The sequence below is a fragment of the Protopterus annectens genome, chromosome 13.part0, assembly GCF_019279795.1.
Source record: "Protopterus annectens isolate FY-2018-M chromosome 13.part0, PAN1.0, whole genome shotgun sequence".
In the NCBI taxonomy this organism is placed as follows: Eukaryota; Metazoa; Chordata; order Ceratodontiformes; family Protopteridae; genus Protopterus; species Protopterus annectens.
In genome coordinates, this window is record NC_056747.1 from 207,091,362 (window position 1) to 207,163,450 (window position 72,089).

Genomic DNA, 72,089 nt, shown 5'->3' on the forward strand with positions numbered 1-72,089 from the left:
AGATATGTGTTGCACGTGTCTTGTTTTGGGGTGGCGGTTGTTTGGGTGTCTGCTTTGGAGGTCTCTGCTGCTTAGGTAGATCTTTATTTAGAGCCTCCGAGTATGTTTTTGTGTGATTATGTGTTTGGTTTGCTGTCATGGTAGGTCTATGTGAGACTGGAATTGTAATGAGTGTGGTTTTCTTCTCCTCCTGACTGGTTATGCCAGTACTGAGTTGAGAGAGCTTAGCCTCCAGTTTGGCTATATGGTTGCATCTCTCACATGTGTTGGAATTTGTTGGGAGGAGGAGAGGGTTGTCTGTGTACATGAGTCAGTTGTAACATTGCCTCAAGATTCCCAGTTTCACCAGCTGGACCGGAGAGGAGATTGACAACTGACCTTTGGGCATGCTAGAATAATATTGGGAATTCCTTTATAATTGAAAACAAGGGACAATGGGGAGTAAGGGTGTACTGCTTTTAATTTTTAGTGCTGACTTATATAATTGCTTTAGTGAGCAAGTGCCAGGTAACTTAAGTGCAATGTGTTACAGGTAACTTAAATGCAAAAACGACAAACAGTAACTGTTTTTCAAGTGAAACAAGGAAATAAGTACAGTAAGCAATGCAGATATCACTAGGGATCCACAGAAGCGCTGAGAAGCCGCGTTTTAGGTGGAATTAGCATTCCAGGGAAATAAGCAAACAAACAACAAGCATACAAACAAAGCTAGATTCAGCAGGACTTGATCTAGTCTATGCTACAGCAAACAAGGTGTACCAATTTCAGTAAAAAACAGTTCAAATATGCAGGCACTATAAAACCTTTAACCAGAAATTCCCAGCTCAGAAGGGCAGAGGCCAGCCTCTCCTCCCACAAGAGTGCAGACCACGAACCTTCTTAATGTAAGATAACTGGCCTGAAGCCCAAGTGCACAAACCAGAACTAATACACTTTAGGAATAACAGACACTGAGCTCTCAATCAGCATTTCCCAACTTAGAAGGATGAAAGCTACCTGTCCTGCCACCACATTGCATGCCACAAACCTTCCTAATGTAAAACAACTAGTCTGAAGCCCAAGTGCTTAATCCAAAAGACTTAGAATGATAGCTACACTTTAATCAAGTTATTACCAAGCAGTAATAAATACAATTGAATACTTTAAAGAATGCCTGGATTAGTGCTCAAGTTATACAAACAAAGCTAGATTCAGCAGGCCTGGATCTAGTCTATGCTACAGCAAACAAGGTGTACCAATTTCAGTAAGAAGCAGTTCAGATATGCATGCACTATAAGCCTTTAACCAGAAATTCCCAGCTCAGAAGGGCAGAGTCCAGCCTCTCCTTCCACAAGAGTGCAGACCACGAACCCTCTTAATGTAAAATAACTGGACTGAAAGCCCAAGTGCTTAAACCAGAATTAATACACTTTTAGAATAACAGACACTGAGCCCTCAATCAGCAGTTCCCAACTTAGAAGGATGTAAGCTACCTGTTCTGCCACTACAGTGCAGACCACAAACCCTCTCAATGTAAAACAACTGGTCTGAAGCCCAAGTGTTGAAACTAAAAGGCTTAGAATGAGTTACACCAAGCAGTAATAAATACAACTGAGTACTTTTAAGATGACCTTAAAAGCAAAATAAAGTAGGAAGAAACACAAGTACAGTAAAAGCAGATGAATTTTTTTTTTCAGAAAAGTAGCAAAAGCAGTAGTAAATACAATTCTCATGCAGTGCAAGCTGGCACACTTGAATATGTAGCAATATTAGTCCACACACAGTTTGAAAAAATGTAATTAAATTAAAAAGGACTAAAAGCAAGTGCAGAAAGGGTTAATTAGGTAGAATGCGGTAAAGAGATGGGCCTGGGGGAGTGTCTTAGATCAAATCTACAGTGGGGCGGGCACTGCAAAAGCCACCAAATTTAAACTACAACCAAGAACTGGGAGGGGGGGGGGAGTTTCAACACAGGTGTGAGGAATGTGCAAATTATAAAGCCAAAAAATATATACTGTTCTTTCTCTCTCTCTCTCTCTCTCTCTCTCTCTATATATATATATATATATACACAACAGATATCTAAGCAAACAATTTAGCTCTATAATACAGATTAATGCAGAAAAGTATACTCAGCTCTATATATTTGCAGATAGTTCTGTAAGGCTGGCTGTTCACCAAGACACTCAACACATTGTCAACCTGGATTACTCTTTTTATAAGCTGCCTAATAGTTGTGGGCTAGCTCCCAAATTTTAATAACATAGTGTGCTCATAGAAAGTGTTAGAATCAGACTCATGGACTTTCTTAATATAACTTTCTTTACATAACAAAGGAAGGAAGCAATCATTCATTTTGCTCAACACTTGTATTTTAATGTGCAATAGCATTTTCTCTGGATAGTCTCTAACCGTAACCATTTTTATTAAACTTTCAACTTCATAGATAAATTAATTGTCCTCAGAAACAATTCTTGAAATCCTAGCCATCTGCCCCTTTACTAACCCTCATTTTTGACTAAGCAGATAGATACTAGAAAAGTGTGAAAAACTATTTGAAAATGTGGGTTTCCTATATAACTGAGATTTAAAAGTCTGGTGAATAAAATTCTTAACAATCAATACATCCAGAAAATTACTGTACTCTTTAGAGTAAGAAAAAGTACATTTAAAAAAATCAATAGTAGTATTTAAAAAAAAAAAACTATAAATTCATGTAGTTTACAACAGCTTCCCTTCCCCATTATAAAAATATCATCCAAAAATCTCAAAAAGGTGACTATATGCTTCAGGAACATGGACTTGAACACAAAGTTCTCTTCCAATACCTAATGCAGCACCCATAGCTACCTCAGTTACCTGTTTAAAATATTCACCCTCAGAATAAAAAAAAATCACTTAAAAAATTCATTTTATTGTTTGTCAAAAAAAAAAATCACATAAAAACAAAACCTTCTTAAACCAGCCTATACCAAGTGTATGGAGGATACATGAAAATAAATCAATAACATCCACTGTGACTAACAACTCTTCTGGATTAAAAAAAAAAAATCCTGTTGACCATTAATAAGGAAATCCCACGAATCTTTAAGAACATAAGAGAAATTGTTTAGAAACTGTTTTACTTTTCCATCTAAATATAAAGCAAGTCAGTGAGTTTTCTAACCACCTGTGGCCACAGTTGTGTGAAGCAGTGGATTAGATGGATTTTTATGAACTTTAGGTATACTAAATGGGGGTCAGAATAATGAGGTTTTCAGCCAAAAGAATGTATATAACTTTTGGTCAATAGTGTCTTGGTCAACCAAATCCTCATTTTTCATCACCCTATCATATTGTGAATAATTGCTAAGTATAGCAAACATGTTTGACGAATAATCAATTGTATTCATCAATACTATACTGCCTCCCGTATCTGGTTTCATAATTCTAACCTGTCTATTGTTCAGTAATTCGTACATCAACTATTTCGCATCAACTGACATATTTGGACATAGAAAGCAGTTTTCTGATGAAAAAATTCCTTACTTCATTTATTTATTATATTTTACATTTGTTTACTGGCAAAGTCTCACTGGACAAAATGTCATTTTTCAGAGGAAGCCTGGAGAGAAAAGATCCACATTTATAAATAACCATAAGATGCATATACAATGTACAGGTACAAAAATCGATTCAATTTACATGTTCATTTTCACATAATTTTTCAAATAACAACAAAGTGAGGTGAAGGGGTGGGTTAAAAGTACTTCTTCTAACAAAATCTAGTGAAGATGGCATAAGGTTGGTCTTGCTACAGTACTTTAATTTTGTTTCCTAAAAATAACTTTAGTTTGATAATAACTTCAGGCAAATTCATTTTAGCACTTGGAACAAAAGTGAAGCCCCTACTAAAGAGCTCAAAATGCCTAGACTTTATTTCAACATCACTAAAATGAAAAATATTAGCTGCGGTGGTGGTGCTGCGGTAGCGTTGTTGCCTCACAGTAAGAGGTTGTCCTGTTCAATTCTCAGCTAAAGCGTCTTCTGTATGGGAGACATGCGTGAATGGGCGTACCTTCGTTGAAGGTTGTGCATTAGGCCTGGCAAGTCGGTACGTAAAAATCTACTGCCAATCATTAGCGGACCGGAGTTCCGCTGTGGCGATCCCTAACCGGGAAAAGCCGAAAGATACAACAACTAAAATGAAAAATATAAAAACCTTTATATTCATGTAAAAAAGATGTTTCTGTATTGTACGAATAATGAGCTTCCTTGCTAAGGGGGCTCATAACTTCATCATTATGTGAGAAAAATGAAAGGTTAATCGAGTTCTGTGAATAACATAGTCCACCGATCTCCACCAAATTGCTTTTATCTGAACTTTCTTTTAATATCACCTCATTTGGATGTGCCTGAAGTTGTTATTATTTTTCTTCCTGGAATACACTGCATTGCTGACCTGGTTCTCTATATTCCTCTCTCTGTTCATAGAGATGTCTGTTCCTTGTTTCTAAGCTAATCTCTCTGATCTGCAAAGTGAAGGGAATTGCTAGTGGTCTAAAAAATCAAATTGTTCATTCTCTGGCTGGGTCTCATCCTTGACTGAATAGCTGTTACTATTATGTCAAGGAAGATTATCTGAAGAGGAAGATTCAACATTAGACCCTACATAGCCAGATTTTAGTTTATATCTGGGCAAAGGGCATGCTAAACTTTGCAAATATTCATGTTCATCTCTTAAGAGCTTATTGTATATCCTGCATTTTATTTTGTCAGTTGCCTTTTGTAGTAATCATTGTTTTTAACCTCAAACAAAAGATTGCTGCTAAGAAAAGTGCCAATACACTGGATTTACTCTAAAAACTTATCCATTTGTTACTCCACCTCTCTGAACCTTGCAACCACATTCATCAAAAATATTAATCCATTCATTAACCACCCCTGTGATGTTAGAAGTTCTGTTCAGGCATTTCCAAATTCTAAGATCCTTAGTATTCTTTTATGTGCAACACATTCAGGGAGGGTGGCCTAATGGTTAAGGTGTTTGCCTTACAAACACAAGGTGCAGGGTTTAAGTCTCACAAGGGATAATTGGCTAGGCTTAAAATGGCTCGCAAGGGCAGTTAGCTTAGTACTAATCTATGAACCTATGAACCTATTCCTTAAGATAGCTGTTATCTAAGTGAGGCAATTTATATTTAAAAAGTTTCTTTTCAAAAGAACTTAATTGGAAATAACTTACTGTCGGTGGATGTTGCAACAATATCTTGTCAAACACTGTTCTCTGTAGCCATGAAGAAAAAGTCCATGGTAGCTTGTTCTCATATTATACCCAATGCCAAACTAGTTTCCATCATTTCCACTGTATGTCCTTAAGTTGTAGGTGGACGTAAAATAGCACCCCGTACTGATACAGGAGGAGCATGCATAGCAACTTTAACACCATGACAACCATTTAATGCTAGTTCAGTCTGACAATATGTTTGAAAATCGTCATGATGGTTAGGAACATTCATTGAACATCTCATGGTGGAAAGTGGTGTCAGTAACTGAATACGTTGGGTTAACTGACAAGAAAGAAAACTTAATTCAAAACCAAACATATTTTGAATGAGAACAGTACTCTAACCTATTACAAATGTACAGAAAATTTGAAAGGAAGTGCAAATGCTAAAACATTTAAATGACAATTCTCCAGTCTTATAACATTTTTATAATACTTTTATTGAATTATCACTTAAGACATATTCAAACATACATTTATATAAAAGAAAATCAACCATAATAACATGTTCCTAGTTACAAACATTATACATCACATTTTGTTTTGTTTGGGATAAGTATAATCCATTCAGCATTAAAAAAATGCTCAGTTCTTGCCTTCCATTAAATCTCACCCACTATTTCTGACAGAGTACTCTGTAGGAAATTTTGGAAGTGTGCCAAGTCATTACATTCCAAAACATATGTTGCCAGTTAACTCTTTCTTCTCCTCACGCCTCCAAAATTTGCCATCTACCTGCAGAAATATTCTTTAAAGTCTGCTTAGGGTATAAAAATACCTATGCAAACTCTTCCAAGCAAAAATTCTAAATCTTCTAAACTTTACTGCATACTTGGGAGCCATGCATATGTCTTCCCATTGTTTCCTTGTTAAGTGGTTGTCTAATCTCTCTTCTCAATCTTTTTTGATCTCCTCTGTTTGATTCCTATAGTTATCATGCAATATTTTATATGCTGCACTAATTATCCTTTTTTAATAGCACTTCTGTTTAGATTCAATTGAAAACTCTACCACAGCATGTCTTTTACTTAGGATTCCCCTAGCCCTTTCTTTTTGCCTGTATTCTGATATCAATCTCTGATAGGGAAAGCAATTTCTAGCCTGCAATCCAAATGTCTTCTTGGCCTCTTCCCATTCTATTACCTTAACCTGTCTGGTTATTTGCTCCTAATACCTTGGTTCCTTTACTGGTTTTCTCATATAAATTCCAGCCCCCTCTTTGCCATTATCTGTACCCCTAATTGTAGTCATCCCTATTGGCTAAATCTCCTTTCTTGTGTTGGCTTAGTTCTTAGGATACTTTCTGCTCCTTTATGAATATATATTTTTTTAATTTCTCCAAATCTTTTGGGTTTCCAATACGATGACAGGAATGGACGCCATTCCTAAGTCGAAGTACGATTAAAGTTCATGAAATTAGTATTGTTTCAATCTTTGATGTCAGCCAAAAGTGCTCTTGACAGCACTTGCAATGTGCACAGTAATGACTCCTTTTACAATTTGCATGGGGTTACATGGATTGACAAATATCTAAATACGATTGTAGATTCTTTTTTATAAGTCCCGTTGCTCCAACTACTGTTGGAACTGTCAGGGTATCTTTCTTCCACATAGCTGTTGTTTCTACCTACAGATCCTGATATTTTATGACTCTGTGTCTCTCTGTACACCAGATACTGTAGTCACTGGGTGTGGCGATTTCATTGATCAATACTACTTTTGTATTCTTTTCTTGGACTACTATATCTGGTTTTCTAGCATCTATCTTTCGAACTGTTGATAATGGGCAATCCCATGTGATATAAACTTCTTCATTTAATATGATGCTTTGTGGCTCACGTTTCCAGTGTTTTTCAGCCACTTCAATACCATAATGTTTTCACAATCCTCAGTGAAACAGTCTTGCCACATTATTATGCATTTCATTATACAGTCCTTCTGCCATTAGTATGTCACAACCAGCAACAATGTATGTGACTGTTTCCAATTCAATTTTACAAAACCTACATTTGTCTGTTTCTCCCACATGTTCAATGGACTTTGTAAACCAGTGTGTACATTGCCCACTATCTTGGGCTGCCAATATTAACTGTTCATCTCTTGGTTTGAATTTGCCTCCCTTAACCATTTGTGTGTTTGTTCCTGATCAACATGAGGTTTTTCCAGATGTTTTCTGTACTTGCAACTGTATTTATGCTTTTTCCACATTTTTCACATTTTCCACATTGTATATTTATTTATTATAACATATTTACATTTAGTATAATATTATGTATGGCTGTTGTTATTCTCCTTAAGGATCTGCATCGAAAATCCTACTCTTTACATATTTCTTGAAATTCTCCCCTTTTATATCATCATTCCTTTCCACTTTGATTTATAGCTTTCTGCTTTTATTATGTATAAGAGCCTTAACTACCTAACTGTAAAATTTTCCTTCAAATCAGGTAATACTAAACCATCTTGTCCTGTTGGAGGGATCAACTTTGACCCCTGCCCTCTTCCACTCCAAGATAAATTCCTTGAACTATTTATTAACTAATGTCCACAACTTCTCTTCTGGGTGATAAAAATATGCCTGACCTGTATATAAAACTAAAGGGACTAAAACATTTTCACTGCTTGCATCTTTTTGTCCATGTCCATTAACAAGAGCTTCCAGTTTCTCAGTTTTTGTATTATCTTTTGTTTAGTCTCTACCCACATATCCTTAGCTGCCATAACAGAATTATTTTTAATTCATACTGCTAAATATTTTATTTTACAGTGTACCCATAAATATGGGTATTGTTGGACCAATTAGTGTGTGGGTACATAATTTACCGCTATAGCCTTTGTTTTATCTTCATTAATTATATATCCTGAAAAGACTTAAAACTGTCTCAAGATGTTCCACAGCACTGAGAAGTCCATTTTCTGGTTTCATCAGGTATAAAATAATATTATCTGCAAATAAAGCTAATTATTTTTGATTACCTTACCAATTATATCCTTTAATTTCTGTTATTTTCTTTGCCAATGGCTCTAAATATAAAGCAAATAAGAAAGGGGAAAGAGGGTCCCTGGAATGGTTCATCTGTTCAAACACAACTTGTCAGAGAGGAACCCTCCCACTTACTAATTAACCTTATCATTGTAACAGGGAATGTAAATGCTTCCATTGCCCTACTCATAAAATCCCATCTTTGTTGAATGCTTTCTCTGCATCAAGACCCACAAACAACAGTGGTATTTTCTTACATCCTGCTTCCCTTTGGATCACAATTGTTTTATTAATGTTGTCAAATGTTTGTTTCCCCTCCAAAGAAACACATTGATCCATATCTATCAATTTTGGCAATACCTTTGTTATTATTTTAATTATTAAAGACATAAACACTTTATAATAATCATGGTTTAAAATTGAAATGGGCCTATATGAAACTGAGTCTGATGGGTCTTTACCATCTTTAGGTATTACAGTCACCACAGCTTTCTTCTAGGATGTAGGTGTTTCCCCTCCTTTTAAAATATTGTTAAACAAAACCTTCCACATTTTTATTACTGTCTTCCCTCCTAGTGTTGAAACTTTTATAGGAATACCATCTATTCATGGAGACATTCCTGCAGATTGATTGTATGTCACTGTTTTATCTTGTCTCATCCTATATTAATTGTTAATTTTTAAGTGTCATCTACCTCTAACCTTGGCATACTTATGTCTTCCATAAATATTTAAATGTGTGCCTTTCTTGATTTCCACATTTCTTTGCTTTATACAAATTTTCATAAAATTTCCAAAATATCTCTAATACCGCTACAGAATCTCTGGTTATTTTTTTTGTTATAGGCTGCCTAAGTTTGGTAACAACCCTTTCTACTTTCTATTACCTAAGTTATTGTGATAAAGGTTTTTGTGCTGTGGAGTTATTATTAAAAAAACAGCTGCTTAAGAGCCATCATTCTAAACTCATGCATACCATCCAAATGCTCCCTTATTTTCTCCTTAGCACTCTGTAGTTGCACTTTTCCTTGTTCTGTGAAATTCCCCTTATTCTGCAAAACTTTAACCTTTGTCAGCTCCTCTAAATTATTCCTGCTACTTCTTAACTATATCTCTTTTTATTTCTATCCTGTTTTTAAACTTCATATTCATTTTATCCCACTCACCATCTATAACTTCTAAAGAAATGTCTATTTTCCATAATAACTCACAAATAGTTTCCACTACCCAATCCTTAAATTACTCTCTTTTTAACAGGTAGGTGGGGAAGTGCCAATGTCTCATTTTTACTTCATTACCCTGCATTTGTATTTTAGCTGGCATGATCTAAAATAGTTATTGAATGTGTGCCAAAGTTTTCAATTAAATGCACATGTTCCTGTGAAATATAATTTCTGTCTATTCTAGCTCAGTTATTATACCTTGGGGGGTAATATGTAAAATTTCCCTGAGTTTCCACTACTCAATTCACATATTCTATACCAAATATTGTCATAATGTTTTCAGAAATTTACCTAATTTTGTTATATTTTCCTTTCTAGGTCTCCCAGATATATCCTTACTGTTCCAAATCAAATTCCAATCCTCACCTATAAATATTATTCCACGCTAAAAGGGATTGTTTCTCCCAAAATTCCAGAATAATATAAAAAAATGCCACCATTATGCTAAGACGTTATTATTACTACCTACTATATATGGCAGTTTTTTTTTAATTTCTCTTCATAGCTTTTGTGTTACATGCACCCAGTAATGTTTGGCAGGTTGATCTTTTATACAGTTGTTTCTTGTCACTTCCATTTGAATTTTGCTTTAATGAGAAACTTCAAAAAAATGAACAGACCAGCCACAGAACCTATTAACTTAAAACAAACACACAAAAATATGTGCATCTTCAAATAATGAAGTTTAAATCTCCTGATAGGAATAATTGCCTCAAACTGGTAGCTGCACACATAAGCATTAACTAACCTACAATTAAGGTTATCCACACTAAGATGCATATTACAGCCTGTGCTCATAATTACACTAATTACTGTCTGTTCTTGTCTTACCTTTATTCCCCTTCCACATGTGAAAAACATCTTGTATGTTATCAGAAAACATTAATGTTTAGCTTTAAAAAGTGCTCTGGCTTATTTCCTGACCTTGTAGTCAGATTTTCTCCATGGAAACATAAGAACAAAATGTATAGCTGCTCTCAGCTGCATACTTCACAACTCATACTGAACATTTATTTGCTTAAGGAAAACTTCTCATTACATTCAGTGTTCTCTTTTTTACTTGATTACACTAAAACACATTATTAGATTAAGCCAAGGGCCTTAATCCAGACATTCACCTATGCAATCATATGGGAAAACATATCAACTTTACATATATTATGATCTTTGTACTTTTACACCCCATTCACTACCTCAACAACACAGGGTTACAGCCTATTTACTTAAACATGCTTTGTCCAGCCTTTCCTCACTTTTCATATTTTATTGCTGACATTTCTTATAATTAAAAAAGAAGAAAAAAAGATACTTGTTTACTTTAGTATCTGTATCATGTACAACAATAAAAATGAGAAGCATAGTCCTTTTTCATTTGATGGCTCACTTTTTGTTGGACAAACTTTTGTATTTCTTATTTAGCCTGTTCTGTTTCAGAAATGCCTTTCATCCTCTAGGAAAAAATATTCTGAACACAGCTGGATACAGCAGCTTGAATCTCTCACCTCCCTCTTGACTTTCCCTGATTGCTGAGATAAATGTACTTCTCTTCTGCCTGGTGTGCAGTGAATAATCATTTTCCACAAACATTCTACACTCTCCCATTTTTAACACTCTGACCTTCTGCTACAGTTTTGTCAGGATCAGCTCTTGCTACTGGCATGATTGTGTCTTTATGAATGCAGGTCTTGGCTGCTTTCTCATGGCTAGAATTGGAGACTCCACACAATGTATCTTTCAATTAACAAATCTTGCTTTGGAATACCAGTCCAGTTGCTTATTTGTACTTTCATAAAATGTATACAGTCTGTTCCTTCCAGTTTCTCTAACACAGCAGAAAATCTCAGGTTTTCCATGCATGCTCTGCCATATTTTGAAACATCTATTTTTGAACAGTTTCATACTAAGCCAGCCTTTTCTTCATTTCAGCCTCTGATTTTTGTAGTTTTTCAGTTCATCTGAATAGCTGCTTAAAGCTTCTTCCATTTATTTCAGTCTTTTATTTGAGTTGATATACTCCTTCACTGTTTAGTTTATTTTAAACAGTTCTTTGCACATTTGATGTATTTTCCTTTAGATTACTGGAAGTCATGTAGTAAAGCTGGAACTTGAACTGCTTTTTTTTCTGAACAGCTTCATGTTTTTTCCCAGTCAGTGTTTTTTCTTCAAATTTTCTAATTGTTTTTCTTTCAGGCTCTCTAAATTTTTTCTTTGCTGCCATTCAGGCAATGCCAGTATCTGAATTTACTAAAACTGGCAGAGCTACTGGCCCTTATCTCCCAGTTTCTTTTTTCATACTGGGAGAGCTGAAATTACGCTGTTGATTGGGGCGTGGCCAAGGATGAACACAGGATAGCAGCAGATTTCTTCAGCTCCACCAATTTCACAGCACTGACAGGAAATAATTACTTTAAAAATTAATTTATGAAATAATTTTCTTTCTAAATACGTTTGGAATATCAGTTTCTTGAATAATATCTAAAAAAGAAAGAAAATTTCAATAATTTTCCTGTCAGAAAACACTTTGGAAATTTCTCTGTCAGCACTTCTGTTTGAAATGAGTTCCAGTAAGACAAATTCTCAGGATTCTAGCATCAAGAAAGAACTTCAGTCTCTGATATCTACAATTCAGCAACTTACTACCAAAATGGACAAACTGGATGCTAAAATTGATAACTTCATAGAAAAAACTACAAAACAAATAGATTTGTTACATCTAGACTTGCAACAACAGAAGACTCAGATTACAGGCATTGAAGAGACTGTTAATGACATGGAGAATAGGATCCAGGAAGAAGAAATTAACATTGAGTTTTTTCTGAAGCAGAACACACATCTACAAACTAAACTCGATGACCTGGAAAATAGATCTAGGCGCAATAACATTAGGATTTTTGGACTGCCAGAAAATATAGAAGGTAACAATATTACTTCTTTTTTAAATACTTGGCTTCCCAAAACTTTAGACTTGTCAGAAGCATTTTCTTTTGGTATTGAAAGAGCCCATAGATCCATATCTAATTTTAACTCTAACAAAAAGTATCCTAGATCAGTTATAGTTAGATTCCTATCATCCTATGACAAGGAGATGGTACTTAAATCTGCATGGGCTAAAGCACCTGTTAAAATTAATGAGGCAACTGTGCGTTTTGACAATGACTATTCTTCATTGGTAATAACTAAAAGAAAAGTTTTTCTGCCATTAATAAGAGAGCTTAAGAAAGCACAGTTTAAAACCTACCTTCTGTTTCCTGCCAAACTAAAAATCTTTCTACCTGATGGCCCTATAATTTTTGAAGACTTAGACTCTGCATTACTGTATATTAAGAAAAATAAGATTTTGGATAAAATAGAGGAAATGGAATGGGCTAGTCCTTCATTAAAGAGGTTGGCAACAGAAGCGTCTTGGAAGACTTCAGAGAAGAAAAAGAGACTAAAAAACAAATGACATGTTCTATGTTTTTTCTTTTTTTTTTCTCTCTCTCTTTTTACCTCATTATTAATCTCTTCAAATACAGTTATTGCATCTCCAGAAAGCCACAAATGTACCAAAAAGATTTAATCAAAGTTATTTTCTGTATACAAAGAACTGATTTTGTTTCATAAATAGTCAAAATATCTGAGGTACAAATAGCAAGCTATCAATCAACTTGTTTCTCTTTGTGATAAAGAGACCCAAGGTTAGTAATTTGATACATTTTTTTCTTCTTCTTTCTCTCTCTTCTTGTTTTAAATAATGGCATTCTTTTTAAACTATGCATTCAGTGAGGGGTGGGGGAGGGCAGGGAGAGAAGTATTATGAAAATATGATAAGTGAAATAATAACTTATTAGTTTTTTTTAAAAAAAATATATATATGCTGTTTAAATACTGTTGCTAATTATTTTACCATGATTCTATTGCTTATACATGTTTACAAATAATTTGTCATGATTTAATTACAAATAATTAGAACTAAAATAGTGCTAAATAATATGTTTCATATCTAACTTTATTAATATAAACAGCAAGTAATATTTCAATGTAGATACTCTTTATAGCTTCCTTTTTTCTTTTCTCTTTCTTCTCTCACTCTCTTTTTATTTTCTATTCTCTTTTCTTTTCTCTCTCTCTCCTTTTCTTTCATATAAGTACATTTACATGCTTTTGATAATACTGTTACTTGTACATAATAAGATTTGTATAAGAAAATGAACTGGGGCATAAAAAAATTGTTGTTTTATATGTTAATAACTGTGGGCTTAGTTTTACTGTCATAGAGACTGTAATAACTTGTAAAATACTTTGCGAAGGTTTTACTCTGTTTAGTTTCATTTGTATTGCTAAATGAATGTCAGTCACTTGCATTTATTAAAATTCCCACCAGAATGTTAAGGGAGACAATTTAGGATGTGGGTTACCTCGTGAATAGTGTCCTCGAGTTGTTTTATAAGCTTCAACACTCAGAATACACGCAGAGAAGCTGAAAGCAGTAATTTTGAACTTTGACCCCTGAATTCACACTGACACATTGCAGATTCAAGAGGAACACTCTACCAGGAAGTAGAACTGCTGCAAATGCGACTCTGCGATGAAAAATGAACTCTATAACATTTAAATGTGAGTTATTTTTTATAATTACTTACTTATTTATGTTATAATTTATAAAATATGAAAGTTATAATGATTTTAAATGATTCAGTATGCCATAGTAAGCAAGTGTGATATTTTAGAAGGCATAGAAAGTAAAACATATATACATATGTTTTTGAAAGTTTACATGACTACAACATATTAATGTATGTAAATACTTATGATTTAAACATATATAATACTACAATTCATTTGACTTATCTAATTGACAAGTATAAATATCATTATGATTTTATCTTAGAAGAAGTTGTCATGTGACATTTTTTAAAGCAGCAGTTCAGATATATAAAATACAGATGGCTTTCTTCACAATGATTTAAGTATATCTGGGAATTTACATAGCTATGCAGTATGATCTGTAACCATATTTATGAACATAAATATTTTATTTAACTGGCAATAATAAGTATGAGAAGAAAGCTTTGATGGAAGTAATTTAAAGTTTCTTAGAAGCTGTTAACTGCATTTCTATGACAGAAAATAGGAATAACCTAATATATGTAATGTCTGAACCATAATAGTCTAAGTTATTGACTCTAAATGAACATAAGAACTTATTTTTACAAACTTTGAATAAATTAATATGTAGATATGCCCCTTTTTTTTTCTCTCTCTCTCTCTCCTTCTCTCTTCTATTCTTTCTCTCTCTCTTCTCGGTTCTTAATATCAAGTTTATTTGAATGCTATTTGATTATAAATGTATTATACTAAATAGATGTACATAGTAGTATGAATTGTTTCTAAAAGTTTCTATTTGTTTATATGATGTTGATTTATCAAATGTTTAGCTTTGTCTTACTAGATAATCTAATTGAAAGAGGTTAACTTTAGTCAATAACAACCAGTATTAAATTGATAAGGTGGCAGCTGAGGTACTGCTGCTTAGGTTAGGGGGTTAACTTGAGTGGTATGTGCTACTCAAAGTTGGAGTTTTTAACTCCAGGCTGGGTGCAAGGTTTAATCCTTATATTATTTTCTTCTGTTTACTGTTGTTTGTATATAGTTCTGACATCCACAGTATATTTTATAAACTCATTGTCACTACAAGCAAAAATGAAGCTTATACAAAATCCCATAAGAATTTCAATAAATACAGTTATATTTAAAGGTACACCTAAAGGAGGAGGTATAACATCACTTATTTTGTTAATTGTTATTCTGATTATAAGTTTTATACATTTAAAAAATGCTAAATGACTTCTCTAGAAGGAATTTCTTTAAACATTAATGGACTGAATAATCCATGTAAAAGGGCAAGCTTAATGAGATACATTAATTTACATAAGGCCAACTTAGTATTCCTTCAAGAAACACATCTCCTGAAAAAGGATATTGATAAATTAGCCACTAATAAATATACAGTTTTAGTTAGTTCAGAACACACTCAGAAAAAAAGAGGAGTGGCTATTTTATGGAATAAAAGTATGCCCATACCTAAAACTATTAAGTCTTATGAAGATGATAAAGGAATGTTTTGTATGGTTACAATACAAATTAATGGAAAGACATATACATTAATCAATGTATATTGGATACCAGGAATTGGTGTTAATACAGTGAAATACCATCTTAATAAGATCATATCATTCTCTATAGGAGATATTATTTTAGCAGGTGACTTTAATTGTATCCTACATGAAAAAGATACTACTACTATAGGAAAAAGGAAAATTACATCTAATGCAAAACATTTAAAGGATTTTGTTAATTTATATCATTTGAATGATATTAATAATCAGATAGACTCAAAATCATTACCATACACCTTTTTTTCTAACAGATATAAAACTTATTCAAAAATAGATAGAGTCTTTATTTCTAACCAGATGGTAACAGAATTAATTAATTCTAAAATCATTTCGTGTCCTATATCAGATCATAATTCAATTGTCTTTGAGTTCATGATAAAAAGTACTTACAATGTTCAGATCAAAAGGATACCAGCATACTTAACTCAACTAAAAGACTATAAAGATTATATACTTACAGAAGTGCAACATTTTTTAGACATAAATAATACTCCTGAAGTCTCCATTGTTTATGTTTAGGATGCTTTAAAATCATACCTATATGGACAAAGTATCAGATGGTATAATAATAAAAGGAAATCTTGGGATAAGGAATTATTAGATATTCAAAGTAAATTAGACTCTTATAAGCATAATAATAAAGAAAATATTATGGACAAAAAGTCATTGAAGAAATAAACAAATTAAATGAGAAATACAAAGAAATTTTAACTCATAAAGTTAAAATAACTTTAGAGAAATACAAGTTTTTGTCTTACTCAATAAGTCCCAAATACTTACATAGACTTAAAAATAAAACAAAAAGGTTGAATAAGCAAAATCATATCAAAGAAATTTTCTCTCTAAGGAAAAAAAAAGAATGTTTCTAGTCTACCAGAAATATTAGATGAATTTAGAAATCACTTTCACAAAATTAATCATAATAACATTAACATGAAACCTAAAGATAAAATAAAGAAATTTATAACTACAAACATGAATAAAAAACTTAATAAACAACAGACTAAACTATTGGATAAAAATATTACATATAAAGAGGTTGTTACACAAATAAACAAGCTTAAATCAAACAAAGCACCAGGTAATGATGGTATTATACCAGAGGTATATAAAATTATTTCTAAAAGTACATACTCATTAATACATAAGGTTTTTATTTTGGCCCAAAATGAGTTAATAACTCCCCCATCTTGGCAATACACATTTATTTCGCCAATTTTAAAACTCAATAAAGATCCAACTAGATGCACTTCATATAGACCTATTTCATTACTTAATGTTGATTATAAAATGTTTATGAGTATTTTTGCTGAAAGATTGAAGACAATCATCCCAGGCATTATAGATATAGACCAGACAGGCTTCATTGTAAATAGAAATACTTTTGATAATATAAGGAGAACTCTAACGTTAATTGATTTTGCAAATAGGAGAAAGAAAGATTTAACACTTATTAGTCTCGACATAAGTTCAGCATTTGATTCAGTAAGTTGGGACTACTTGTTTATCTTACTGAAGTGCACAAACTTTTCAGAAGCATTTGTAAATCTAATTGAACATTTATATAAAGGAGCACTGGCTTACATTAAGATAGGAACATATGTCTCACAAAAAATACCCATTTTAAAAGGTACAAAGCAAGGGTGTCCACTCTCTCCATTATTATTTACTTTAATAATGTAGCCTTGGGCTAATCTGATCAGAAACAGTACTGATATAGAAGGATTTGATATAGATGAAAATACAGCATCTAAAATTCAACTTTTTGCAGATGATGTTCTAATTACATCAGCAGGATCTAATTCTTCTATGCAGTCCCTATTTGATAAAATGATGAATTTTAAAAATATTTCTGGTTTAATATTCAATGAAGAAACAAACAAAATATTACATATATATACATGAAAAAATGTCCTCATTAGTGATTTTAGTAAATATATACCCAATTCAGGTCAGATAACATACTTAGGTATAATATTAACTAAAGATATCAAATCTATTATACATAATAATTATAGTACCTGTCTTCTTAATATACAAAATCTTTTCAATAGCTGGAATAATATGTTTTTTACTATGGAAGAGAGACTTACAATTATTAAAATGATAATATTCCCTAAGATATTATACTTAATACAATCAATAACACTCCCCACCTACAAAAATAATTATCAAGAAATTGAATACACTAACGTTAAATTTCTTATGGGCACCTAATAGACCTAGGATTGCATTAAAGAAACATACCAATAGCTGGTCTCAAGGGGGCATTTCTTTTCCAGACTTTAACTTATATACTATCTCTTCTATTATAAAAGTTATCACTTTGTTAATAGATCAGTCATATGTTGCAAAATGGAAAGATTACTGGGAACTAATTAGCATTCACTTCATGAAAATCTCTTTAACACATAAAAATATTATTGTAAATAACTCCATGTTATGGTTACTAAAAGAATGTTGTACTTCACCTATTACACCAAAATATATAGTTAGTTATCCATTAAACATTATTATTAGTTATTGTAATTTTATATTCATGCATCCTAAGTATAAGGAATGGAATTTTATTCTATTTCCTATAATGTATACACAAGGTATGCTTTTGTCAACCACTTCTGAAAGAACTCTTTCAGTCACAGAAAATGAACTAAAGTACTGGTATCAGTTGCTATCTGATAATAAAGTTAAAAATTTAGACTTCTTAAAACAAGAATTTGATCTGAGAGAAACTTGTTGGTTAGAAGTTCAGACCTTTAGACAACATCTTATTAATAAAATTGATTTAATGTCTATAACAGTCAAAGAATCTATTCCAATACTGATTGATTACTTGATATTAAATTTACAACATAAAGTTTCTGATAAAGGTAAGCTTTCATACATACATAAAATTATCAGAGAAGAAACTTATTACAGTATAGATACCTATTGGAATTATTTCACTTCCATTAATGGTGAATTACCAAATCAACAAGATAAACAATATATATTGGAATCTGCTTATAAAACTACTTCTTCCATTATTTTATTTTATTTATTTATTTTATTTTACATTTGTTGACCGGGCTAGTCTAGCTGGACATATATCCATTTTCAGTAGAGGCCCGAGGAGAAAAGCTCCACAGAAGTAAAAAATGTATACATACATAAAAATCAACATAGATGATAATAAGCCATTTAGGAAAAGGTTAGTAAAAACAGCAAAAAATTCAAAAATTTTCAAACAAGTTAGTATAAAATTAATTACTTGGTACCACGCACAGAGAAATTCCAAACAACATCATACAGGAAATTAAACATACTTAGAGATCAGGATACAAAGATAATAAGTAATGAAAGTGGAACAATAGGAGTGAGGTAGGGAGAAAGGATAAGAGGTGGAGAAAGTAGTTTAAGAAAGTTAACAGGGAAAGAAGCAGGGTGGGGATGAAAAGGGAGAAGAGAAAAGATAAGAGGAGAAAAGAGTAAAAGAAGAATAAGAGAGGTGGGTTGAGATAAGGAGTAATAGTGCAAGGTTAATCAGGTTTACTACAGGAACAAAGCCAGTGGTTTTGGAGGTGTCGTTTAATGTTTTGTTTGAAAAGAGGCAGAGAAGAAATCATTGTTATGCTAGCAGGTAACAAATTCCATTTAGTACCAACAGAATTGGTGAATAGGGAGTTACCAGCAGTATTATTAGATTTTATAGAAGTAGTCAATAGTTTACTTGAAGAGCGGAGAGAGTTAAGATTGCTATAAGGGATTAAGAGTTGGGAGAGTACAGGAGTGTTATTTGGTTGGTACAGTATTTTATGGGCCAGAATGAGTTGATGGATAGTAAGATAGTTTTGAATTTCAGGCCAGCCTAGTTGTTTCAAGTTAAGACAATGATGGGTTCTATAGGGGTTACCAGTAGCGAAGCGAGCAATGCTATTGTAGCAGCTAGCTAATTTGTTAAGGTTGTTTTTCTTGAGGTTTGTAAAGATGGGTGAGGCATAAAGAAGAATAGAAATAAGATGGGAAAGAGCGATCTTAGTTCTAGTAGCTGGTGTAAGAAATGGTCTAATTCGATACAAAGATCCTATCTTTCTGTTGACTAGTTTTATGGAATTGTTAATGTGTTGGTCAAAAGAGAGATTATTATCAATGGTAATACCTAACAGTTTAGTTGTAGCATCAGGTGAGATGACAGTAGCACTGTTAGAGGAAATATTAAAGTTTAAGGGGGAGGTCCTGGAAGTGGGGGTAAAGAGAAGAAGTTTAGTTTTTTTGGCATTTAGTAAGAGGAGACGACTGGAGAACCATGTCTCCACAGTATTAAAGACATTTTGGGTAAGTGAGATTAGTTCTGAAGTGGAAGATGCTGAGCAGATGAGTGTAGAATCATCAGCATATTGAATACATGTAGCTTGAGGGATTGTTGTTTGCAGATCATTAATGAAGAGGGAAAAAAGAAGTGGGCCAAGGATAGAGCCTTGAGGAACTCCAATGGAAACAGGCAGGTAAGAGGAAATATGGTTATCCCATAGAACTGCCTGTTTTCTATTTGTGAGATAGGAATTGAACCATGTAATGGCTGAGGAATCGAAAGAGAGAGATTCAAGAGTCTTAAGTAATAAAGCGTGGTTGACCATATCAAATGCTTTAGAGAGGTCAATGAAGAGGGCAGAAGAGAGTAAATTGTTATTACGGTTCTGATTAATAGTATCTACAAAGGAAAGCAAGGCAGTCATAGTACTGTGATATGGCCTAAAACCATGTTGACAGTCTGCTATAATATTGTGGAGAGAGAGATATTTTACAAGTTGATGATGAATACATTTTTCTAGAATTTTTGCCAAGGGTGAAAGGAGAGCAATCGGTCTATAATTTGAATAGTCGTTGGAATTTCCACCTTTATGAAGTGGGATGATATGAGAGGCTTTCCAGATATCAGGAATGATTTCTTCTTTGATGGTCCTATTTATGAGAATAGATATAGGATATGCGATGACTTTGGCAGCCTTTTGTAGAAATAGTGAAAGGAGCTTGTCAGCAGAGGGGGTGCAAGGTTTTAGTTTAAGAAGGAGTCTATAAATGAATGTTGTAGAGATAGGTTGTAGCGAGAATTTAGAGGAGGTGTTAGTTATGTTGCTTGGTAGGCAGAAGTTGTTGGCATTTAGCTGTTTAGCTAGAGCTTGTATAGTATCAGTGAAGAAAGAATTAAAAGCATCTGCAGTTTGTTGGGGGGAAACAGGGTCAGCATTAATAGGGGAAGGTGTTTTAGAGGTTCCTGGGGAGAGGAGCTTATTGACTGAGGACCAAAAGAGTTTAGAATTATTTAGATGTTTTTGCTGTAGTTCAAGGTAGAATTTCTTTTTGTCAGATATTACTGCCTTTTTAGTTAAATTTCTAAGCTGACGGAAGTGTAGAAAGTCAGGGTTATTTCTGTGGGATCTCCATGAGGTCCAGACTTTATTTCTAGTAAGAATAAGTTTTTTTGTTTCATGGGAGAGCCAGGGGGCTGAATTAGATTTAATTCTAATGCTACGTTCAGGAGCATATTTATCAAGAATAGATAAAAAAGTTGTATTAAAGTGGATTACTGCATTTTCAAGAGGAAGCATTTTTAAGGTGTTCCAGTTACATAAACCAAGTTCCGTCTGAAATAGGTCAGGATTAAAATTTTTGATGGAGCGTACTTTCCTTGTAATATGGGGGATAGTACAATCAGTCTTTTCCCTAGTTATGAAGGTTAGAGAGTGATCACTAACATCATCAGGCAGGGTTCCTGTTTTGTAGTTATGTTCAACTCTGTTTATAAGTATCCAGTCTAGGATGCTTTCTCTATTGCTATGTTTATTTTTCCTGGTTGTACAGGTTATAGTTTGGGTAAAACTATGTAGGTTGATGTGAGATGAAGGGTTTTCAGCATTTATGCTATTCCAGTCTATGTTAAGGTCGCCTAGTATAATAGTTTCTTGTGGATAAGTAGTTGATACCCAACTGAGATAATTCTCAAGGATAGGTATGTTGTTACCAGGAGGCAGGTACATGCAGATGATATAAAGGGATTTTTTGGAATTTAATTGAAGTTTAGCTATGATTACTTCTAATTTGTTATCTTGAGTTGGAGAGTTTGGAAGGGTAGTGATATTTAGATGATTTTTATAAAGGATGGCAACACCACCACCTTTGCGGTTGGAACGGTCGAGTCTTACTATATTATAGCCCTGGGGAATAATTTCAGTGTCTTTAGTAGTAGGTTTTAGCCAGATTTCTGAGAGGCAGAGAATATCAAATGATTGAGTATGTAGGAGGGCATGCAGGTATGGTATTTTATTGTTTATGCTTTGGATATTAAGATGGCCTATTAAGAAGGTGTTATTAGGTTTAGTTGTAGACACTAGGGGAGAAGGGGAAGTAGGACCAGGGTTAGGGTGGATATCTCCATCTAGGAGGGAAGGATTAGTAGGTTTGTTTAAGAGGTTAATCATTAGAAGGGTTTGTATTTTAGTTTTGTTCTTAGAATACACTGCATAGTTGAGGTGTGAGAGTCTATGGAATTTAGGTAAATGATAATTAGGGGTAGACGAAATATTTGGGAATGGTATAAGTGGAAGGAGAATTTTTGTTGTGTGTTTGCTAGGGTGGCAGTGTTGTACATAAAGTGGTTTTTCAAAGTAGGACAGGAGGTACATTGAGCATAGGGTAGAAAGAAATAGAAGTGAGAATAAGAGCTGGGTAGTTTGGTAGGAAGCCATTATAAGAGGAGTAGGAGTATATTAGACAGAATATGAGAAAGTATGAGTTGAGATAGTAGAGAGGGTTGTATTACTGAAAGGTTAGAATTGGAACCAGGAGAAATAAAGAGGGGATAGGAATAACACAGAAAAGGGAGTTAGATAAGGGGAAGTTAAGATGGGAGGGAGAAGTGAAAGGAAATAATAATACAGAAAGAGGAGTTAGATAAGGGGAGGTTGAGGCAGGCTGGAAAAGTGAAAGGAAATAGGATAGGAAAGGTAAAGAAATGAGTGGGAGTATAGAGGTGGAGAAAGGGTATTGGGTATAGGGTATTGGGTATAGGGTGGAGTGATAGGATTGGAGGGCTGGGATAGGGGGTGTGTCAAGAGAGCTATAAGTTGAGGACCCCTGGGGGTGGGTGGGAATAGGGGGTAGGGTGGGGAGCGGAGTGAGCCCGCAGGGCGAACGGAGCGGGTAGAAACAACCGAAGGTGGACTAGAAAGGAGACAATCAGAAATGCAGGTAAATTTGATGGGAATAGAAAGATTGCTTTCACCAGTGGGATAAATGAAGTTATGTAAAACATACAGTAGGAGAGAAGGAAGAAATAGGTGATAGTGTAGCAGGTAAGGATTAGGCAGGTTACAACAGTAGGAAATGAAGAAAACTACAGTCAGCAGGGAGCTAGACAGACAGCAAGGTAAGTACAGAGACTAAGGGAAATCAGAAGACCATAACCCTAACCTTGCAGGCTTAAACGGGGATAGTCAGAGGCAGTAGAAGCAGTAGAGAAGTAATCAGTGAGAGAAGACTGCCATCTACTGGATAATGTAGGTAGTTGAAATGTGATAGGGGCAGCAGAAATAGGATAACGAAGAGTTGTAGGAAGTAAGAGTAGAGAAAAAAAGATAAAAAGTAAGGGGTGAGAAGGAGTAGTGAGGGTCAAGAAGAGGAATAATCATTTTTGGAGACTTTTTACTTGGAAATTTTTACATAGATCCTTCTATACACCTTTGACGATGAATAAAATAAATAATAAAGACAATCTATGTAAAAGATGTAATGTAGAAATGAATGCTGATTGGGCACATATGTTTTATGACTGTATAAAATTGAAGGAATATTGGAAGTCAATCAATGATTTTTTGCAGGCTCTTTTTACAGATAATTTCATTATTTCTAAATCACTTATATTATTCAACACTCCTGTTCCTCAAAGTGTTAAAAAGGTTAAGCTTCCCTTGTTATCGTCTATTCTAGCAGTGGCTAGAAAAATAATAACCAGAAATTGGATTTCAGATACTCCTCCTTCGTTTAATGAATTTAAAAATGTTATGACTGTAGTGTGCCATATGGAATTGATGACAATAAAATCAAGAACTACTAGAAAAACATCTTATTATATTATATGGGATACTTTACAAAATCTGTTAAAAAAATCTTAGCTTCTCTAGCATGGTATTTTAGTTTAATTAATTGATTTGATTTGTAGTGGATGTCTTTGTAAATATCTTGGTTATTTTATTGAATGTTATAACCATTTCTATTTTAATTACTTGTATAAAATTGTTATGATATTTATTTTGTATGTTAAAAACAATAAACTTGTTTTTTAAAAAAAAATTACGCTGTTGATCAGTGTGCAGATGAAGTTCTCAATTCTTATAACTGTAATAAGAATTATGGGTTGGATATAGCTTCCCTAACATAACTGTAATAAGAATTATGGGCCGGATATAGCTTCCCTAACAGACCATATTTGTAATACTCTTAGAGATAATTCCTTCACTTGTTAAATGAGAAGGTTATCTGCACAGTCCTTGTCTCATATCTATTAACTCTTATCCTAACCTTAACTCCAGGGCTAACCATAACCCTGTCCTTAACTCTAAGACTATGCAGACAGCTTAGTTTCATCATTGTTTTACAGTTTTATTTACCTTTGGGTATATGTATTGTTGGTCTTTTGTGAGGCACTCCCTCTGATACACTATGTGGTCTTTACAATATGTGATGTTTGTACTACTATCTCAAACAGTATGATTTCTACAGTAAAACCATAGAAATACAGTGATGTAGACCAATGTAATAAAATGTCTTTAAATTGTTGCATCTGTACATTTAAGGACAATGGAGTAAAGTAGCAACAGCACAGTAAGAGTAAATGGAATTAAGTGATAGCTATGAATAATGGATAATGGGAATTAAGTAATAACAATATACCAAGAGGAATGTGAATTAGGTAGTAAAAGTAAACCAAGACTAATGGAAATTAAGTAGTAACAATATGCCTAGAATAATTGGAATTAATAGTAACAGTGCACCAAGAGTAATGTGAATTACGTAGTAGCAATACACTTAAAGTAATAAGAATTCTGTTGTAACAGTACCAAGAGAAATGGTATTTAACTAGTAACAACAGCCTAGCATAATGAGAATTATATAGTAATAATACACCAAGAATAATGGTAATTAAGTAGTAACAATATGCCTAGAATAATGTGAATTAAGTAGTAACAGTACACCAAGAGTAATGGAAATTAAATAATAACAACACACCAAGAGTAGTGGGAATTAAATAGTAACAATATGCCAAGAGTAATGGGAATTAAGTAGTAACAATACACTGAGATTAACTGGAATTAAGCAGTAACAGCTGAACAAAGGTAATGGGAAATAAGTAGGAACACTACAAACAAGTGATGGGGATTAAGTAACAACAGTGCATCAAATGTAAATGGCTTTAATTAGAAAGAGTACGCCCAGAACAAGGGAAATGCAGTAGCAGCTGAACATCATTACATTTCACAAGCCCATATGTTCAGCTCAGTACGCATGAATAATAACTATTCCAGTTTTTTTCAATCACTTTGCTTTTAGATATGAATTTTCATAAACTGTGCAGATCAACCGAGTAACTGATGTACCAAATAGCATTATTCTCACCATTCTATTCTTGTAACTATCAACTGTGCTGATGATTCAGAATTTTACAAAAAAAAAAATGAGCGATGTATGATTGTTCTTCTTCATTCTGCAAAAGCATATGATGGGCTTATCAAACATCCAAGAAGCTTTGGAAAGCACATCTGTTTAGCAGAATCCTATCATTACCTTGTAGCACCTGAATATTAAGAGTAAATGTTAGCATTTGGTATGTGGCTACGTGAAGTGTGTCATTAGGTGATGTGCCTTGTAAAACAGGCTTCACCTATCTACTCAGAAAGTACAAGTACTGAACTTAAATGTTTCTTTCCATATAATATGTTTTTTTAGACCCTTTTAAATTCTAAACAAAATGAAAAATGCATAACATAAAGCAGATATGAAACTGGATTTGGTAAATGGCAGAATTCCCAATAATAAAATGTGTGACAGAATTTTGTAAGAATGATTATGTCTGTATCATTACTAAAACCTGGCTTAATGTTTAAAAATATATATCACACATTATCAGATACACCGCCTTTCACTGTAGAATATCCGGTCTGATAATAGACGGTATACTATTGTTTGAAAAGAAACACCTAAAAAACAGAAATCAAGAAAACAACTCGTGACTACCTGAAATTGCTCATACAATAATTAATATCAATGGTACTGAATCTGATATTATGGGAATCTACTGTACCCAGGAACTGGTGCCAGACAGCTTAGCCAAGATGTCCACCTAAGCCCAAAGCTTGCAGAAATTTGGATAAGAATAGTGTTCCCAGGGAGAAAAAAAAAATCGAGAAAGAAAGATGAGTGAGTAAGAGGAAAAAGAGGAGGAGATGGATGACTTTAAATCTGCAAATAAACAGAACAATTGTGCATTTTGTTTGAAAATATACTCATAGTAGGCCATAATGTGAGCTCCCTGAAACAAACAGTAGGACAACAACAAACAAAAGTGATAAGGCTACAAAGAAAGCTGCAAGTTCGGGACAAATATAAAGCAACAACTAAAGCTGAACTGCAGGAAAAGATCTACAGAATAAATGAGCTAAGATAAATAATAAAAACGCAAAGAAAATAGATGGATGATCTTGAAAATCATTAAAGAAGGAACAAAATCAGGGTATTTGGACCACAAATGAATGTGAGTAATGGTGAACCAGAGCAGTTTGTAATGCAGCTATTACAGGAGAGATTCATGCAACCAGGAAATCATGAGACACTAATCGAGAGGATAGACAGGGTGGGAAGGCAGCAAGCAGCCACATCAAAAATCAACAGACCGAGACAGATTTTAGGATGCTTCCATTTCTTTTTTGTAAAAAAAATGAAATAATAAGGCAAGCAAAAAGACTTGAATTTATCAGCGTTGTCAGGATGTTCATAAAGCTACTTGAGGATTGCTCAGAAACACTCTAGTGGAGAAGGAAAGCTATCCTGGAGATGTTAAATGAATTAAGAGTGGTCGGAATACCCTGTAATTCTGGTATGAAAGCAGGAAGGGTCGTGATTGTGACTACACAATATGGAGGATATTCAAAAGTTTAAACACAATTATTATAGTTAACACAGGCAGAAAAAAATGAATTGTCTGCAAGACAATTGACAACTGTAGAACTGTAAGAGGTGATACGGAGCCAGTGGGAGGCCAAGCAATGTCAGCCGCCAAATCTCCTGCAATGAAGAATGGAGCCAGTGGGAGGGCAAGCAATGTCATATGCCAAATATCTTGCAATGAAGAATAGAGCCAGTGGGAGAGCAAGCAACATCAGATGCCAAATCTCCTGCAATGAAGAAGACAAGACCAGGAAGTGCAGGGAAGCCACATACCAGTAAAACGGACAAGCAGACAAATAGAAATAAAATACCTAAAGCAACCATAAGGTGATGAGATACGAGACATGGTAGTGAAGGGAAACCAAGTAGAAGAGTAATATTAACAAGACAGAAGAACAAGAAGCCACTCCAAGAAAGAGATTTATATACAAAAACAGAGAAGGAAGAAGAAGCAGGGACAGAAGAGAGAGAGAGAGAGAGGTCTAAGCACATGGGAGCACAATGTGTTGGGTGTTTCAGGCAACTCAGATGTGAACACTTGGACAAGTGAGAGACTAAACAAATTGGAAAGAAGCATTTATGATTGATGGCAGAGGTGAAGAGGTGGAAGGTAGGAATATAGAAAGAATGAAAGTGACTTCTGAAAAAAAGAATTACAAACATGCAATGAATGGAAATGTGATATAAAAAGATTGTGACATCAATATTGGGTTGGTATGCAAAGTATTAGTGTGATGAACATCTGGAAGGGAACAAAAGAAAATCTTAAATGACCAATGTCCAGGGCATAACCATGAACTTGCAAGAGCCAATAGACAGGGATGCAAAGGACAGGGAGGGGGAGGGAGGAGTCAGACTGTAGGCAACTGCTTAAAAACATAATGCTCAGCTCAGAAGGTAGGTGTGGAGGAAGAGTTATGCCTACATGGCAGCAATGGGTAAAGTGGGGAAAATACAGATAATTTCATCTTAAAATAAATATAATTAAAAAGTGAAAGAGGAATTGAACAACATCCTTTAAGATTATAAAATAAGCTTCTTTTTTTCTTACAGTCAGCAGACATCTGTAATTAAAATCCATCAAAAATAATTTAAAAAGAAAATGCCAACATGGGGTTACAGCGGTCAAGATTTTTGAAGACCAGTAAGTGTTAAGTCTGACAACTAAGCCATGAGCTATATTAAATCACTTTTCTTCCCAGGGTTGTTTGTTCATTTAGTACAATACTAAAGAATAGCTGCAGAAGCAACATCAGGTTTATATCTTGTGATAGAAGAGGATCCAGCAGATTTAATTAAAAGGAAAATGCCATGCTGCAGAGCTGGCAGGCTACAAAATGAAACTTCAAACAGAAGGAGAAAAAGTCACATTTCAATACCTCGTTTAATGTTTTTTTTAAACAAAAAACATCTTTATTAAATTATCACTTGTGACATAGGAAATCATACATTTATATCAATGAAAACAAACCTTATTAACATAATGTTATTTGCAAACATTATACATCACTTATAATATGTCCAAACTCTACATAGCTCATTACATAGTGCTTTCAAATCCTGCCTTCTTTTAAACTTCATTCCTCCTCTGCATGTATTTTTCCCACAATTCCCATTTTTTTCTATGCAATTTGCTCCTACCCTTTTCTAAAGTTCCAATTTCCTGTTGTTTTATCTCTGTTATTATATTCACTACTTCTAGAACAGTTGATTTAGACTTTGACTTCCATTTTCTAGTAACTGCTTTTTCAGCAGCCGCCATAATTAGACTCAACAAGGTCATACTATGTGTAGACAATTCCAATTCTGTATCATAGCTCAAAAAATAATATCCCTAGTGATACCAGTTTGCTCACCCAACATTTCTAATAGAGTAGTCTGCAGGGAATTTTTAAAGTCTGCCAATTCATTGCACTCACAGAAAATATGTTCCCAATTATCTCTTTCTTCTTCATCAGACCTCATTACTTCATTTAATGTTAAGCTCACTTATATTCATATTCTTTGCCTCCTTTTAGTCGACCCAGCATTATTATTTCATTGCTTAAATAGCAAGTGAAAGCAAATTTGTTTGTCGTTTTACTCATATTTGTTTAAATTTTATGTAATAAATGCTTTCAGCATGGTGACTAGAATGCTCTCTTCTTTCAGGAATCTATGACAATGAGCAAATCTATAAGAACGAGCCCCACATTTAACTTCATTCAACCCCAAGAAAGAGTGCTACAAGATGCCAATCCTGCTACCAGAGGTCTCTGATAGTTGTACTGTATAGCCAACTATTCTAGTGCTACACATGGTGCAAGAGTGTGCCTGGAGATGAAATCTAGCCAGGTTTTGGTAATAAATGCCAGGTCACTATCATGGGGTAAGTTGTAACTGTAGGCTTGTTTCTGACAGACTTAACATTAAGGTGCAGGATCTTAATCTTTATTCTCCTAAGTCATCTGCATTAAAGGAGTAGGAGTGTTGTACTCCTGAGTTTGCCCTCATTTGGATAAGATGCCTCGTAATTATGAACCTGTTGTCAGTTTTGCCAGCAATTTCCTATTGCAATATTGCCAGCTTACCACTTTTTTAATGTAACATAGGCAAATTATTCAAGGGCAGCAGGCACTAAATTTGTAGATAAAACACTGAAATGTAAAGTTGTTTGCCAGGAGCAGCATCTTCTTTAGTTATAGATCTCTTTAATGTGGAATTATTCAGATGACTTTTACTTCTACAGAGACTGTGCAAATTGACTGATTTTAGTGGATTGTAATGAAGTTTGAGTGGCATTCTATGGTTGAAATGTTCTGAAATTGATAGTTTTGTCATTACTGGTTAAATGTTCAAAACTTTAAAATACACTCTAGCAAGTGGCACTGTATTACACAAGGAGTATAATTGAATACCATCAGGAAGGTGAATCAGAGAACACATTTGTGTATACATGGCCCTAAAAATGTATGCATGGGACCTATGGTTTTAAAACAGCCCGAAGCTAAGCTTAATTTGCCACAGGCCAGATGACTGTGGGTTTCAATGCTATTTCAAGGGCAACGATGTTTACTGTTCATGCTAAGTCTGTTTACATTCTGAGACTATAGTGTTTGTTTAGCAAATGGCTATCAGTGTTTGTGACATAACATTTCAAATAGTTTCACAGTCAATCCAAATATTTATAATCATTGTAGAAGTAAAGAAGAAAATAGCGTGTACATTGACAGGTCTGAATAGTGTTTACAGTAACTGGGGAGAAACAGACAATTAATGGGACACTGGAATAGATGGGGAGGGTAAAAGCCATTAGCCGGGTCTATATTATATTATCTCATGCTTACAAAAGCGAATGATAAATAATCGACCCCATGTAAGTGAAAGCTTACAACATCGAAACCTCAGAACAGCGATTTTTTTTCCAAGGGAAAAAAATCGCTGTTGCAAAATAAAAAAAACAAAAAACAAATAAACAAAAAAAAAAAAAAAAACCTTTAAAACATTACATAATGTGGGGGGCTTCACCCCCCATGCCCCCCACACCCCCTACTTAAATATGCCAACTCCGAGATCGCACTACAGTGCCGAAAATGGCAAAGTAACGAAAGCGGCCAAGTGAATTCTTTCCCAGGAGAAATAATTCGCTGAAAAGCCGCTTTGCTATTTTGCCTTTTCGCTCTTTTCGATTAGATCAAGATGCATTCGACAAACTGTGTCTGCGATCTGGTAATAGGAACCCCATTAGCCTGCCTATGGCCCCATTTGAGAGTGATCCATCTCTGGTAGGAGGTGAATAATACACTGGGTAATAAGGAGGACAGCACTTTATATATGTTCACTACACAGACAACCCTCTCCTCCTCCTACCACCCAACAATACAACCTGTGAGAGATGCACTTACATAGCCAAACTGGAAGCAAAGCTCTCTTCACCCAAGACTGGGATAGGCAGTCAAGAGGAGAAGGTAAACACTTGCACCATACCACACTCATCACATAGTCCCTCAAAACCTACACCACCAAAACACACACATATAAACACAAAACACACAGCAACATTCACAGAGACTCTCAATAAAAACCTGCCCAGGCAACAGAGCCCTCCAAAGCAGAAATGCAAGCAACCTCCACCCTCCAACACAACACAAATGACACATAGCACACAAACTCAGTGTGCTACTCAACCATAGCTCATAAGGCATAACAACATACCCAATACTCTAGTCATAGGTGACTCCATAGTCAGGCACACTGATGTTCCACTCACCAGGCTAAATAAGGAGAAAGTTACTGTCAGCTGCCTGTCAGGTGCCAGAATCTGCCACATAATGCACGCACTCAGGTCACTCCACAACAAGTACAAATATGACTCTGTCATTGTCCATGTTGGTGTGAATGACCTGAGATGTACCTCCCTGGACTACATGAAAAGAGACATGGAGGAGATCTCCGATCTTGTAGCCCAGGCAGGTATGATCCTAGCCCTGAGTAGCATCCTGCCATCACCCAGAATGATACCACAGTACCAGGACAAAATGATTGACATCAACAATTGGCTAAGCTTCTGGTGTCATTCTAAGGGGATCCAGTATCTTTCTGCCTGAGATGACATGATCAACAGACCACGATGCTTTGCCAGAGATGGCCTGCACCTGTTGCCCTTGGGATTCTGGATACTGGCTAAGGCTCTTGCCACCCCTATAGTGACTTTTTTAGGCAATGTTCAATTGACAAATTCACCACCATAACAGGTACAAGCAAGCAAAATATGAGGGTATTGCTACTCAATGCTAGAAGTCTAAACCTCAAAATGCACTCACTCGAGGCACTCCTTAAAATGGAGAACATCAACATCTGTGCAGTGTCAGAGACCTGGTTCAAGGCTCCAGAGAGCACCCCTGCATTACCAGGCTATAATTCATACCACACCTTTCGGCCACCTAACCTGGACTGAAAGACTAAAGGCAGAGGTGTGTCCATATTCATTAAGGATATCCACACCTCCAGGCTAGTTGCTCAGCATAATGCATCCGAGATTATCCAAGTGCAACTAACTCTGGGCAAGACTGCAATCCAAACTGTAGCATGCTACAGATCCCCCACCATGTCCCAGGATTCCCACTCATCATTTCTTGATACACTGGAAAATATTAGGGTACAACCCAACACCCTAATAATGGGCGATTTCAACTACCCCACTATTAACTGGGAAAACTACTCATGTTCCAACTCTTTTGCTCAATGTTTTCTGGAATTCATAAATTCCAGTGCCTTGGATCAACTTATCCACACCCCCACCAGGGGCAGCAATATCCTAGACCTCGTCATTACCAACATGGGTGACTGGTGTTCCACACCAAAGGTCAATTCCTCATTGATCAGATCCGACCACAAGCTAATCACCCTAGACATCCACATCCCGCCCCCACCTACCACTAGGGAAGCTACCGTAAAAAATTTCTCCAAAGCCAACTTCACGCTTCTTAAGACAGAAGTGGCAAACTTTGTGACACCCATGCAGATGAACAATAGAGGTACGACTGCTGAATCCTACACAAATGCACTTTATAAGCACTTACACGAGTGCATGGATCATGCCATCCCTAACAGAACCAAGATGCTATTCTCCAAAAAAATTAATCCAATTTGGTGGTCCCCTGCCATAAACAAACTCTACAACAGAAGAAAGAAGCTGTTGCAAAAAAGAGTAAAATCCCATGATTGGAGGAACTCCCTGGTCAGCCTCAGTAAGAAGCTGAAATCCCTCATAAAATCCTTCAAAGCTAGTTACGAAAACAAAATCACCACTGATTCTAAAAACAACCACAAAGTATTCTATAGCTATGTCAGGCATCTCAATGGCAACACTCAGATCTGCTCTGAGTTACAGCACAATGGCACTAAATAAACAGGACCAACTGATATTGCCAACATCCTGTCAGATAGGTTCAGTGCTAACTTTACCCCCCTCTCACCCCCTAAAGGACCCATCTCTCTGCTGGAAAAATGCAAATTCCTGTAATCATGACTGCACAGGTAAAAATCACACTCTCCAAAGCCAGGAACACAGCATCCATGGGACCTGACAACATCCCAGGCTGCATTCTACATGAACTACAGAATGAACTGGCACCCCACCTAAGTACCATGTTCAATCATAGCCTCACCTCAGGCTTTGTGCCCACTGAATGGCGCACAGTGACAGTTATCACTCTCCACAAAGGGAGATCCACAACAGATCCCGGGAACTACCGCCCCATTAGCCTGATGAGCCTGGTCTGCAAGGCCATGGAATGCATCATCATGGAACTTGTTAACAAAGACATTGATAATCTCCAAACTCTGGACCGTACCCAGTTTGGGTTTGTAAAATGCAGATCATGTCTCCTAAACCTGATAGACTTCTTTGAAGCAGTCACCAAAGCTGTAGACAAGGGTAAGGTGGTTCACACAGCCTATCTAGATCTCGCCAAGACTTTCAACACTATCCCCAACTCTGGAACTATAGATAAACTCACTAAACTAGGTATAAATCCATATGTCACAAGATGGGTTGCCAACTGGCTCACTGATAGAACCCACACTGTGAAAGTAGTAGATTCCAAATCCGACTTCAGATCAGTGACAAGTGGAGTACCACAGGGTTCAGTCCTGGGTCCTCTCCTGTTTGGTATCTACTTCTCTGGTGTACAGACTAACACAGAATGTCTTTGGCTAACAATGTTTGCAGATGACTGCAAACTAGTAGCCATAATCGAAACTCCTAATGATGTGGACATCCTACAAAAGGGCCTTACTGAGACAGATGCCTGGTGTCAAAGCCATGGCCTCACGCTGAATGCCAAAAAGTGCATTGTCATCCCCTTTGGTAAAAACTCTGTACCCATGAACTACCACATAGGCGGTAGTCTACTTAACACTGAAAGTGTGATGAGACCTTGTGACACAGGTGGACAGTAGTCTCTCCTTTGATTATCACATTGCCACAGTAGTCAGGAAATCCTTCTATGTGGCACACCTCATCACAAAAGATTTCTCATCCAGGAAAAAAGAGGTCATTGTTCCCCTCTATTCGTCACTCATTAGACCCATTATAGAGTATAATGGCCCTTATGGTATGTACCTCACAAGACATCTACAACAACTGGAAAGGCCGCAGAAATACCTCACAAAGATGATTACCGGCCTCAAACAGATGCCCTATGCAGACCGTCTCAAAAACACCAGCTTTACTCCGTTGAATATCGCCTACTCAGAGGCGATCTCTCCCTAACATACAAAGCTAAGTCAAGCCCAGAGCTGTTGGACATGCTCCACTTAAAGAAATCCCAATCCCTCCAAGCTACACGCTCTAGGAACCTATACCTGGTCACCACAATAAACAGAACATGCTGGAGGGATAGATTCCTGTCCCAGATACTCCCCATACTCTAGAACAAACTACATGTCTGTATCAAACAAAGCTCCTCATTAGCACTCTTCAAGAAAAATCTTGATAATTGGATGGGAAATAGGAAATTCGCCCCTGTGATCACTTCTGTGGCTCTGCTCAACAGTGGCACAGGAAAATAATTTTCTTGGATGGCAAAAGCCAGGGTACCTTTTTGGCTAGGCTTATATAGGCCCTAGGGCCAATAGCCTAGTACCTACCTATGAACCTATGAACTACAAATAGTATAAAATGTGCAAAAAGTGGTATATTTTAGTCAGTGATCCTGATTTATGTAATATGTTAACTCAAACAGTTGTTTTTATTTTCTTTTCATATAAGAAAGCTACACAGTATGTTGATTCCTAATAATATGATATTAAAAGAGAGAAATCAGGAAGTGGGTATGTTTAAAAGTGACTGCTGCAATGTGTGCAAATATATGGGAACTGGCCACAACTGCTGTGTATATGGGAAACTGCATTTTTTTTTAAAAAGATGTGATAGTAGTAGAAGTCATGTGGCTCATAGCATTTATTGTAACTGCATGCCTGAATTATGGTACATTGGTAAAACTATCACAAAACTGAAAGTTCATTTACAAGAAAATTGAAAAAAAATGTCTTCTTTTTCTCCTCTGAGTAGAGTGGCTTTACATGTAACACAGTATCACATGGATAATTCCGCTGCTAATTAAATGTATAGTATTTAATAAATTATCACAGAGTGTGGGGGTATTACATAAGATAATGTATTGACCATAGAAGCCTATTATATTTTGAAATATAACACATTAAAACAACAGGATTAAATATGGACTCATAATGGAATTATTTAGTTTAACTTTATGAGTGCAGCTTTCAAGGTGTACTGGGGGTTCTTCTAAGTAAAGTGATTGGTTAATTGTTTTGATGTACCTTAAAAATTGTGGAGAGTGATTGTAACCCCTTGATTCTGCCAAGGTGTGGGGGTTGTTAATAAAACTCTTTGTTCTATATTACCACAATCTGTTATTGTTGTTTGTCCACAGTCCCCCTAAATATTTTATTGAAGCGGTTCTCAAAGTCTGCTAGGGTTGACTTTGAGCCAGAGTCTGAAAGGCTTTCTCTCATTGTTAGTGACTTACTCCAGTGTAAGACTGCTTTATAGACTGACTATTCACCAGGCAATACACCAGAGGAAGTTAATTACACTGAGAACAAGTCTTTTTGGAATCTGGCCCCATGTCTCCAAAGATAAAAGTTGGTCCAGTTCAGTTATGTTGATAACAACTCTTAAGAGATCTTGACAGCATCTTCTCCAAACAAAGCATCATTGTCCTGGGTGAATTAAATGCAGAATTAACTGAATTAGCTTAGTGGCTAGCATCATGACAAATACTTTTAAATCTCATTTTTTGTATACTGCAGCAGAGCATTGGCTAGCACCTGTGACTTTCCTCATCTGCTTTGTGTACTGGTTGTTGCTACCTTCCCCAGATTGTTCTGACTCATGCTGAGGGTCAGTGAGGAGCCTGCGGTATCCCAGTGCAGTGTCATATTACTGCTGAGGGCTTTTCAGCTTTATGACCTACTTTATATTTCCTGGCAATTGCGTGTGTTAATGTCCAATGGGCAGGCATGCAATGTGGATGTAGTGGCATATTATCATACCTCAGTGGCTTCTCAGCCAATATCCCCCACCTTTCTCAAGTAAGAAAGATGCCTCCCTCCATGTCCCTGGAATAGAGGAACATCCAGGCAAACTCTAACTTTAAATTACTGGTGCCACTTGTGTATTGGTCATGTGTATTGTTTTCTGTCTCCCTCACAGCTTCAAAAATCATTTGTGATGAGAGGGATTCAAAGCATTCTGTGAAGGAGGTAAATTGAGTCTGAAAATTGAGACATACCTCAAAATAATGGGTGCATCATGTGTAAGGGTAAATTAGGTCTGAAAATAGAAATGCTCCTTCCAAATGGTATGGGGGGTGTCATTGTGCACTGACTTGCATGAGAACATTTTTGAAGAGCTTATCTCCACCCCTGGGACGGGAGGATTGAGTGAACTGCCTCACCATGGGGGTTCACAATGCCCTGCCCTTTTCAGTACACACTTCAACACTGCTGCTCTGAAGGCTACCACCCATTGGTTGCTTGGTGAACCTAATGCCTGCCTTAGTCTGTTTTAAATATCGCCGACCCCTCCCCTTCCTTATCCCAAAAGACAGGAGCCATGTGTGTGGTCAGTTCCACCCCTCCTGTCAACCAGGATGCACTGCCCATCCTCCCTGCCAGTAACTGAACATGAATTTCCTGGGTAGTAATTGAGACTTTCTCCCTGTATAACACTGACACTGACCATACTAGTCCTCTATGACATTTTCTTCCTGTATGCTACTGGCACTGATCATTCTACTGTATGACATTTTCTATACCACTGACACTGACCGTACCACTCCTGTATGACATTTCCTATACCAGTGACACTGACCGTACAACTGCTGTATGACATTTCCTATACCAGTGACACTGACCGTACAACTCCTGTATGACATTTCCTGTACCACTGACACTTAACCCTACTACTCCTGTATGACATGTACTTTATCACAGACACTGACCGTACAACTCTTGTATGACATTTCCTATACCAGTGACACTGAGCGTACAACTCCTGTATGACATTTCCTATACCACAGACACTGACCGTACTATTCCTGTATGACATTTCCTGTACCACAGACACTGACCATACTACTCCTGTATGACATTTCCTATACCAGTGACACTGACCGTACAACTCCTGTATGACATTTCCTATACCACAGACACTGACCGTACTACTCCTGTATGACATTTCCTTTACCACAGACACTGACCGTACAACTCCTGTATGACATGTCCTATACCAGTGACACTGACCGTACAACTCCTGTATGACATTTCCTATATCAGTGACACTGACCATACAACTCCTGTATGACATTTCCTATACCACAGATACTGACCGTACTACTCCTGTATGACATGTTCTATACCAGTGACACTGACCGTGATACTCCTGTATGACATGTCCTATACCACTGACACTAACTGTACAACTCCTGCATGACATTTCCTATACCACAGACACTGATTGTACAACTCCTGTATGACATTTCCTATACCACTGACACTGACCGTACAACTCCTGTATGACTTTTCCTATACCAGTGACACTGACCGTACAACTCCTGTATGACATTTCCTATACCAGTGACACTGACCGTACAACTCCTGTATGACATTTCCTATACCACTGACACTGACCGTACAACTCCTGTATGACATTTCCTATACCAGTGACACTGATCGTACAACTCCTGTATGACATCTTATATACCAGTGACACTGACCGTACAACTCCTGTATGACATTTACTGTACCACTGACACTGACCATACTACTCCTGTATGACATTTCCTATACCAGTGACACTGACCGTACAACTCCTGTATGACATTTCCTGTACCACAGACACTGACCGTACAACTCCTGTATGACATTTCCTATACCAGTGACACTGACCGTACAACTCCTGTATGACATTCCCTGTACCACAGACACTAACCATACTACTCCTGTATGACATGTCCTATACCACTGACCGTACTACTCCTGTATGACATGTACTTTATCACTGACACTGACCGTACTACTCCTGTATGACATTTTCTATACCACAGACACTGTCCGTACAACTCCTGTATGACATTTCCTATACCACTGACACTGACAATACTACTTCTGTATGACATTTTCTCTTGTAACCTAATAACTGATTCTTCTCTCACTCTCCCTATGAAATTTTCACTCTCTCTACACAACTTTCCAGTAAAATAAAGTATTTTAGCCAATGCTCCTTAGTTATGCAAATCCTGCACTTGATTGGAATCTGTATTCAGTATGACTCTTTCTTCCTCTTACATATAATAAGCAGACTCAGTGTCATCTAGTGGTTTCCTTAACTGCTGTGACTTTTGGCTGTTAATTTTTTTAAGTAGTGATTAATTTATATTTGTTATCCTACTATGTGGTCTTAATTTCTCCACCTTCCCCTCACTACGTTTTGAGTTTAGATAATTTATCAACTCCTGACTCACAACACATTCAAAAAAAAGAAAAAAAACGATGAAAAATTATTAAAAAAGTGTTGTAAAGAATTCAGAATCCAGTCATTAACAATGAGAGAACTGGCAATGCTGCTGAATAGATAACTCTACACAGGCATAGAGGTCACATACAGAGTAGCAGAGCAAGCTGAGATCCCAGACTTAATATTAAGCCAAGACTATTTTACTATGCACATACTCCCTCACAAGTTTTCAACAAGCAGAACTACCAGTAGCGACATATCATCTAATTTGTTGATTTCCTTTTTTATTAAAAAAATGCTAACAAGCCCGTGTCATCCCTTGCTTGCAGGCTTTTCCTCATATAATACACTTCACTGTCAGGAAATGCTTGTCAAAAATATCTTATACAGTTAGATGGCTTGTCCTTGAGAAGCTAATAATTCTAAGTTGATTGGTAGAGTGGGGGGGGGGGGGACCTGCTCCGATATATATTTGAATCAGGAAAAGCATATTAATTCAAATTCAAATTTATTTAAGTGCCTGTAAGACAAGCACTATTATATAACCAATCTAATGATAAAATTCTCTAGGACCACTGACCTAGCCCAAGACCAGGGTGTAAGTAATAATTCCTCATTAAAATGAATTTCTCAGTATTCATCAATGAAAAAAAGCAATGCCAGCCATGCAATCTTACTTTAAGCAATAAAACTCAACTATCTGTAGCTTGCATTTATATGCCCCCCCCTCCTCTATTAGAATAATCAAGGGCAGACTAACAGAAATATGCCACAAATGGTACCCTAAAAACACCATCATATCATGAGATTTTAATTTTAATGTTATAGGTACTTGCTAAGCTCCTTAACAATACTCTGCAGTGGTTTCACCTTATGGAAACAGTTAAGCATTCAACTAGACCAGGACTATCCAAACTTTTTTGTTTAGAGGGCGACCTACCATACAGTTCAAGGGCTGTTTACCATACTTGGTAAGGTTTGGGGGGGGGGCACATTACCAAGTTCAACATGCATCTGTCCATCCAAAATAGCTTGTTGCAGGATATACTGAGGGCCACATAAAATGCTTTCATGGTCCAGATTGTGGCCCTAGGGCCAACGGTAGGACATGCCTGAATTAAACCAAGGACACATTCAGGAAAATGATCAGCTTTATACCTCATATGCCTCGTAGAAGCACCCATCTTATTAGCATCCTAAATAACTTAAGCGATCACTGTTCTATACTATCCCTGTGGTCTTTTAAAACTCCGAATTTCCAGCCACTATTGGTCACATGCTGCCTTTTCCCCAGTAACATCGCTAGAGTGGGGAAAATGAGGCAGATGTACCTGGCACAGTGTCAGAGGGCACAATTGGCAGATGCCAATCAATCTTCAGTGCATTACTTGCATTTAAATGCCAGTATTACAATTCTGGTCTGAACAGAAATGCTTTAGCGCTCCATGTGGGGCACACAAACTGCAAAAGCTGCTTTCAGTATGCTGCAGTTTAAAAGGAAAAAGACTTTATTTATGAAAGTCCAGTGCTAGGATTTCACAACTGAATCACTTTAGCTCTCTGTGTGTGCACTGTAGCAGCTGCTTGCTGGAAATGTAGCAAGCAGTTGCTTGGGAATAAGACTTCGTTCACTCCTTAACTTATAGTTGGGGGGGTGCCAGATCAGAGGATGGGAGCAGATGTCAGAATAGCTTTGTTTCCCAAACACAAAGTAGCCAGTCTGCCACACCATCTAAAAGGCATTGACTGGTCCCCCCAATATATGATATTTGCCTTCTCCTCAAAACTGCAAGTTACTCTCTTTCCTATTGGATACAGAAGACTCAGGGACCAAAAATGTTTATGGCCTAGTAATGATATTAAGAAGTGTATAAAGAAGAGCGATAAAGCTTGGACAGACTGGAAAAGAGGCAATCATGTAATTCTAAGAAAACAAGCTAGGTTCGCTACAGACTCAGCCAAAGCTTTACATGTGAGGAATAAACAATTATCAGCAACAGTTAGTTCCAAAAATGTCTTATAAGAAATAAAAAACTTAACAGGAACATTCTTGAGGCCATCCTTGTCCATCAATCCTTCTTTAGGAACCAGTAATACTAATGCAGCAGATGACGTAAGTGTCTTTCTTTTGTCTTTAGTCCAAGACCATTACTAATGCATTCGATTTTTCAGCTTCTATGTCATACAGATTGGACAGTAACACTCAACCAGACCTTTGTCCACTATTAAATATGCTGCCACCTTTCACTTTGAAGAAAAGCAAAAAATCTTTCTCTTCTCATAAATGATTTTTTTTAATAACCAAACTTCTCACATATATAGTTAGCCTATCCCTTTCCACAAGAATAGTACCACCACCACTTAAATACTCTAAAATTATCGCACTAGCCAAATCCTCACCCAAAACCTTTAAGGACTTTTGACCTATAAGCAATATCTGCCATTATCCAAAATTCTTAAAAAATATACAAAAAGCTGTTCAAACACATTAAGATTTCTGTGGTCTACTATCATGGCTTCAGAAATGCTTTCAGGATGACAATTACCCTTCTCTCAGCCACTGACATCATCTACAATAATATTAATGATGGACTTATCACTGCTGGGATATTTGCAGATATGTCTAGGGCCTTCAAAACTACAAGCTGCTATTAAACAAGTTTTCCATTTTGCAGAAAAAAAATTAAATGGTTCTGAAGCTACCTGCAAAACAGAGCATTTCAAGTCAATACAAATAATGATTTTTCTTCTAATGGTCCTATTAACATAGGAATCACTCAAGGTTCAGCCTTGGGTGCACTTCTCTTTATTTATAAGTGACATCTCTGACGGCCTTCCTTCATTAAATATTATTCTTCATGCAGATGACATTCTCCTACATCAGGCATATGACTGTCAAATTAATCCCCAAAGGCAGTTACAAGATTCATTTTCCAACCTCTGTCACTGGAACTAGAATAATCACCTTCAAACGGGTCTATATTAGAACATCGAAGTCTTGAAACTTCGAATGTTCTAATATCGAACCCTATTCAGTGAACGCTAAAAATAGCGAAGCTGCAGAACACCAAATTTTTTCCTAGGGAAAGAATTTGGTTGGCCATTTCTGTTGCTTCGCTATTTTCAGCACTGTGATGGAAAGTTACGGGTTGGGTTCAGGTAAGTGTGCAATTGTGTGGACGTGAGGGTTAGGGCCCGGGTTAGGTGAGTTAGGGTTAGGGCGTGGGTCAGGTAGGTGTACAATTGTGATGGACGTTAGGGTTAGGGCGGGGTAGGTGAGTTAGGGTTAGGGCGTGGGTGAGGTGAGTGTGCGATAGTGACGGACCTTAGGGTTAGGGTTTGGGTTTGGGTTTAGATAAGTGGATAGACAGTAGTGTATGTACAGTCTAGTGTAGGGTTAGATGTAGGAGTTTAAATGTATATGTGTGGATTGCTGTTTTTTGGTGTGCTTGTGTTGTATGTGTTTCGGAAAAGCAAATTTTTTCCCTGGGAAAAAATTTGCTGTTCTGCATGTTCGATATTTTAAGCTTTCGCTGAATAGGGGTCGATATTAGAACATTCGAAGTTCTAATATAGACCCCTTCAAACAGTCATTAAAACACTAATCATATACTTTTTGCTTCACCACAGAAAATGACTCACCTTTCTAATGTCTACATCACAGATAACCATAATGATAACATTCTCCCAAGGTAATGAATTCATATATCAAGGTTGCACACTTGGTTAGTTTCTTTCATTTTCATGTCACAATGACATCATCAACAAAGTCTTATCCCCAAAAAATTATGCTATTGCATTTCTCACGTCTTCTCTCCTGTAGCATGCACATCCCCTGCCAAAAATGTTCTTCTTCCAAAGTTGGAATATGGGCTTCCTGTACTGGTGCTCCACTCTTCCTATAATGCTATTAGAAATAAATCACAGAAAACAGTATCTTTAGATTTGCCCTTCTGACTGAGAGCTGATCATACCATTCTAGTCTCCTTAACAGCTTGAACTGGCTACATGTCACTAAAAGACCTTTCTAACAGGTGTACTCCTCTATAAATCCTAAGTGAGGGATACTGACCTCTTTCTAAAAGAAAACTCCTTATCAGAGACCACAACTATTCTTTAAGAAACTCACGTTGACTGTATATTATTAATATTTCTACATTTAAAATCTCTGTTGGTAAGCATTTCTTTTCTGTCTTAGGCTCTGCACTCTGGAATAAACTGCCCACCGATATCAAATCTTTCAGTTGACTAAATGACTTGAAAACTCTCTCTGAGCAGCTGCACATGGAAACCAAATATAATAGATTTACCGACAATGGTTAATAACAGCAGTCTCCCAATTAATGTCATTACCCCCTGTCCTTAACAGTTCAACCATACAGAATAAAAATCTTTGAATATATTATAAATAATGTATATAAAAAAATCTATGTTAAATGCATGGACCTCAATGTAATCTACTTTATTGCTTAAGTGCAATTTAATCTCATGCTGTTGCCTTTATTTGAGTGTTCTGTTTTACAAACTTACAGTGGTTGTGCTGATTTATAAACCGTTTTATTTATACGTTTATATTGATTCTCTTCTGTAACAATATCTATTTTCTGGGTCAGGGAGGAAAAAGAGTCTTTCTGACCAGTCGGTAAACTATATTGCGTTACCCCTTACCACCTCCCAAATTCATACCTGAAACTTGTTGCCTAAGGCTATGGTCTCACTTCCTGAAGTCACATCTCAGGTCAGGTGTCTAAACTTACCTCATACTCACCACCTCAATTAATGTTCCTTTCCTCTTGTCCAGGCTCATCCCTCACCATTCATAAGAATGTTGATCCATGTAAATCATACAGCATTTGTCTTTGCCTCGATATTACATTCACTATTCGTTTTTACACTAAGGGTTACATTAACATATGATGCTTCCTTATAACTATCTCTCTCTCTCTTTTTCTGTCATTGCCTTTGACTAATTAATTGCATTCCATCATTAACAAAAGTCATCATCAATATGTGTATGCTGATACTTATTTATAAGTTTAGTATTGTTTGGTGACTTTAATAGACATATAGTGTGGCCAGGTAAAAAGCCCTCTGGAGACTATACTGTAGTGAAATGAAACAGGCTGGTTCTTAGGGCTCAGCTTTGAAATGCTTTGGATCTTTTTTCCACTTTCAGCTGATTTTACATTTCAGAAGAGACCTACTGAGGCATACACAGCTTAATTGCTTGTAGGAAATTCCATTTTAGTTCAAAAGTTAAAAATAACAGCATGTCCTTTGATGAGATTGCAGTTTCCATTGCTTTGATTCTAGATGTTTGAATCAATAGTTAAAATTACAAGGACAGGATGTGAAATGAATATTTATCACTGGTCATGAAAATTCCATTTTGAAATGAGTTACAGGAGGGGTAATTTTAGCACTTTTAGTAATGTTGCATAGGTAAATATATATGACTGGTGTCTTGCTCTGCAAAGAGCCTAGAAATAGTCATTTGACTTTTTGCTCATGACACAAACATATGCAATATGTCAGATACTCAAAGACAGTAAAGAATGAATAAGATGCAATTTTGCAAGATGATATAAATGTTCAAAAACATGACACTTTAATGTTAGTGCAAATACTGAATACGAGACATTGGGGGCACAAAACTGCAGGAATGTTGTGCACCATTAGAAGGGAACAACAGCAACAGATGTGCAATATGCAGTTTTATTTAAAGAGTCAGTCACACTCAAATTAGTATCCTGTAATATGGTTTGATTGCTGCCTTTGGTGATGCAAAGACATGGTTATATGAGGAAGCCCTGTGATGTAATTTGTTAATACTTGCTATTTCAGTTAGTTCTGATAATTTTTGTAGCTTCTGCAGAAAAAATGTTCCCTGTAAAAGATCAGTGAATTAGGGAAATGATTCCCAGAATATGTAACTGACAGGTTGCTGAGCTGGTTTAATGTTGAGTCAATGAATTATGTCTGGCAGTTGGTGAAGAGGATGAAGGAAATGAGGTGTTAACAAATTACTACCTGTGATACAGGGTTTGATTCCTGAAGCCTTTTCTGCCTACTATGTGACACTGAGCAACTCAGTTAACCAGAACATGCTTTGGGGGAAATGAAAAATCGAACTAGGCTCATTAATCATCCTCCTGGATTACATGTTTAATAACTTCCTACAAATCTAAGATGGATGCTATGCTTTTTCCTTACCTTTTCCCTTTTCGCTGAGTTAAGTGAACCCAGAGATAATGTATGTTTGTGTTATATATCACAACATGTTGACAGGTGTTTATGGTGACCGAATTTGTCGAAAGCACTCTTTGATGAATGCAGGAGTCATCAAAAGAAACAAACTTAAATACTGCTCTTCATTATAGTATGTCAATGTGGTCTTGGTAAGTAGTAGTGTTTGTTAATGCTGAATGTTTTGGCATTAGGTGTGAGAGAGTGGGTGTGTGAATGTTGCATGCTGGGAAGTGGATACATTTTCTGTAGTACATGTGTGTTTGTTTATGTGGAGTATGTGTGTATGTCTTATTTAATGATAGTGTTAGGGAAATGTTTTTTGTAGGGTAATATGAACCGTTGGCATTAGGTGCAGGGGTAGGTTTAGGGTTACAGGTAACACAGAGGAATAAGGCAGAGCAGAAGTGCAGCTTCCAAACTTATCAGCAGGTTGCTTACATAATAGCAGAAGTATGCAGTACAGTGACACTTGTCAGCATGGATTCTGAAGGGGTACATCTACTCAGCTTTTATACAGGTTGAAGTTGGCATTCCAGTACATAGTGTGTATATATATATATATATATATATATATATATATATATATATATATATATATATATGTATATAGACCTGACAAAGGCAATCACCGCAGTTTCCTGAGATTCAATATTCAAGGCATTCCAGAAATAGTGCTTTAATGATTATATTATTAGACAGAGTGCTAATCTGGTTGTGGTGGAAAATATTTAGTTAAAAGAAGAGGTAGCCAGACACAATGATAAGTGTTGTCAAGATGGTCTCAATTGGTTTGCTGTTGGGAAATTTTTATTTTTGATGTACTTACATCACCATTACCCATTAGTGACAAGTGACGATGTTGTTAAAAATAGCTGGAATGGTGAGGACTTTAGAAAACCAAGCAAGTACATAGAATGATGTGCATGAACTTTATATAAGGACTATGTAGAGCAGGGTTTTACCCAACAGCCAGAAATATTCAGTTATGATACTGGCAAGGAATTGTAGAGTACCAGTATGGTCTAAAGAATGAAACTGGTAGGAAGTGTACAAATAATAAGCAATTAGGAGAAGTCATATGTGATGACCTAAGGTATAAAAATCATGTCTGCAAACTGGTTTATAATAGTTTGGTATTATAAAATTAGTTTTGGCTCTATTTCATCAAAAATAATAGAAATCTTGTTGCCATTTTACAAAAGTATAATTAGCCTTGTCTTGCAGTATGTGTTGTTGTTCATATGCTACAAATGATATTAATAGGCTTGAAAGTATACAAAGGTACTGTGCAAGGCAGAAATGACCATTTAAACAGCTTTAGAATGAAGAATGTATACGTAAATGAATTTGGTACTCTTCTTCATGTGGATATGTAAATATTCAAAGGATGGGTTACTTCAGTTAACTTTGGATGGGCATCTCATTTATTAATCACTCCTTGAGTACAGGAAATAATTACCTAATGAATACAACAGATAGTAAACCAAAATCCAGGGGTAAAGAGTTTCATGGCAGAATGGGCTGAAGATGGAATAAAGTGTCAGTTGAGATACATGCATCAAAAAATGTGCACATTTTTAAAAGGAGATGGGATATCTGATATGGTACAGGGCCTTTTGGACCGTGTTCACATACAGAACTGCGTGCTATGAGCTGTTATGTGGTCCAAAACCAAAATGATACATTGATACATTGACAAATCAAGTTTTGCTTTTTCAGCTTTAAGTGGCTGTATAAGACTGGTGCAGAATGTGGGCAACTAAACCATCGTCTTTCAAACAATGTGGTTCACAAATTTTGTGCCAACAGGTGCATGAACTGTTTCAGATAACATTTTCTGAAGAGTTTAATCTACTGATCCATTTTTCTTTCTCACAACCACAGAAAACCTGCTAAAAGCCTTAGAAGATTTGAAAGTAGAAACTAACCAACTATTAGGGCTGGCCAGTGTAAATCACTGCACCCAAGACTGTACCTGACATCAAAAAGCTATGTAGGGAAGATGATACTGAATCCTATTTGGTGGCATTTAGTGAAAATGCCATGCAAGTGAACTGAGACAATTAGTATGGGCTAAAATCAGTTCTTCCCAACAACATTACAAACCTGTGTGGATATAGAGGGAAGTGATTACACTCACTGTGAAAGACTTAAACAGGAACTGTTGGCAAAGGCTCAGATAACATCTGAAGTACAAACAACAGAATTTCACAAGTGGACATTTAAGGATGACAAAGTAGTAACAACACATGTACAACTCCATACATATTTTAAAGCTGTGGTTAGATCATGATACTAATAGAAAAAGAAAAATATTAGAAATTCTAGCAGTGGAATCATTAAAAAACATTATTTAATGTTATGAGAAAGTTGGTATTGCAATGTGATCTTAAGATTCTGACAAACTGCTGACAAGTAAATACTTATTAGATAGCGATTCTATTTAAAACTGAATTGTCTGCTTATAAACTCAATATTGTAGTAAGAAATGGATAATGTTCTGTGAAACAATAGATAGTAATAAGGTCATTTGTTTCTGTTGCAGTGACTGAATCACATAGCCAGGATCTGTTTTTCTAATACTGATGGGAATAACAGCAGTAAAAATATGAAATCTGTTATGCATGCTAGAAATGAAGGTATTCCTATAGAATGATATAAGAATGAAGCTAGGGTTACTGCATCAAATATGAAATCTGTTATGCATGCTAGAAATGAAGGTATTCCTATAGAATGATATAAGAATGAAGCTAGGGTTACTGCATCAGCACTATGTCGTTGTGCTACATGTAAGCTTGTAAAGAGCGCTATATTTTGGAAGAGAGATAATTTCTTTACTAAATTCTGGAAGCATGGCTGACCTTGTAAAATACCCCATCTTAGGTAAGCAGAAGGCTAATGGTGTTAGAAAACAGCATCTAACATATAAAAATTCAAACAGTTATAGAAAAACATGTGTATCTTGTAGCTGTAATTCCTGACTACACTTGTTATAATAGAAAACAATTTTCCCATTTTAGGACACTATGGACAGTTTGGGAAGAGGCATCCATTTATACAGTATAGCAGACTAACGCACCTAATAAAAACTGGCAAATCAACAGCTTGATAAGCCCATTCAGTATAAGAAAGGGGGGATAAAGACATCATTATAAGTAAATGGTGGGACCAAGACAGTCACACTTATGCAGATCCAAAATCAAAACCAGAAGGGAATTGGAATTGAAGCTACAAGATGGAGTAGAATTTGATTGAGCTTAGATAGTAAAATGATCCTGTTTGTTACCAGAAATATGTCCCAATGAAAGAAGAGCAGAAACCCAGTACTATAAGAGATATCAGAGTAGGAACTGAAGGTGAACTAATAGAAGTATCTGATATAGAACTTAGTACACGGCAGATGTTTGCACAAAAACCTGCAAATACTGGTACAGAAATAAAGAGTACAAAAATTGAAAAACAAGACCACTTAAATGAGAACTCTCAAGAATAAAGAAATATAAGTAACAATCCTGATATTTTAAAAACTGAACAAATTTTTGCCCAGAGAGAAATAGAAAAGGCTTATTCAGATTGTGGAATGTTAAAGTTGAAGAAGACTTTTATCCAGTATTATTGTTTTTAGGGTGAGAAATAGAATAAGCTGCAGTATCAGTGTTTTGGGGAAAGGAATCTATACCTTCTATCTCAAGACAAGCTCTAAAGAAAATAACCCATAATTTGTGGACTTACAGGTAAGCCAAATGATACTCTGAAAAGCATAGTGAGAAGGTAACACTTTAAGCAAGGCAAGAAAGAATGCAACCAAGGTTATTGGAAAAATAGTGAGCAAGGTGTTTCCATTACTTCTTAATGCTTCTTAACTCCATTTTAAGTTAAACATTGACCTATCATATAGACTAAGTAAATATAAGGAAAGATTTCCTTATCAGTTGTTGGTGCCAAAACTTTATAGGACCCTAGTGATGAAGTCAGCTCATAGACGTGTGAAGAAGTTAACTGGGGATTGACAAAACTAAGCTGAGAGCGTTAGCCAGATTATATTGACCAAGTATAATGAAATAAATAGGCAGTGTTTGTGCTTCTGTTCCAGAAGAAATTGCATTCCATCTGGGATTTAAGAGACCACTGATTTCAAAGCCTCTCATAGAGGTAACATTTGAGGTGCATTACTATGGACATTGTAGGATCATCAGTAAAGTCAAGCAATGGCTACCAGTAAGTAATCATAATAAAATACGCTAATAATTCCAGAAACTGTGGAATTACCCAAGGCTAAGGCTATTGTCAGAGAACTGGCAATATTATTCTGCAGTGTGTTATCCCTAAGTTAATGTTTTCTGAGCAAGGCATGTTTTTTATACCAAGGGTTTTGCACAAGTCGTGCCAATAGCTTTATGGTTAAGCAATTAAAAAAATTCAGCATTCTATTTGCAGACTGATGGTTTGATAGAAAGGTTCGCTAAGATACTGAAACCCATGCTAAGAAAAGTAATTGACATGGCTAGAACCATGACCAGTTGTTACCCTACTTGCTACTTGTGATAATGCAGGTACTGGAAGCTTCAGTTGGATTTACCCCTTTGCACTTTTGTACAACTCATTTTCCATAGGTCTGTTTGACATCGATACAGGCTTGTGAAGATGAGAAGGCACATTAAAGCGCATTATGTGAATTTACAGGATAGACTAAAATTAGTTATCCCCATTACAAAGCAGTACCTGCAGAAAACTAAGATATGCAGCTATGAGCCTATAATCTGAATACCCGATGTAGAGAATTTAACCCAGGAGATTAGGTATTAGTATTAATACCCTGCATGGAGAACACACTTCTGGGCAAGTGGCAAGTGTCATTTGAAGTGACTGAAAAAATAAATGCAATGAACTACAAAGGTAGAAAAAACAAACCTCAAGGTCCCAACTGTCACTCGATACAAAAAAGGAATGAATGCAACCAAATATCGAAGCAGCTATGGCAGAATGCTCACAGTCTCAAACCAAGCCCATTTTTAAATCCACAGAATGTTCACAGTCTTAGGCCAAGTCAATATATAAATCCACACATCTTATTTCCAGATAAAATCCCTTTTTTGCAAGTAAATTAAAGAAGAAGAAGATTAAGTAAAACAGGTAAGCACTTTCACAAACTTCTGTTTGCTTCATCAGACCATAAACAAGCAAGCTCAAACCACCCCCCCTTTTATACTCATGCAAAGAGTCACACTTCAAATGAACAAATCACAGTCAATCCTATATTCAAAGCACCTCCCCACTATTAACTTAAAGCACTCACTGTGAAATATACATCTAAGATGCATATAATATAAGTGGGGGAAAAAGGTAATTTCCTAACTCCACTGTAGTGCGACCTTAGAGTTGGTATATTTAATTACGGGGGTGTGGCGGATAGAGCCCCCCACATGGGGGTGCATGGGGGCTTGCCCCCCTGCATAAACGTAGTAAACAGTGTCTGGGATGTTATTTAAAGTTGCTTTATAGTTTTCAATGATTTGAGATTCGATGATATGAGTTTTCGATGAAATGAGTTTTCGACAATTTGGTCTCGATGATTTGAAATTCGATTAAATGATAATTCGATTATATGAAGTGGAACCATATATATATATATATATATATATATATATATATATATATATATATATATATATATATATATATATATAGATATACACACACACACACACACACACACACACACACACACACACACACACACACACACACTCTGATCAGGCTGCATGATGAGCAGTAATGAAATCAATCAACATATACTCTACCAGTCTAAAAGATATTTCTTTGGTTTCTGTGAATCATTCTAGGTTCATAGGTTCATAGGTAGGTACTAGGCTATTGGCTCTAGGGCCTATACAAGCCTAGTCAAAAAGGTACCCTGGCTTTCGCCACCCAAGGAAATTATTTTCCTGTGCCCCTGTCAAGCAGAACCAAAAAAGTGATCCCCGGGGTGAATTTTCTATTACCCATCCAATCATCAAGATTTTTCTTGAAGAGTGCTAATGAGGAGCTCTATTTGACATAGATAGGTAGTCTGTTCCAGAGTATGGGAAGTCTCTGGGACAGGAATCTATCCCTCCAGCATGTTCTGTTTATTGTGGTGACAAGGTTTAGGTCCCTAGAGCATGTAGCTCGGAGGGATTGGGATTTCTTTAGGTGGCGCATGTCCAACAGCTCTGGGTTTGACATAGCTTTGTATGTTAGGCAGAGATCACCTCTGATAATGTGATATGCGACGGAGTAAAGCTGGAGTTTTTTGAGACGGTCTGCGTAAGGCATCTGTTTGAGGCCAGTAATCCTCTTTGTGAGGTATTTTTGAGGCCTTTCCAGTTGTTGTAGAGGTCTTGTGAGGTACATACCAAAAGGGGCATTGTACTATATAATGGGTCTAATGAGTGATGAGTAGAGGGGAACAATGACCTCTTTTTTTCTGGATGAGAAACCTTTTGTGATGAGGTGTTCCACGTAGAAGGATTTCCTGACCACTGTGGCAATGTGATTATCAAAGGAGAGATTACTGTCCACCTGTGTCCCAAGATCTCTTATCACACTTTCAGTGTTATGTAGACCACCGCCTACGTGGTAGTTCATGGGTACAGAGTTTTTACCAAAGGGGATGACAATGCACTTTTTGGCATTGAGCTTGAGACCATGGCTTTGACACCAGGCATTTGTCTCAGTGAGCCACTGTTGTAGGATGTCCACATCGCTAGGAGTTTAGATTATGGCTCCTAATTTGCAGTCATCTGCGAATTTAGTTAGCCAAAGACCTTCTGTTGTAGCCTGTACTTCAGAGAGGTAGATACCAAGCAGGAGAGGACCCAGGACTGAACCCTGTGGTACTCCACTTGTCACTGGTCTGAAGTCTGATTTGAAGTCTGCTATTTTCACAGTGTGGGTTCTGTCAGTAAGCCAGTTAGCAACCCATCTTGTGACATAGGGATGTATACCTAGTTTAGTGAGTTTATCTATAATTCCAGAGTGAGGGATGGTGTCGAAAGCCTTGGTGAGATCTAGATAGGCTGTGTGAACCACCTTACCCTCATCTATGGCTTTGGTGACTACTTCAAAGAAGTTTATCAGGTTTAGGAGACATGATCTGCCTTTTACAAACCTGAACTGTGTGGGGTCCAGAGTTTGGAGATCTCCAATGTCTTTGTTTATGAGTTCCATGATAATACGTTCCATGGCCTTGCAGACCAGGCTCGTCAGGCAAATAGGGCGGTAGTTCCCGGGGTCTGTTGTGCCCCCCCCCCCTTTGTGGAGTGGGATAACTGTCACGGTGCGCCTTTCAATGGGCACAAAGCCTGAGGTGAGGCTATGATTGAACATGGTACTTAGGTGGAGTGCCAATTCATTCTGTAGTTCATGTAGAAGGCAGCCTGGGATGTTGTCAGGCCCCATGGATGCTGTGTGCTTGGCTTTGGAGAGTGAGGTTTTTACTGTTCAGCCGTGATTACAGGAACTTTGCATTCTTCCCGTATAAAGATGGGCCCTTTAGGGGATGAGAGGGGGTAAAGTTAGCACTGAACCTATCTGCCAGGATGTTGGCAATATCAGTTGGTTCTGTATATTTAGAGTCATTGTGCTGTAACTCAGAGAAGATCTGAGTGTTGCCATTGAAAGTCTTGACATAGCTATAGAATGCTTTGTGGTTGTCTTTAGAATCAGTGGCGATTTTGTTTTCCTAACTAGCTTTGGAGGATTTTATGAGAGATCTCATCTTCTTATTGAGGCTGACCAGGGAGTTCCTCCAATCGTGGGATTTTACTCTTTTTTGCAACAGTTTCTTTCTTCTGTTGTAGAGTTTGTTTATGGCAGAAGACCATCAGATTGGCTTCCTTTTTTTGGAGGATAGCATCTTGGTTCTGTTAGGGATAGACGATCCATGCACTCGTGTAAGTGCTTATGAAGTGCATTTGTGCAGGATTCTGTTGCATTCTGATTTAAAATCTGCAAAAAGAATGAATAATACAATTTTAAATATTTTAACAGAACATTTAGATAGGAGTATTTCAATAATTTCACATACATTATGAAAATAAAGCTACAGCTATGCACAAATATTGTAGCTAAGTATGATTTGGCGGCCCAGCAACTGAAACTCCTTTCATTGGGAAGGGACAGTTGTAAATTTCTTCAGATCTCACGCATGTTCTGCGAGAAGAATGACCAACTGTGAGCATGTATGGAAAAGAAGATTTTGCATAATAAGCATGCAAAACAGGTTTTGTGCTAATATAATTTTACATAAATTTTACACAAAGTAAATGTGACCTTTTCACCCATTTCTAATTGCACTTCCATCCTGGCTGTAAGTTAAAATTAATGCACAGAGCACAGCAGTTCTCCATCTTGGAGGAGAAAAGCATTCTTCAGTTCACCCAGCATTCACCCTTTTATCTAATAGCTCTCTACAATCCTACTTCATTACCAAACTGTAATCACTAGCGTTTTGTATGTAGTGATGTTACTTCTATGCAAATAAGCTAGATAATAGCTTCTTTTCACTTACTCTTTAGAGTTTATAAAAGATGCAGTTTGCTTTCACATTTCCTTATAATTCATACTTATTTTTTTTGTTTGCATAATGAATTAGAATGAGACACCATACAAAACCCAAAACAAAGTAAAGCATATGAAAATAGTCATGTATATGAAAGGAATACAATGGCACATTGCTTATTAACCCTAACCCTAAAAATATATATAATGCAATGGATAATGTTGTACTAGGTCTGCCTGCATTTATTGAGAGGTTGCCATGTTCACTGTATGCACACAGACATACAAACACACACACACACACACACACACACACACACACACACACACACACACACACACACACACACACACACATGCAAACACATGCAAACACATGCACACACACACAATCACACACACGCACACACACGCACACACACGCATACACATGCACAGAAACACACACACACACACACACACACACACACACACACACACACACACACACACACACGCAAACACATGCACACACACACACACACACACACACACACACACACACACACACACATGCACACGCGCACATGCACACATATGCTCACAAACAAACACACGTGTGTATGTGTGCATGTGAGTGTATTTACACATATAAGGATACATGCATGCACACAATATAAATATGATATACTACTGGATTAAAAAAAGAAAATCAAAATGCAAAATGCAATAAATATTAATATTACTGCAAAATACTAATATAACTATATATATATATATATATAAAATAATATTACTTCAAAATACTAATATAACTATATATATATAAAATATTAATATTACTGCAAAATACTAATATAACTATATATATATAACATGAATATTACTGCAAAATACTAATATAACTATATATATAAAATATTAATATTACTGCAAAATACTAATATAACTATATATATATATATATATAAAATAATATTACTTCAAAATACTAATATAACTATATATATAAAATATTAATATTACTGCAAAATACTAATATAACTATATATATAAAATATTAATATTACTGCAAAATACTAATATAACTATATATATAAAATATTAATATTACTGCAAAATACTAATATAACTATATATATAAAATATTAATATTACTGCAAAATACTAACATAATTTTGTATGTGTGTGTGTGTGTGTGTATCCATTCATCCATAACTCCACTTTTCCCATTTTTGCACAAGGGGTCATGGTATCACATCAACAGTTATCATGATTGCCAATGATCACATCACTGAGTGGTTAGTGGGATCCCCGCAGTTAGTCCCGTATAGTTAAAGTCAACATCTCTTTTGTTAACACACTTTGGTTGACAATGCATATGGTCAACAGTTGTGTAAGACTGGCACATTACATGGGCTGTGGAATTTGCCCTTTTACCCAGTATTCTGCAATCTTAGAGTTAAAATGTGTAACCACCAAAGGTTTGGGGGGTGGTGGTGTAGGTGGTTCTGTCCTCCTATAAAAAACATAGCATAAGTATTGTATGCCTTGAGGTTATGTCTCACAGCATGCTGAGTTTAGTGTTGAGATTCATTTTTTGATTTTTTTTCCCTGTAAATGCTAATTATGTTGACTTTTGTGTGTTTAGACTATTTTAGTAGGCCCATATATACATAACTACACACACACACACACACACACACACACACACACACACACACACACACACACACACACACACACACACACACATATATATAAACTAAATAAATATTAGGAAAATGTGAGAGCTTGTTGTTACATGTATAAACTGTCTTGCAATCTAAGGGTTTAGAGTCTTGTTGCTTTGATACTTTTTAAAATTATACCAGACAGCAACACATTTTCCATATATATATATATATATATATATATATATATATATATATATATATATATATAGCATCTCACACACACATATGCACGCACATACTTCTTAACTTCACACACATATGCACGCACATACTTCTTAACTTCTTCGAAGGACAAAGATCCCGGGGAAAGAAGTTCGGTAGTCTGTGCTTTCCGTGGAATGCTCTTTTGCTGAAATGGAATCAGCCAGCTATGATACAAAGAAGTGTAAATTCAGTGAGTAAAAGTAGACCCATATCTATATTTATATCTGGTCTATATTATAACAGTGAATGCTTAAAATAGGGAACATTGTATAATCGACCCTAAAATATCGAAACGGCAAAATGCTGAACACACGGAACAGTGATTTTTTTTTTCCCCAGGGAAAAAAAAAATCTCTGCTCCATAAAAAAAAAAAAAAAAAAAGCACAAAAAACAAACAAAAAACCCAAACACAAAATAAAGTGGGGAGTTTCGCCCACCACACCCCCCAATATGGGGGGGGCTGTGCCCCCACACCCCCTACTTAAATGTACCAACTCTGAGATCGCACCACAGTGGAAGAAATTACATCTTTATTATTTCCTGCTTTTGCCCTGGCTGCTGCGAGTCCCTGGCCCCAGAGGAACTCTTATATTTTTATCTACCTTCTCTCTTGCACTAAGAATTGGGAACCTATCTGCCTGGTCTTTAAGGACCCCTTCCGTTATATTTTCAGTCACTCCTGCGTCAACCCAAAGAAACCTGCTGCCCTAGCACATTTTTCAAGAGTCCAAAGTGAATAAGAATTGTATCTACGTTCTCTCCTGCACTAAGAATTGGGAACCTATCTGTCTGGTCTTTAAGGACCCCTTCCATTATATTTTCAGTCACTCCTGCGTCAACCCAAAGAAACCTGCTTCCCTAGCACATTTTTCCAGAGTCCAAAGTGAATAAGAAAGTACGTTCTTCCCTAGACCTAAATGATAAGCTGAACCTTTTCGTAATTATCTAGTGTTGTATATATTCTTTAGTGATCGAGCCAGGAATCCAGCAGCCATACCTCCTACTACCCCTTAAATACTGACCTTTTCTTTACTGACTACTGTCTAAGCCATCTCTATCTGCTATCTCTGCTACAGCTACCTACTGCTGTGCCCAACTCATTGTCCACTAGGTGGCAGTCTAACCTTAGGCTTGTGCTGCATCCTTACTTTTCCCATACTTTATCTCTGACTACTTTCCAATCTTCCTGCTGTACTACACTACCTACATCAGGGCTTTTCTTCCCCCCTCTATCCAGCTATACTTCTATCATTTTTTTTCACTCTATCCCTTAACTACCAAATAGTTGCATTATCACACCCTACTCACCTGTAAATACCAAGAGTGTTTCAGGAAATCTGTTATACACAGATTGTCCCTGCAGAATCTTCCTTTTTCTACTCTACCCGCTCCGTTCGTCCTGTGGGCTCACTCCGCTCCCCTACCCTACCCCCAAATCTCACACACCCCCAGTGCATCTACACTTATACTCACCTAACCACTCCTACTTCCTCTCTACCTATTACACCCCTCCCCTTTCCCTAACCACTCCTACTTCCTCTCTACCTGTTACACCCCTCCCCTTTCACCACCATCTTCTACCCCCTCCCCCTATAATCCATCTCCTCACACCTCCCTTCATACTTAACAGCACAATATCTAGTTCTAACCCTTCTCCCTACACTACATATTCTACTTTATCAAAGCCTCAACATGCTTACAAAACTTATATCATTCTCAATCCAACTACTACTACTACTTCTGAACCTTACTTATATCCACTACCTTACCCAGCCAAACTCCACAAATCACACACCATTACAACACACAACCAGCTCACTCCCTTCAAGTCACTTACACTCATTTGTCTCAATCTCCCCTGGACTGTATCCCATTAACACCCATCTATTTTTTCACTGCAAATTAAGCTCTACTTATAAACTCTCTAACCCCTCTCTAACCTCCAATATTCACACAAACCTGACAATATACAACATACAAACAAGGCAATCCAAACACTTCATCAGCATAATCCAACACCTAACAACCATACTTCTATCTGGAGATATACACCCTAACCCAGGTCCAAACACCACTTCCCCTACATCTAAATCCATCCTATAAGCTTCTCTAAATGCCCAAAGCATAGCTAACAACATCCCCAATCTCCATGCCTGGCTTCTCCACAACAAACCTGACATCTTAGCTATTTTTGAAACCTGGTTAAAACCTCATATAAAAGATACTGAAATAGTACCACCAAACTACTCTATCATCAGAAAAGACAGGGCCTACAAAAAGGGTGGTGGGGTAGCTCTACTCTACTCATCCACCCTATCCATTACTCCTTATAACAAACCCATTCCTCACTTCTCCAATGCAGAATTAGTACTAGCTCTATTTCAATTAAATAAACACAAACACATTTGCATAGCCTCACTTTACATCCCCCTTGGAGACAATACCTCAGTACTTGATGATATCCTATCCTGGCTTTCTACCAATATCAGTAATGAAACTATTATCATGGGAGACACAAATATTAATTGGTCTTCCATTCATTCCCCTACACACCCCCTAAACATCAACCTATATAAGTACTCTCAGCTCATCAACCTCACTACCAGGCCCTCTAAAGACTTCTCCAGTGGCAGTACTCTAGACTGGATCTTAGTCTCTCACCCCCACTACTACACTGATAGTGGAACTCTTCCTGATTCCCTCAGTAACCACCTTCCCATTTTCACCAGACGTCTTCCATCTCCATTACAAGTAACTCATAATGACATCAGCACTCGCTACCTAAAAAACTTCAACACAATAACCTTCTCCGACTCCCTAAAATCAATAAATTGGAACCCCCTAAAAACCCTACCCCTGGATAATGCTGTTGCACACTTCAATACAACTTTCCTAAAACTGCTGGATAGTTTTCCCCCCATAAAAACCAAAAGAATAAGAAACAACACCACCCCCTGGCTAACAAAAAACACACTAACTGCCATGCAACTTAGAGACAAAACCTGGGCATGTTACCAAAGAAACAAAACTCCCATCACCCTTAATGAATTCAAAACACTTCGCAATACCGTTAAAAAGCTTATCACGGCAGATCAACAGAATTACTTCTCCCTACTCCAAAACAACCACAAAACCAATCCTCAAAAATTCTGGAAAGGCATCACTACCCTCCTAAAACCTGGCTCAGCAGAAAACCCAAGCCCAGACCCAAATGCACTAGATATAGACCTGGCTACCCAATTCAACTCTTTTTTCATAGACTCTATTTCCAAACTAACCTCATCCTTCTCTAATAACACCTCTGCATCCCCCCTCTTGTCACCCCCTTCATCTCCAGTCTCTCAACTCCCACCATTCTTCCTAAAGCCCATTCCTACTTCTACCATAAGAAAACTCCTGCAAAAGCTGAAACCATGCACCAATGCCCCCGATAACATTCCCTCATCCTTCCTCAGCATAGCTGCTGAAGCCATTTCCTTCCCCATCAGCATCCTAATCAATCACTCTATCCAAGAAAGGCTTGTACCCAAGCTCTGGAAAAGGGCTTTCATCATTCCCCTGCACAAAGGAGGCAATAATAACAATATTACTAACTTTCGTCACATCGCCACCCTCTCTCCTATATCAAAACTTCTAGAGAAATGTATCCATCTTCAACTCCTTCCCTATCTCCTAGATAATAACTTACTAACTTCCACACAACACAGATGCAGACCCAGCCACAGCACCATGACTGCCCTTCTTTCCTTCCTGGAAACTGTAAATAAAGCCAGAGATTCTGGCTCTACTGTATCTACCCTCTTTCATGACCTCTCTAAGGCCATTGATACTATCTCTCACAACCTTCTCCTAACTAAACTATCTAACCTAAACCTATCCCCTTCCTCTCTCAATTGGTTCACCAGCTATCTCTCCAACAGGCAACAAGCTGTCAAGTGGAAAAAAGCCATCTCCTCTTTCCTTAACACACCCACTGGTGTCCCCCAAGGTTCCATTTTGGGTCTTCTCCTCTTCAATATATTCATAAATGATTTCTTCCACTCAATTCCTCATGCTAAACTTATTCAATATGCAGATGATTCTACTATTATCTGTACAGCCACATCCATCCCCACTCTCTTAAAACTGACTCAAGACACCTTCACTACCACAGAACAGTGGATGAAGGACAATCATCTAGCACTCAATGCATCAAAAACCAAACTTATGGTATTTACCCCCTCAAAAACCAACACCATTGATAGAAAACTATTCTCCATCACTAGCCAGAATAACACACCTCTTGAACTGGTATCTGAAACCAAACTACTAGGAGTCCAGATTGATGACCAGCTTAAAATTCAATAGCCACCTACAACTAAACATAAAAAACCCCCACCAAAAACTTGGCATGCTCTACCGACACAATCGATTCCTCACTACATCTACTAAGCTCACTCTCGCGACTACATTTCTCATCCCTTCCCTCCTTTATGGTGCCCCTCTCCTAACAAACTTACAATCATCTCTCAAGACAAAACTGTCCTCTTGTTATAATAAAATTGCCAAATTTGCCACTAGCCACAAATCATCTACCCATCACTCTGCATCTCTCCACAAACATAACTGGCTAGAGCTTCCCAACTATCTCTCCTATACTCAGCTCACTTTTGCTCACAAACTAATTTTTCATCCCTCCCTCTGTCCCACTCTCAGCTCTACCTTTAAAATCCACCTGCCACAAAGACTCTTAAGATCTAATAGCCAAAACCTAATAGAACTGTACAAACCCCTTCACTCTGCAGGACAAAACCTCCTGTCCTTTGCCCTGGCACGCCTATTGAACTCTTTTCCTCCCTCCATCCGTATCACCACCAACCTCCCTGCTTTTAAAAAATTACTGCACTCACATCTAACATCCTCATGGGAATGCTCCTGCTCCCACCCCTCATAGCCTATTCTTCTCTTCCTACAGGCTAACTTATCATGTATTACCAGACACCAAATAATAAGCCAACTGTAATGACGTCTTATAATTCTCTTATACCACTATTCCACTCAAGAAACTATATATTTACTGCAGCAATGCTTTGTTTTTCTACAAAATTATAACTTTTTAACCTAACAATTTTTATTTCACCTGCTTAAATCTTAGCTTTCTACAAAATGAAACCTAAAATTGCATTGTAACTGCTTAATCTTTGTTTGTCTTGAACCCACAAATGACTGAAATTGTAAAGTACTGTAATCTTTTTGTTACCACTGTTTTGAAGCTTTGTCTTTAACCTACAAATGATTGAAATTGTAAACTGCTGTAATCTTTTTGTAACCTTTGGAGCTTTTCTCCCCAGGACTCCATTGACAATGGGTTCTTATTGGCCCAATGGACTATCCTGGTAAACCAACTGCAAATAAAATAAAGAAATAAAAAAATAAGTCCCGAAAATGTCCCAGTGATTTTTTTCCCTGGGAAAAAATTGCTCTTCCATGCATTTGGGATTTCGCATTTTGATTAAAAAGGTTTGATTAAACAGTGTTCGCTATTTTAAGCATTCGCTGATTTAATAGGGAACCTTTATATCTATCTATATACATATATATATATATATATATATATATATATATATATATATATATGTATATATATATATATATATATATATATATATACATATGTATATATATATATATATATATATATATATATGTATATATATATATATATATATACATACATACACACACACACACACACACGATGTAAAAGTGTACACACCTCTGTTAAAATGCCAGTTTTTTTGTGATATAAAAAAAATGAGGCTACAATAAATCATTTCAAAACTTTTCCCACCTTTAATGTAACCTATAACCTGTACAACTCAATTGAAAAACAAACAAATCTGTTAGGGAAAAAAAATAAAAAATAAAAAACTTACAATAAGCTAGTTGCATAAGTGTGCACACCCTTTAACTAATAGTTTGTTGAAGAACCTTTTGATTTAATTGCAGCATTCAGTCTTCTTGGGTACACACCTACCATTAATTAAAGAGACTTTGATTAACCCCAAATAAAGTTCAGATGTCCTAGTAGGATTTTCCTGACATTTACTCAGTTGGCTGCTACAACAAAAGCCACAATTCTCAGAGAGCTTACAAAGCATCAAAGGGATCTCATTGTTGAAAGGTATCAGTCAGGACAAGGGTACAAAAAATTTCCACAGTATTGGATATATCATGGAACACAGTGAAGACAGTCATCAAAAAGTGGAGAAAATATGGGACAACTGTGACGTTGCAAAGAACTGGACGTCCCTCCAAAATTGATGAAAAGGCAAGATGAAAGCTGGTCATGGAGGCTGCCAAAAGACCTACAGCAACATTGAAGGAGCTGCAGGAATTTCTGACAAGTACTGGTTGTGTACTACATGTGACAACAATCTCCCATGTTCTCCTTATGTCTGGACTATGGGGTAGGGTTGTAAGACGGAAGCCTTTTCTTACACAGAAAAACATCCAGAACCAGCTAAAATTTGCAAAACAATACATCAAGTCTCCCAAAAGCATGTGGGAAAATGTGTTATGGTCTGATGAGACCAAGGTTGAACTTTTTGGCCACAATTCCAAAAGGTACATTTGGCACAAAAACAACACTTCACATCACCAAAAGAACATCATCCCCATAGCGAAGCATGGTGGTGGCAGTATCATGCTTTGGTGTAGCTTTTCTTCATCTGGAACAGAGACTTTAGTCAAGGTGGAGGGAATTATGAAGAGTTCCAAATACCAGTCACTTTTGGCCCAAAATCTTCAGGTGTCTGCTAGAAAGCTGAAGATGAAGAGGAATTTCACCTTTCAGCACGACAGTGACCCCAAGCATACATCCAAATCAACAAAAAAATGGCTTCACCAGAAGAAAATTAAAGTTTTGGAATGGTCCAGCCAGAGCCCAGACCTAAATCCAATAGAAAATCTGTGGGGTGACCTGAAGTGGGCTGTGCACAAGAGATGCCCTTGCAATCTGACAGATTTGGAGCGCTTTTGCGAGGAAGAGTGGGCAAATATTGCCAAGTCAAGATGTGCCATGCTGATAGACTCCTACCCAAGAAGACTTGAATGCTGTAATTAAATCAAAAGGTGCTTCAAAAAAGTATTAGTTTAAGGCTATACACACTTATGCAACTGCTTATTGTACATTTTTTATTTTTCATATTTTTCCTCTAAAAGATTTGCTTGTTTCTGAATTGAATTGTACAGGTTATAGGTCACATTAAAGGTGGAAAAAGTTTTGAAATGATTTATTGTGGTCTCCTTTTTTATATCACAAAAAACTGTCATTTTAACAGGGGTGTGTACGCTTTCTATATCCACTGTACATACATACATACATATATATATAGATGTATATATATATATATATATATATATATATATATATATATATAAACAAACTAGGCAGAAAAGGTCCGACAGACAAACCAAAAAAAACTGCAAGAAAGTCCTAGCCAAGTTAGAGTCTTTACTCTGCAGTACCTTCAACCTCTTGTAGTGGACAACCATGAGACCATGGGATATTTGCGAATGCCCCTTAAAGGACATACCAGCATTTCAACTACATGATGTCTGAAAATATTTATATAAATACATGAACTAGCAAATTGTGCTCTAATTTTTCCTTCCCATTTTCCTGAAAATGGATGCATGTTTTATGACTTGCTAAGGTAAATGCCATGCTGAATTTCTTATGGATCATATATACTTTTCTGGGTAGCTGCAGCATCATAAAATTATGGGACATATATATGACAGTACATTCTCCCTACAAGTTACATGGAGACTGCCTTTTGAAAGTCATTTCAAGACAAATTCAAAAGTTAAAAAGGCACACTCATTTTCCTAAGAAGAGGTATTGGCATTATAATTCCCTCTTTCAGATCTGAATGGCAGAATATTTAACTAAGTTCTCTTGACAACAATGAGAAAAACTCAATGTTTTTTGTAATGGAAGTACTCAAAGGCTTATGTGAAGCTGAGGTGCTAGAGTGCTTACTTGTTTTGTGTCACTGCGAAATTATTTACTGTTTTTATTAAAATTTGGACCATACCTTGACGTTTGTTATTTAACTAAGTTATCTGTCTGCAATCATAATGCATTTCACTGTATGTTTTCAGAGTGGTTTACCTTAACATGACTTTCAGCTTGCCAGGTTTTGAAAACATGCCCCTATTTGTACATGCATACTCATGGGCTTGTAGGGGGAACCTTTATATGAAAACCTTTAGCAGTATCTCAGTATACAAGGGTGACGTGAATTTATTGGTGAATATTTAAATCAAAGCTAAATTCTTTAGTGTCATATTCTGGGCTTTCACTTTACCAAAAATTTAGATCCAACTTGGGTGGTACAGCAGTTAACATAGTTGACTCACAATGCTGGCTTCCCAGGTTTGGTTCCTGGATGGGGTACTTTCAGTGCTGAATCAGTCTGTCCTAAGGAGTTTTTGGCTAGTCTGTGGTTTCCTGCCACATAGCAAAGATATGCTGATGGGCTGAACTGCTGATTATTTACATGAGTTTGTGTGTGTGTTTATGTGTGTCAATATTTTAACAATGGAGTAGTATTCTCCTCACAATTAGTTTTCTGCCTTTTATGCATTGTTTTATGGCATAGACTGTGTTACCTCATGTCTTGAATATGGAAACTTGGTCATCAGAAAAGAAATGGATAAGTATTCACTTGTTTATTTCATTTTGACATGTAAGTAATACCCACAGGAACAAAAGTCCTTTTACAAAGAAAATTTGGTGTTTTGATCCACATTATTCACATGTAATAAATACACCTATTAGAGAGTTTTGAGCAAAAAAAAGTTGACAGACATTCAGGCTGACTTTACACGTTCAACTCATGATCTCAAAGCAGGACAGTGACATAAGGTGTTAGAGATAAAATATATAACATGGGAGTGATGTACAAGAAGGCAAAGGATGGATGAATGTGAACTTGGCAAGGCAAGAGGAATTATTTCATTCATTCATACTGTCATCCTGTAATGACCTGCCTAACTCACTTCAAACTAACCAGAGAACCAGAGCATAACCCAGCACCTGCAAAACAGAAAAAAAATAATCCTGAAAAAAGGCATTCCCTTATAAGATGTACGTAAGCATACATACTTACACACACAAAAAAGGCATTCCCTTATAAGATGTACGTAAGCATACATACTTACACACACACACACACACACACACACACACACACACACACACACACACACACACACACACACACACACACACACACACACACACACACACAAACACACACACACACGCACAGGCAGGCAAACCACAAACACATCCAGACTTAATCAGCTCTGGAGACCTCATGTTTGCAGAGAAATAGGTGTAAAGGAGGTACTAGGTTGTGTGATGACACCAAAATTGGTGTACAGTTTGCATTAAAATCATGCAGAAAGAAACAACAAATACCTAATATACAACGTTCTGAAGAAAGCAGTTGGAGCAGAATGCATAATAAACATTTTTAGAATCCCAGAAGACTGATTGAGTTGATGTTAGTATCTATCCCCCCCAATGGTACATGAGAACAAAAGGGCACAATCTGAACATGAAATCTGGACAGTTTATTGAAAAAGTGGGTAGCATTTTTACAAAAAGGTTTGTGAGCTACTGCTGTAGCCACCTAAAAGTTTCCCTGTTTTAATAAGTGAACGTTCAATGTTTTGAACGTCACTTTATTGACAGCTAAATGTAGAATACTCCAAATCCCAAACAAACTGAACAGAGATTATTTTTCCTAGGGAAAAAAAAATCGCTGTTCCACAAAAAAAAAAAAAAAAAAAAAAAGAAAAAGCCCAAATACAAAATAAACTGGGGGGCTTCACACCCCACACCCCACCCCCCTACTTAAATATACGAACTCAGAGATTGCATCACAGTGGAGGAAACAGCAAAGTCCTGAAAATGGCCTGTTTGTTTGGGATTTGGCCTTTTCGACATTTAGCTGTCAACAAAGAGACACGAAACATTGAACATTCGCTTAAATAATAGGGAACCACCTAAAAGTTGAGGTAGGGTCAGAAACACTGACAAGTTTCACAAACATTTGTCTTACTTAGGAAGGAAAGTTCTAGACTGTTTGAAAAAGACAAGTCGCTGCCTAAGTATGATCTGCAACTTACTCACTTGGTAAGGATTTAGGCAAGCAATGAGTATTTTTGAACTTAACTCTGAAATTAACAGCTGATGCCCTAGCATATCTGGTCTCTATCTTAATAAACAGATCCTTTTCAGAATGCTACGTCCCTTTACTTTGGAAAATATCTCACGTTATATCCCTCCATAAAGGTGGCTCCTCCACTGAACTCTCCAACTACTGCCCCATAGCCATCCTCTCTCCACTATCCAAAATACTTGAGAAATGCATTCACTCTCAAGTTCTAGACTATTTACAAACAAATTTACCCTCTCTCCAGCACCCAACATGGCTTCAGGCCATTCCATAGTACTACCACTGCGTTACTCTCTTTCACTAACACTATCCTGCACCACAAAAACAATGGTCTGTTCTTCTCTGCCACATTCCTGGACTTGTCCAATGCTTTCGATATGGTCTCCCATAAACAACTACTCTCTGTTCTCTCTAACCTGTCTTTTTCACAGTCTGCTACAAACTGGTTTCAAAGCTATCTAGATGGCCACCAACAATCCATTGTGTGGCACAATGACCTATCACCTCGACTTCCTGTCACTCTTGGCACCCCCCAGGGCTCCATTCTTGGACCACTGCTACTCTCACTCTTCACCAACAATTTATACACAGCCACCAAGCAGGCAACTCTCATACAGTATGCAGATGAATCAGTTCTCATCTGCTCAGCCCCAACTTTACCAGAACTTCACAAGTTAACACAGGAAGCCTTTTCCTCTGTAGAAAAGTGGCTGTCCAATGCCCAGCTAATACTCAACCCTAACAAGACTAGTCTCCTCATCTTCCAGTCCACTAAACCCAACCTAACTAACCCCCTCTTCAATATACTGGCCAGCAACAACACCATAATCTCCCCTAAAGAACACACCAAACTACTAGGCCTTGAGATTGACAACCAGCTCAAATTTGGCACTCACATCTCTCTAACCATAAAAAAGTCCACAAAAAGCTAGGTTCACTGTACAGAAATAAGCATTTCCTCACCAGTGCAGCTAGAATTTCAGTTGGGTTGGGAGGGTGGCCTAATGGTTAAGGTGTTTGCCTTGCAAACACAAGGTACAGGGTTTGAATCTCACAAGGAATAATTGGCTAAGCTTAAAATGGCTCAAAAGGGCAGTTAGCTTAGTACTAATCTATGAATCTCTGAATCTATGAAAGTAGCAAAATCCCACCTTATTTCAACCTTACTCTACGGCTCTCCTATACTTACCAATCTTAGGCAAACTGAATTAAACAAGCAAGAGATCTGCTACAACAAAATAGCCAAATTTGCCACCAGGTCATCCTACCGTAGCCCTCACTGTAACTTGCTTAGAGAACTCGATTGGCTCAAACTCCCACAACTTCTCTGACTCAGTCAACTCTCCCTTGCCCACAAATTAGTAAACCATCCTCAAAATGTCCCATCCCTTCAAAACCTTCTCCAGCCCTACTATACCACTAGACCACTACGCTCTAGCAACAAAAACCTACTCCAAGTTACTAAAGCCAAGAACTCGGCCGGAAAAGCTCTATTCTCCTGCATAATATCCAAATTATGGAATACCACCCCCCCCCGCCATTACCACCCTACCCTCTTCCCACCATTTCAAAGCCAAACTAAAAGCCCACTTGAAAAGCCACTGGCTATGCCCTTGCTCCACTCCTGAGTAAGACCCCCCCCCTTTGCCACTCTTCCTGCCATAATCAGACCATTACTTGTCCCCCCTTTCTCTATTTCCTCTCTCCCCTCCTGCTTATATGACATTTGTCAGCTATTTATGTTAGTTAGCTAGAACTGTCAAACAGAAGTTGTAATTGTTTATTCCTAACTTTTATCTAAACTACTGAACCACATATTATAATACAGAACATTCTGTATCATCTTATTTTTTACATAGTCATTTCCAAATGTATTTGTACTCTTCCATGTGTCTTTCTACTTCTTGGTTCCTAATTGGATCCTCATACATTCCTGCTGTTCATCTGTGCTACATAATTTACTTGATTATTACTTATTAATCATTTTCGCTTATTTGGAGCTTTTCTCTCCAGGCCTCCGCTGAAAATGGACCTGTGTCCAGTTGGAATTTGCCGGTAAACAAATGTAAATAAATAATTTTTTACCACATAAATGACCATCAAAACCTATTTCTTTGATATATTATGCAGTACTACAGTATCTTATGTCAAACAGTGTGCCTATGTACAACACTGCATCCTAAGTCCAAAGAAATGTGACATATGTAGGCTGATATCAATATTCAGGGTGCCTGTAAAATGCAGGAATTTCAAAGAAGCGCTTTACATTCAGTGTGTGATGCATTCATTTGTCAGCTTCAGAGAACCGGTAGCTAAAACTGCTACATGTGCCAGGCTTGAAAACTTCATACCACTCATGAAAACCCTTGTAGGACACCAGATTCATAGACTATCAAATTGATTTAAACTGTGATACACAGAAGGTGTGTTCATTTGTAGTCTTTTGCTGTGCTGTGCGTGATTGTGGAACTATGTACGTATAGAAAGCTACACATCTGTGCTTCTGCCTTGCACAGAATTTTATTTCATAAGAAACTAAGACCAGTTAAGCTAGTCTTCAGAATTTAGCAACAAATTATACCCAGGCAATGACAAAATAGCTCATATATCAGAAAAGCTGTAAGATGTTTAAAAATATGCAGTAAAACAGTGGCTGTACATATTGGGTATTCATATCTATCATCTGAGACATGTGCTGGCTCTGTATGACAAACAGAGTTTTCTCTGCATGTATGATTTCTCAAAACTTGCAATTTAAAATACATCATAAAAGATACATGTCTGAAACATCTTTTTTGGGATAATATATAATACGTACTTTTCTTTACAGGGCATTTCTAATATACATCTATTTAGGATGAACATGTAGCATTTTACCCAGAACCCACTGCTGCTTTTGCTGAATCACAGATCTATATCAGATCAAAAATGTTGATTTCGGTTTACCTTTACAAAGGCGAAACACACTTGTGCGATTGCTCATATGAGTGAATCGTAACTTCGAAAAACAAAACCGCTACAGTTTCAAATGTGCGAAAATCAGCAAATCAAAATGCAGATTCGCTGATTTTTTAACATAAATGTCGAAAAAAAATGTAATGAAGTGCGCACCCCACACCCCCCTACTTTAATATTCTAACTCCGAGATCACACTACAGTGGGGAAAGTGGCAATTTTCCAATCCCCACTGTAGTGCAATCCACCCCAAAATGCCGAATCTGCAATGAGCGAATGTCACTGTGTATTCGCTCACTGCACATTTGGACCTTTTTGCATTCGGCATTTGCAAATTTTGCAAATGTCCTTTCGAACATTTGTTGTTTGCCCGTGTGCAAAACGCACACATGAAGGTAAACCATTGATTTCAAATACTGTTTTATATGAATTTAAATGTTAAAACTGATCTACTACCCTACACTTAAAAATATATATATTTTTTTGTTGGAGTAAAGAATTCTGCAGTCAGTGGCTTACACCACTTCTGGAGATGGGGTAATTTCGTAATTTGCTCCAAAACAGCATCCTCCTGCCTCTCAGCCATTAGTCCTCAATGAACTGGACATATCTTTCTCTAATAGGGTAATCTCTGGTTGCAGGAAGCTGTCATCTAGGGAGTCATAAGGATTTTTGTGTTTTATGGTTCTAACCCCTCTCCTTGGAGGCTAAGTGCATCATTTCAGATGTGCGTGCATGTAGTACCATACCCTAGGGGTGTGCATATTTTCCTTCTTGCCCCATAAAGGCTATCGTGTACATGGCCATAGTAGGGATCATGGACAGCCTTTGACTATTGTTGCCCACAAGACACCATTTCTGTTAAGTGTATCAAATACAACAAACCTGGTGGTTGCTAAAGGTAGTCCAAAAGAATAAAAATGATGGTTAAGAAAAGTTTGGACGTACCATCACTGATAAACAACTCCTTAGGACAATAAACACTAGTAAAGGATGACGTAAAATATTTAAACTCAACACTTAAAACGCCTGACTAGGATTAGATAAAATCTGCTTTGAACATGAACAAGTAGGATAAGTGCTTTCAGCCGTAGCCTTCTTCAGATCCTATATGTTAAAACCACTTCCTTAAACTTAAAGGAAATCTCAACCAATTCTTAACTGTGTTCACAACCAATGCCTTCTCTCTTATCCTATCCAGAAGCTTCAAACCTCATCCAGTCAATGGCCTGATTATGACAAGCCTTCTCTTTTAGCCAATTAGATTTACTTAAAGGGACGTCACCCTTTTAGAATTGGTTTTAAGGGAACTATGCCATTCAAACCTGGTGGGCGATCTGCTCTTAAATCGATTATCCATTTTACTTATCTTACTTCAGTTTTGTTTTGTATATCGCCAACTCTCATATTCTCTGGGGTTCATTCTAGTGCCATAAATTTAAAAGAGTGTGCTGTATGTGTCATTACGTGACAAGCTAGTGCATTAATTTTAACAGAATTATGTATGTCACACAAATGACTAAAGATCAATTCCTGGAATTGTCGGTTTGTTTTTCCAATATAATAAGCAAGACAGTATTGACAACTAGCTAAATAGATAATATACTTGCTGTTACAATCAGCGTATCCGTTAAAGCGATATTTCCTGCCTGTAATCGGATGACAACATTTATTAGCAATGTCAATATAGGTGCAAACCTTGCATCTTCCACACTTAAAAGTACCTTCTTTTTTCATATCATGGTACACTTTCTGAAAACCAAACCATCTTTACCACACAAAAGTCTTTTTAAATTCTTCTTATTCTTAAACACAAATCTCAGAGCTTCTCCCACTATGCTTTTCAGACTATCATCAGCTGTAAACATTGGGCAATATTTCTTGATAATATTACATATCTGTGGAGTATCCATGCTGTATGTCAAAATACATCCTAGCCATTTGTCCTTAAATTCTTTGTTCTTATTCCTATCTGTAGATCCATATTCAGAATAATAAGAATGACCTCTCCCTTTTCTTATTTCCATGGCTTGATGGGAATCCACTTTAACATCTCTTTTAAGATAGCCCTTATTCATAAAATTCTCCATCAGTTTCCCCTGTTTATGTAGAAAGACCTCATTCTTAGTACACAGCCTTGAGATCTGAAGAATTTGGTTCTCCACTATATTAGACAAAATGTGTCTGGGGTGCATACTACTTTTATGTAAAGGATGATTCCTCCAGGTGCTCTTCCCATACAGGGTGGTATCAAGGCCCATAATGGGATCCGATCGCAACCTCATATTGAGGAACTCTATTTCCACACTAGATGTATGAAGTTCAAATTACAAAAATGTGGTGGTGGTACCTAAATAGCTGACAAACTCAAATAGATGTTCATCACTTCCTTCCCACAAGATCAAAATATTGTTCACAAAGTGTCCATAGAAAATTAGGTTCTTTTTCCAGGGATTCAAGGCATTTAGGACATACTCAAACTCTCATTAAGTTAGAACTAAGTTGGAGTAGCTGTTGGCACATGGAACGACCATGTCTACACCCCATCTTTGCCAGTAGAAGTTGTTCCCATAGGCAAATATGTTATTATATACTACCAAGTCTAATAGCATGCAAATCTGCTGAGTGTTGGAAAACTCCGAAGGTGCAAAGTGCTTAATGGCTTCTATGCCATATTGATTAGGCATCACAGTGAATAAACTGTGGATATCCATGGTGACCATTTTCAGGCCTAGAAAACTTTCACTTGCCTTATACAGCTTCTCTAAACAACTAGCAGTATGTCGCAGTATCATAGTTGCTCATGGTAACAATTTCTAGTTCATCTTCCAAATAAACTGACAGAGGTTCTGTGATCCACCCTCTCCCTGAAACTATAGGGTGCCTTGGTGGATCTTCTTTGCTCTTATGTATTTTCGGCAATCTACTTATGGATGGTATTTCGGGATGGATTACCTCAAAGTAATCAAATAGTTCCTTGGTTAAATGTCTAGTCATGAGCAGGTTAGAGAAGATATTTCACACTTTATGTATAATTCTATTGACATCCAATCTAGGTATCTTTTTATATGTCCTAGTATCATTTAACATCTCCTCCATTTTGCTTCAATATTTAACAGAATCCATTATCACTGTGGCTCCACCTTTATCAGCTGATTTTACCACTATATCTTCCCTTCTAATTAGTTCCTGTAATGCACTCTTTTCGCTATGGCTGATGTTATAGAAATGTTTGTTGTTATGCCCTTGCCTTAAGTTAGCTACTTTATTCTCTCATAGGCGGGTAAACATTTCCACCACTGGGCGGAACACAGGTACAAAGGTACTCGGTTTCTTGTAAGATATACCAGGTTTTATCTTATCATTTCCAAAAGTATTTTTAGCGTGATATTCCTTCCAAAGCATTTGATGTCTATAGTAAATTCACTTAACCTTGAATGGAAAGAAGGCATAAAGGATAAACCCTTTCCTAAAATCTGAATTTGTTCTTTACTCAAAAAACACACTGAAATATTAACCACCAATGAGGTGTCAGTATTTCGTTCTCTCAAGTGGTCACCTTCTCCCGTTTCCTCTCCCGGCTCAGTGATCTGTGTACTTGGGATTGGTGATGTTTGATAAGAATTAGCAAGTTCTGAAAAATAGGGGCATGAGATGCTCCTTCTTTCAGTCTAGTGCCTATATCTAGCGAAGATGGAAAATGGTTTTGTCTCTGTTCAGGTTTTTTTACTGCTCGTTCGGTGGTCTCACTGATGTTACAATAATGTATAATATCATTCCCACTATTAATATCTAATACAGTTGTTGTCATTTTGTCTCTCAAATTCCCTTCTTTTGATGCATTTGTATAATTT